The 71,646-nt window shown below is 39.0% G+C and overlaps 5 protein-coding genes and 1 long non-coding RNA gene across 9 annotated transcripts; 4 read left to right on the top strand and 2 right to left on the bottom strand.

The window, feature by feature from the left end:
• Positions 1 to 26,304: 26,304 nt before the first annotated feature.
• LOC135612520 (tubulin beta-7 chain) lies at positions 26,305 to 28,338 on the top strand. The gene is made up of 3 exons (XM_065108911.1): positions 26,305 to 26,963; positions 27,048 to 27,317; positions 27,463 to 28,338. Exons 1-3 carry the CDS (start codon positions 26,570 to 26,572, stop codon positions 28,134 to 28,136), a joined length of 1,338 nt encoding a protein of 445 aa, XP_064964983.1. The 5' UTR covers positions 26,305 to 26,569; the 3' UTR covers positions 28,137 to 28,338.
• Positions 28,339 to 28,493: 155 nt separating this feature from the next.
• Positions 28,494 to 31,160, top strand: LOC135582445 (pentatricopeptide repeat-containing protein At1g08070, chloroplastic-like). Its single transcript, XM_065108910.1, has one exon. It carries the CDS (start codon positions 28,696 to 28,698, stop codon positions 30,166 to 30,168), a length of 1,473 nt encoding a protein of 490 aa, XP_064964982.1. The 5' UTR covers positions 28,494 to 28,695; the 3' UTR covers positions 30,169 to 31,160.
• A 9,122-nt stretch (positions 31,161 to 40,282) lies between these two features.
• LOC103973264 (aquaporin PIP1-2) lies at positions 40,283 to 41,815 on the top strand. The gene is made up of 4 exons (XM_009387775.3): positions 40,283 to 40,680; positions 40,796 to 41,091; positions 41,170 to 41,310; positions 41,409 to 41,815. Exons 1-4 carry the CDS (start codon positions 40,350 to 40,352, stop codon positions 41,502 to 41,504), a joined length of 864 nt encoding a protein of 287 aa, XP_009386050.2. The 5' UTR covers positions 40,283 to 40,349; the 3' UTR covers positions 41,505 to 41,815.
• An 864-nt stretch (positions 41,816 to 42,679) lies between these two features.
• On the bottom strand, positions 42,680 to 44,161 carry LOC135612519 (probable xyloglucan endotransglucosylase/hydrolase protein 32). Its single transcript, XM_065108907.1, has 4 exons — positions 43,912 to 44,161; positions 43,724 to 43,824; positions 43,420 to 43,637; positions 42,680 to 43,288 (listed from the first exon to the last, which is right to left on the bottom strand). The coding sequence occupies exons 1-4, from the start codon at positions 44,102 to 44,104 to the stop codon at positions 42,931 to 42,933; spliced, it is 870 nt and encodes a 289-aa protein (XP_064964979.1). The 5' UTR covers positions 44,105 to 44,161; the 3' UTR covers positions 42,680 to 42,930.
• Positions 44,162 to 46,130: 1,969 nt separating this feature from the next.
• On the top strand, positions 46,131 to 46,902 carry LOC135611712 (uncharacterized). The gene is made up of 2 exons (XR_010486632.1): positions 46,131 to 46,396; positions 46,505 to 46,902. It is a non-coding gene; the product is annotated as an uncharacterized LOC135611712 (long non-coding RNA).
• Positions 46,903 to 47,387: 485 nt separating this feature from the next.
• LOC103973262 (deSI-like protein At4g17486) lies at positions 47,388 to 52,160 on the bottom strand. 4 transcript variants are annotated; one of them, XM_065108908.1, is made up of 4 exons: positions 51,491 to 52,160; positions 49,180 to 49,467; positions 49,020 to 49,106; positions 47,388 to 47,774 (listed from the first exon to the last, which is right to left on the bottom strand). In XM_065108908.1, the coding sequence occupies exons 1-4, from the start codon at positions 51,669 to 51,671 to the stop codon at positions 47,635 to 47,637; spliced, it is 696 nt and encodes a 231-aa protein (XP_064964980.1). In that variant the 5' UTR covers positions 51,672 to 52,160; the 3' UTR covers positions 47,388 to 47,634. The 4 variants fall into 4 exon arrangements, with proteins under 4 accessions (XP_064964980.1, XP_064964981.1, XP_009386044.2 ...); XM_065108909.1 differs by having other exon boundaries at positions 49,020 to 49,100; positions 51,491 to 52,157; XM_009387769.3 differs by having other exon boundaries at positions 47,388 to 47,777; positions 51,491 to 52,154.
• Positions 52,161 to 71,646: the final 19,486 nt, after the last annotated feature.

Below are 71,646 nucleotides of genomic sequence, written 5' to 3'. Positions count from 1 at the left end.
GGAGAATAGGAAAGGAAAGCAAAGACTCTAGCCTATGAGGCTGTGAATCCCTCCTATTTATAGAGATCCCGTGTCAAACCCTAATGGGTCCTTCCCTAGTGGGTATTGGATCTGCATCCAATAAGACAAGGGCTCCGTCGGATATCTCATATCCGAACCTCTACTCATCGCAATGCCTACCATATGTGTGTGACCCTCTAGGCCCAATATCGAGCTGGCCGTGAGTCATACCTGTCAGAACTCCTTCTGACTGAGTGAATTATTATCTCTGTAATAATTCACTTGACTCATCGACTACGGACGTACTAGGCCACTACGCCGTAGTCCCCAGACGATACAGGGGAATCCAATCCATTGGACCTGTCTGTCCTCAGTTACCATGTACCTATAGTCCCTCATCCATCTAATATCCCAGAGACCGTATATCGAGCATGGTGCTGTCAGACCCATACGGTTTCTACTCGAGTCTTCCTCTAATCGGATTCTCCCGGAGAACTCTTTCTCTCTCAACCCGAATGACCCTGGCCAGGGATTTGTCTGAGCAAGAACACATAGGATATTCCTCTCATGACGCCGAGAGTGGATGATCCTCTATTGACACTCAATAGCCCTCGTAAGGTCGACTACCACTCCCAATGACCAGCTGTACTAGATCTGGGGACAGCCAAACCTATAAGTCTGGTATCAAAGAGTGGAGCACTCATACAGGACATCCTTGGTGTCTCAAGTCTAAGGACCAGATACACCACTAGGACTACGGAATCGTTGTCTGACAATAAGGCATCATCAACCATCCAGCATTCCGTAAGCGGATCAATCAGTGAACTCATTCTCCAATGAGCACCTGTACTGTATCCCTAGTGTCCCTACACGAGCAGCTATGAGACCAGCTGCATCCATCATATGGACGAGAATACAACACACCAGTCTATCCGGTTATCACGATGTCCCTCTCGAGTAACCTATGACCGGGATTATTTAGGATATGTGTTTAAAGGTGAATCGATCTCATTATCGTGATCTCATCACGATCCGATTCCCATTGCACAAATCCAAGGACATCACAATATATATATGCATTTATGCAATAGTTATAAAGTGATATACGCCAAAATATAATAAGCAAAAAGATTCTGTATCAAGTCACACGTGCCATCACTCACGTGATTGGCTTGCTGGGCACCTATGACTAGCAATCTCCCACTTGACCTAAAGCCAATCACCTATGTGTCTGATCCCCATTAGACTCCTGTGACGCTCATAGACAATCTGAGACAACGGCTTTGTCAGTGGATCTGCAATGTTATCTTCGGATGGAACTCTTTCCACTACTACATCTCCTCGGGTTACAATCTCTCTTATAAGCTGGAACCTCCTCAGAACACTTCTGATGAGACCCGGGTTCCCTTATTTGAGTAATCACCCTATAGTTGTTGCAATATAAGGAAGTCGACTTGTCGCTATCTGTATCGACTCCCAAATCTGTGATGAACTTCTTTACCCAGACTCCCTCCTTTGCTGCATCTAATGCGGCAATGTACTCCGCCTCTGTGGTTGAGTCAGCAGTGGTATCTTGCTTGGAACTCTTCCAGCACACTGCTCCTCCATTCAAGGTGTACACATACCCTGAATTCGACTTGCTATCATCGACATCAGACTGAAAACTTGAGTCAGTGTAGCCTTCAACCTTAAGGCTATTACCTCCATATACTAGTAAAAGATCCTTAGTCCTTCTCAAGTACTTAAGGATACACTTTACTGCTTTCCAGTGCTCCAAGCTTGGATCCGCCTGATACTTGCTCGTGACACTCAGAGCATGCGCTATATCAGGCCTAGTACATAGCATGGCATACATGATAGACCCTATTGCTGATGCATAAGGTATCATATTCATGTTTGCCCTTTGGAATTTTCCATGCCAAACCTTTTGACAATGGTTTCTATGTACCTGGACTGGGACAAGCCAAGCATCCTCTTGGATCTATCTCTATAGATTCTAATCCCCAAGATATAGGATGCTTCCCCTAAGTCCTTTATGGAGAAGTGTCTAGATAACCAAGTCTTTACTGTGGATTGCATTCCTACATCATTCCCAATGATGAGGATGTCATCCACATATAACACCAAAAAGGTGATAGCGCTCCCACTTACCTTCCTGTATACACAAGGCTCATCTTCGTTCTTAACGAAGTCATAAGATCTGATTGCCTCATCAAATCTTATGTTCCAACTTCGGGAAGCTTGCTTTAGTCCATAAATGGATTTAAGCAACCTACACACTTTATCTGGGTAGTTCTTGGACACGAATCCCTCAAGTTCTCATTGAGGAATGCGGTTTTCACATCCATCTGCCAGATCTCATAATCATAGTGTGCTGTAATAGCCAATAGAATTCTGATGGATTTTAGCATTGCTATGGGTGAGAAGGTTTCGTCGTAGTCAACACCTTATCTTTGACGATACCCTTTAGCCACTAGCCTTGCTTTATAGGTCTCTACCTTTCCATCTACTCCGATCTTTTTCTTAAAGATCCATTTGCAACCGATGGGTACAATACCTTCGGGCGCATTAACTAGGTTCCAAACCTTATTGGAGTACATAGAATCCATCTCAGAATTCATGGCTTCTTGCTACTTCCCGGAGTCTATACTCATAATAACCTCCTCGTAGGTCTGAGGATCAATATCCTCTATATCCTCTCCTCTAATATGTCCCACATATCTCTCAGGAGGATGTGATATCAGACCTGCGTAAAGTTGAAACTTGTGTATTATGTACCTGAACAGACTCGGGCTGTAGAGTGGTGCTTGAGCTTGGTTCTCTAACTTCGCTCAACTCTATCATTCTCCCACTATCTCCACCAAGAATGTGTTCCTTCTCAAGGAACACTGCTCTCTTAGCTACAAAGACCTTTTTGTCCTCGAGATGATAGAAATAATACCCACAAGTTTCCTTGGGGTGTCCCACAAATTTGCATCGCTCTGTCCTTGATTCTAACTTATCGGGGTTGTGTCTTTTAACGTGGGCTGGGCAGCCCCAAATCTTAACAACCTTAAGATCAGGCTTCTTCCATTTCCATATCTCATATGGTGTAGACACTACCGACTTAGTTGGAACTCTGTTCAGTAGGTAAGCTGTGGTCTCTAGGGCATATCCCTAGAAGTAGATCAGCGAAACTCATCATGGACCGTACCATATCTAATAACGTACGATTTCTCCTTTCAGAGACACCATTGAGCTGAGGTGTGTAAGGAGGTGTCCATTGGGATAATATCCCATGGTCCTTGAGGAACTGAGTAAACTCTGTACTTAAGTACTCACCTCCTCGATCTGATCGAAGAGTTTTGATACTCTTTCCAGTATGGTTCTCCACCTCATTCTTATACTCTCTGAATTTCTCAAAGGCCTCGGACTTGTACTTCATTAAGTACAAATATCCATACCTTGAGAAATCATCAGTAAATATAATGAAGTAGGAGTAACCTCCAATGGCATGAGTTGACATGGGTCCACATACATCACTATGTATGAGTTCCAACAACTTAGTGGCTCTCTCTCCAGTTCCACTAAATGGAGAGTTGGTCAGTTTTTCACGAAGGCAAGGCTCGCAAGTTGCATATGACACATAGTCGAATGGATCTAGATATCCATTATTTAGCAACTTTTGAATCCTTCTTTCATGGATGTAACCTAGCCTACAATGCCATAGGTATGCACTGTTCACCTCATCTCGTTTCCTCTTAGACACTTACATTCATGATATGTGGAGTAGTGTCTTGCATAAACAAACCTTTATGCAATATTCCTCTCGTCAATCTCCCCTCGGCTTTGCTAGAATTTACAATAAATTGTAGATGTGATAAGCAATATTAGTATCCAATACTAATGCATTATCACAAAAATCTGCCAATTGGAGATTGATCATGAATATACCTGAAGCTTCTCCAAGCTTCTATTTCGCCCTTTCTACAAGGTACTCTTTGTAGTTCCTCTTCCAGTGCCCATCTTTACCACAGTGGAAGCACTAGCCTTTGTCCTTTGTTGGGTCTTTCTTAGCAACCTTTGCTTTACCTTGTTTACCCTTGCCCTTTCTCTTCTTAAGGGACCTTTCTGCTTTCCTTTTCTTTCTGGTCTCACCAGTGTAGAGAACTGGCTTCTCTTTCTTAATAGTATTCTCTGCCTCCCTCAACATATCGAGGAGCTCTAGGAGAGTCACCTCAAGCTTGTTCATATTAAAATTCATTATGAACTATGAAAAGGAATCTGGTAGAGACTGAAGCACAATGTCCACACACAAGTTATCCTCTAGGATCATTCCTAGACCTGTGAGTTTCTCTATCCACTCAATCATCTTTAGGACATGGTTCTGAACCGATGTCCCCTCAGTCATCCTAGCGCGGAAAAAGCTCTTAGATATCTCATATCGTTGAGTCCTTCCCTGTTCCTCAAACAATTTGCGGACATGTAGGAGAATGGATCTGGCATCCATCTTTTCATGTTGTCTCTATAACTCTGGAGTCATAGAGCCCAACATATAGCACTGAGCAAGAGTGGAGTCATCAATGTACTTCACGTAGCGAGCGATCTCATCCTCGTTTGCCCCTTCTTCGGGCGTAGGCATCACTGTATCAAGGACATACACGATTTTCTCCGCTGTGAGAACAATTCTCAAGTTACGGAGCCAATCCGTATAATTTGGACCAGTGAGGCGGTTGACATCAAGTATGCCACGTAAGGGATTTAAAAGCGACAAAAGATGTAGCAGAAATGAATAACATGCAGATTTTGCAAGAAATAAACTATCAAGATATGGACTTCTATCTTAATATGCTCCCACTATTTTACTAACGAGTCACGCAACACCCTTAGCACGTGAAACGGAAGTCTCCGGCAGACTTCTAGTGGGGATCAGGATCCAATCAGCGTCTTAGTGTAACCTCGAGGGACTCGACCAATCACACTAAGCCTAAAAGGTAGGCAACTCTTGCCGATCACAACTCCTTGTGATTCCCGTCCTGTTCGGCCTCTGAATCACCATGGCCTCGAGGGACTCGACCAACCATGATGCTCGGTTAAGTCAACACCTTCGTTACAAGATGAGTCTGATTTGATGATATACCCTCGAGGGACTCGACCAAGCATACCATGCCCTCAGGTCACCGGTGACATCTCTATGTCGTAAGCAAGATAGCGAATCGCGATATAGGTGAGTCTCGAAGGACTCGACTAACTCAACCTACACCGGGATTCGGTTCCTACTCATAACGATGGAAGGCCATGTGGGTCAATCTAATTGCCTCACGTTTACCGACTTAATATTATCGAGAGATGTTTTTATGATTTGGTCTCCTAATATGACATGTCACACATATACATATTTAATATATATCTACATCGCATGCAAATATATATACATATCTAGTATGTGTATAAGCAATCACATCAGATGATCATGGACCATAACCTAATATGATTAGGCCCGAGCCAATAGGCCTAATCACTCACATCAAGATCTATGTGTGCAACGGTGCATCTCCATGCCCTGTGATCATCCATCTCGTCCTCGTCGGTTTCGTCGACATCTTGATGCATCTCCATGCATCACGATCGTCCGTCTCGTGGGTCCCGCTATCGCATCCACGCTCCCGCTGCGCCTCCTCATGTGATTACAACTTAATCATAGGCACGCAGGCCCGACAATAAACGAGAAATATAATGGAGGTTCGCAGACCTCAATAATAATAATCACAAGTACACACATCACACGGTCCATGATCATCCGTCCACACATCATACATCACATGTATAAATAATCATCATCATGTAGGACTACTAGATAATAATAAAAATAATAATCAACTAAACCTTTTAATTAATTAATATTTTTTTGAAATTAGGGACATGTAGGAAATTTCTCAATTCCTAAGGGTATTTTCGTAATTTGGACAAAAGACAGAAACTGGAATTTCTCAAATTCACAGGGGCAAAACTGTCTTTTTGACCAAAACCCTAATTCCCTCTTTCTGCAGCCGCTGCCGCCGCCGCCACCCTGCTGGCGGCGGCCTGTGCGGCGGGGCGAGGGCGCTGCCCTCGCCTGCAAGCGGCACGCTCGCTGGCGGCGCTGCCGCTGCAGGTGGGCGCCCCCGCGGGCGTCGCCGCCTCCGCAGGCGGTGCTGTCCCGCCGGGCAGCCGCCCCTGTGGGGGGGGGGGTTTCGCCCGCGGGAGCAGTTGCCCTGCGGTGCCTCAGCCCGCGCTGCTGCCCCGCGGCGCCTCTGCCCGCGGGCTCAGTGGCCGCAGGCGCCTGCTGCAAGTAGACCGCCGGCCGGCTGCTGCAGGCACAGCGCTTGCGCATGCGTATGCGCCGGCGCTGTGCTGCCTGGCTGCGGCTGCCTGGCTGCAGGCATGCAGATCGAGGGCAGCAACTGTTGCTGTCCTTCCTCGCTTTTGCGTCAACGATTTTGACGTCAAAATTCTTCCTAAACACAATACATGCAGTTCAAAACCAATCATTCGCACGAACAACCTGGCTCTGATACCACTGTTGGGAAATCAATGAGGGGCGACATCATATGCGCAGCGGAAGAACAAGAAAACAAAATCCCCGATTCCCAAAAAGATGTTTGTCGTCGTGCGAAGATTGGTGCGCAAAATTCCGCAAAACACAAAACTGCGTATAGAGATTGTGTTACCTAGGGAGATCGTATATCCCTGTTTCCTTGCAGATCCTTAGGAGAGGGTGAAGGAGGTCAAACGTCCTCCTCTCTAGCGGTGATCCACACAGCAGGGTTGCGACGACGCTCCTCAAGACTCCAGGTCTTCTCTGAGGTGGAGAGAGAGAGGAGAGTCCACACAGCAGGGTTGCGACGACGCTCCTCAAGACTCCAGGTCTACTCTGAGGTGGAGAGAGAGAGGAGAATAGGAAAGGCAAGCAAAGACTCTAGCCTATGAGGCTATGAATCCCTCCTATTTATAGAGATCCCGTGTCAAACCCTAATGGGTCCTTCCCTAGTGGGTATTGGATCTGCATCCAATAAGACAAGGGCTCCGTCGGATATCTCATATCCGAACCTCTACTCATCGCAATGCCTACCATATGTGTGTGACCCTCTAGGCCCAATATCGAGCTGGCCGTGAGTCATACCTATCAGAACTCCTTCTGACTGAGTGAATTATTATCTCTGTAATAATTCACTTGACTCATCGACTACGGACGTACTAGGCCACTACGCCGTAGTCCCCAGACGATACAGGGGAATCCAATCCATTGGACCTGTCTGTCCTCAGTTACCATGTACCTATAGTCCCTTATCCATCTAATATCCCAGAGACCGTATATCGAGCATGGTGCTGTCAGACCCATACGGTTTCTACTCGAGTCTTCCTCTAATCGGATTCTCCCGGAGAACTCTTTCTCTCTCAACCCGAATGACCCTGGCCAGGGATTTGTCTGAGCAAGAACACATAGGATATTCCTCTCATGACGCCGAGAGTGGATGATCCTCTATTGACACTCAATAGCCCTCGTAAGGTCGACTACCACTCCCAATGACCAGCTGTACTAGATCTGGGGACAGCCAAACCTACAAGTCTGGTATCAAAGAGTGGAGCACTCATACAGGACATCCTTGGTGTCTCAAGTCTAAGGACCAGATACACCACTAGGACTACGGAATCGTTGTCTGACAATAAGGCATCATCAACCATCCAGCATTCCGTAAGCGGATCAATCAGTGAACTCATTCTCCAATGAGCACCTGTACTGTATCCCTAGTGTCCCTACACGAGCAGCTATAAGACCAGCTGCATCCATCATATGGACGGGAATACAACACACCAGTCTATCCGGTTATCACGATGTCCCTCTCGAGTAACCTATGACCGGGATTATTTAGGATATGTGTTTAAAGGTGAATCGATCTCATTATCGTGATCTCATCACGATCCGATTCCCATTGCACAAATCCAAGGACATCACAATATATATATGCATTTATGCAATAGTTATAAAGTGATATACGCCAAAATATAATAAGCAAAAAGATTCTGTATCAAGTCACACGTGCCATCACTCACGTGATTGGCTTGCTGGGCACCTATGACTAGCATCTTGTAGTGTCCCGGCTTTTTGCACTCATAGCAAATAACTTGGTCCTTCTTGGGTTCAAATTTATTTTTTGTTTCATTCTTAAACTTGTTTCTTTTAATGAATTTTTTAAATTTTCTTGTTAGAAGTGCCAAGTCATTGTCACAGTCCTCATCACTTGAGTTTTCTCTCAAGTGGTCTTCTGAAGTTCTAAGTGTCATATCCTTTCTATTCTTTGGAAGGATGTATTCTTGCTCTTCATGAGCTTTGCAAGTCATCTCGTAGGTCATTAACGACCCGATTAGTTCTTTGAGAGGGAAGTTGTTTAGATCTTTCACCTCTTGAATAACAGTGACTTTAGGATCCCAACTCTTAGGAATGGATATTAGAATCTTATTTACGAGCTCAAAATCCGAAAAACTTTTTTCGAGTCCTTTTAGACCGTTGACGATATCCGTGAAACGGGTAAACATGTCGCCAATAGTCTCACTCGGTTTCATCCGAAAAAGTTCGAAAGAATGTATCAAAAGATTGATTTTTGACTCTTTCACTCTACTTGTGCCTTCGTGAGTCACTTGAGTGTGTGCCAAATATCAAATGCAGTTTCACAAACCGAAACACGGTTGAACTCATTTTTATCAAGCGCACAAAATAAGGCATTTATAGCCTTTGCATTAAGAGCGAGAGCCTTCTTCTCCAATTCATTCCCATCGATCATTGGAAGAGAAGACTTCGAAAATCCATTTTCGACAAGATTCCAAAGTTCAAAATCCATATAAATAAGAAAGATCCTCATTCGGGTCTTCCAATAGGTGTAGTCCGTCCCATTGAACATGGGTGGACGTGTAATAGAATGACTCTCTTGGTTTCTGGCGTATGTCATCTCTCTTGAGTTTTAATCCGTTTGAGAGTTAACCCAGCTCTGATACCAATTGTTAGGATCAGGAGCACTAAGAGGGGGGGGGGGGGTGGTGAATTAGTGTAGCGGAAAACTTTCGATGATTAAAAAGGTGTTCGTACGATAAAAGCGATTTTGATAGAAAAGCTGATTCGTAAATCTCTTTAACTTGTAATCAAGCGAGATGTAGTTAAAGGAAATCTATGAAGGCAGTTTGCAGTTATGATGAAAGTTAAAATGTAAGCGCAAACTGTAATATGATGTTCGTACGATAAAACTGATTTACGTCTAAACGCCGATTCGGAAAATAATGAACTTTAAAACACGATCGTAAATGTGCAGAAGGCAGTAAGCTATTGAGGAGGTTTGCAGTAAGGATAAGATGCTCAAAGTAAATGCAAACCGAGATTTAGAGTGGTTCGGTCAATTTTGACCTACATCCACTTTTGGATTCCTCCACCGACGAGGTCACTGACGTCTACTAGAGGCCTTCCTTCAATAGGCGAAGGCCAACCACCCTTTTACAGTTTTACTCCTTTTGACGGGCTTAGGAGACAACCCTTACAGAATTTTCTCTCATCTCTATAAAGATCAGAACTTGGAAGAAAAGAGGGAGAAGAACGTTTGGCCTTTACAACAATTTTGAGCTCTAAAAATCACAGAATAAGATCAGGATTTCGGTGTGTTTTTGGTGCTCTTTCAGTGCTGAAAGGGTGGGGTATTTATAGGCCCCAACCCAGTTTGAATTTCGAGTTCAAAACTGTCAATTCCCGGAATTCTGGGATCTGGCGGTTGCACCTCGTGACTGAGGCGGTTGCACCGCCTAGCAGAGCTCGAAGACTGAGCCTCTAGGCGGTGCCACCTCCTATCAGGGGTGGTTGCACCTCCTGTCAGAGCTCGAAGACTGAGCTCAGGCGGTGCCACCGCCTGACTGAGGCGGTTGCATCTCCTGCCAAAGCTCGAAGACCGAGCTCAAGCGGTGCCACCTCCTGGCTGGGGCGGTTTAACCGCCTGGCAGAAATCAGGGTCCGAATGGGTTGATCCGTGCGGTCCAATTTGAGTTTTTCAAGGGCCCAATTACCCCAAGATTATGTTAATGGGATCACCTCTCATTTCCAACTTAATCATTGTGCTAACTACGATATTTCCTAAGACATTTACTGCAACTTGCTCCGGTGCGTCAATCGCTTCTTTCGGCGGGCTTCCGACGAACTTCCGTCGATCATCCGATGAACCCTCGGTGATGCTCCTGTGGACTTCCGGCAAACTCCTGGACTTGCGACGATCCACTTGGCGAGTTCCGACGAGCTTCTTTGGTAAGCTCATGGACTTCTCGGATTTGTTCCCGCAGAACCTCCGACGACTGTCCGAACTTCCGTCGAACTCTCAAACTCCCAACGTGATCATTGTCTTGATTCCGGCGCAACTCCTGCTGCATATCTTACTTTCATCGTAGTTAATCCTGCACACTTATCTCAACATATAGATTAGATAACAAATGACAATTGACTTCATCATCAAAATCCGAGATTCAACAAAGCTGATATCAAGAAAGAAGAAAAGTGTTTCTTTTGTAAAAGAAAAGGACACGTGAAGAAGGAATGTACAAAATTTCAACAATGACTTAAAAAGAAATGTAAACAAACCTCGTTTGTGTGTTATGAATCTAATATGGTTAATATTAATATTAACACCTGGTGGATTGACTCCGTATCAACAATCCATATTGCAAATTCTTTGTAGGGTATGCAAAACCTAAGGAAGCTAGTGGGAAGTAAGCAAAGCATCTTATTAGGTAATAAGATAAGCTCACATATGGAGGCAATTGGAGCATGCATTTTAACTTTAAGTAGTGGTTTTGTTTTAAAATTGGAAAGGACCTTTTATGTACCAAGTTTCTCACGAAACTTAATTTCTATTTCCAAACTCGTACTTGTTGGATATTCCTTTAATTTTCAAGATAAATCGTTTCACTTATTATATAAATATGATTGTGTTGGAAAAGGTATTTTGTTTGATGGTCTTTATCGTATTTTCTTTCAAAATGATGACACTCAAAGTTTAATGTATGTTCACGATGGCACTGAAAGGTGTAATATTAACGAGGACTCCTCTATGACATCGGAGATTAGGACATATCTTCACAGAGAGAATTAAAAGATTAGTTAATGATAGGATACTTAGTACTCTTGATTTTATTAATTTTAAGACTTGTGTGGACTATATTAAGGGAAAGCAGACCAATAAATCTAAAAAGGGTGCTAATAGGAGTTCAAACATATTAGAGATCATTTATGCTGATATATATATATATATATATATATATATATATATATATATATATATATATATATATCTATTTGTTTCATAATAAAAATGAAGTATTGGATGCCTTTAAAGTCTTTAAGGCTGAAATTGAGAACTAATGTGGCAAGCAAATTAAAATTATAAGATCATATGGAGGTGGAGAATATTATGGTAGATATACTGAAAATAGACAAGCACCTAGTCAATTTGCTAAGTTTCTTCAAGAACATGAGATTGTTATCCAATATACTATATCTGGTTCTCCAGACTAGAATGGCTTGATGTAGAGATTGGTCCGAACAAGTCCATATGGATCAATTGTAAGGGCCTAGAGGTGCTTATTTTATTCTTAGATTTGAAACTACCCTTAATTTGTTTACCTAATTGGCAAGCATCACATACATTATCTTTGATGAACTTGATATGAGGAATTCCTCTTACAAATTCTTTAGATGATATTTGAGTAATTAGTTTCATGTTAGAATGACCTAATCTTCTATGCCATAGCCAAGCATCCTCATTCAAAACCGAAAAACACATTTCATTACACAAATCATTGATGTCAATAGTGTATACGCTATTTTATTTTAATGCAATCATAGACGTGTTTTTGTGTGGTTTTTCAATGATGCAAGCATTAGATTCGAATCTGATAATATATCCTTTATCACATAATTGACTAATGCTCAAGAGGTTATGTTTTAAACCATTAACTAACAAAACATCTTCAATAAAGAAGTTGGATTTGTTACCTATGGTTCATTTACCAATGATTTTACCCTTGTTGTTGTCTCCGAAGGTGACATAGCCTTCGTCTATGTTAGTGAGCTTAGAGAATTGAGATGGATCTCCGGTCATATGCCTTGAGCATCCACTATCAAGGTACCATCTCTTGCTCCTAGCTTGCGATGGTATAGGTTTCTACAAGAAAGGATGATCTTTAGGTACCCATTTGCTTTTGGGTGCCTCAAAAATAGTTCTACATTGTTTATCATGTTGCATAGACTATATCATGGTTCCTTTAGGAACCCAAATTAATTTGTTCGGACTAGTTTTCTTGAATGGACAATAATGCGTTTTATGTCGAAGTTTGCAACAAAAGTTGCATTTACTTTAGTGTCGAACATGTAAGATGTGGCCTTTTATGAAGGTGGTTGGATTTTGGTGAGGACTTCTCACAAATCTGATTCCACTTCTTTTGGGAACGTGACCCTTGTTTGCAAGGATCATGTTCAAAGACTTGCTACCAACCTCGAATTTCTTCAAGGTGTCTTTAAGTAGCAAGTTTTCCTTTTGGAGAGTTTCTAGATCATGACATTTTATACATGAACCTAAACTATCATGATATTCAGTTTTTAACTTATCAAAATTACAAGTAAGACTATCATGCTCCTTTTTTAGCAATTTGTATTTTCTACTAATAATCTTGCATTCATCAAATAAGTCATGAAAGGCATTTAATAATTCATCAAATGATAAATCTGCATCTATTAAATTCGTTACCTCCTCCCCGATGGCCATTAAGGCGTAATGAGCAACTTGCTCGGTGTTGGACTCCTCTTCTTCGGACGCGCCCGAGTCATCCCACGTTGCTTTGAGCGCCTTCTTCTTTGATGTTCTATTTTTGACTTGGGGACAATCACTCTTGTAGTGTCCCGACTTTTTGCACTCATAGCAAATAACTTGGCCCTTCTTGGGTTCAAATTTATTTTTTGTTTCATTCTTAAACTTGTTTCTTTCAATGAATTTTTTAAATTTTCTTGTTAGAAGTGCCAAGTCATTGTCAAAGTCCTCATCACTTGAGTTTTCTCTCAAGTGGTTTTCTGAAGTTCTAAGTGTCATATCCTTCTTGTTCTTTGGAAGGATGTCTTCTTGCTCTTCATGAGCTTTGCAAGTCATCTCGTAGGTCATTAACGACCCAATTAGTTCTTCAAGAGGGAAGTTGTTTAGATCTTTCGCCTCTTGAATAACAGTGACTTTAGGATCCCAACTCTTAGGAATGGATCTTATAATCTTATTTACGAGCTCAAAATCCAAAAAACATTTTTCGAGTCCTTTTAGACCGTTGACGATATCCGTGAAACGGGTAAACATGTCACCAATAGTCTCACTCGGTTTCATCCGGAAAAGTTCGAAAGAATGTATCAAAAGATTGATTTTTGACTCTTTCACTCTACTTGTGCCTTCGTGAGTCACTTCGAGTGTGTGCCAAATATCTAATGCAGTTTCACAAACCGAAACACGGTTGAACTCATTTTTATCAAGCGCACAAAATAAGGCATTTATAGCCTTTGCATTAAGAGCGAAAGCCTTCTTCTCCAATTCATTCCCATCGATCATTGGAAGAGAAGACTTCCAAAATCCATTTTCGACAAGATTCCAAAGTTCAAAATCCATATAAATAAGAAAGATCCTCATTCGGGTCTTCCAATAGGTGTAGTCCGCCCCATTGAACATAGGTGGACGTGTAATAGAATGACCCTCTTGGTTTCCGACGGATGCCATCTCTCATGAGTTTTAATCCGTTTGAGAGTTAACCCAGCTCTGATACCAATTGTTAGGATCAAGAGCACTAAGAGGGGGGGGGGGGGGTGGTGAATTAGTGCAGCGAAAAACTTTCTACGATTAAAAAGGTGTTCGTACGATAAAAGCGATTTTGATAGAAAAGCTGATTCATAAATCTCTTTAACTTGTAATCAAGCGAGATGTAGTTAAAGGAAATCTATGAAGGCAGTTTGCAGATATGATGAAAGTTAAAATGTAAGCGCAAACTGCAATATGATGTTCATACGATAAAACTGATTTACGTCTAAACGTCGATTCGGAAAATACTGAACTTTAAAACACGATCGTAAATGTGCAGAAGGCGGTAAGCTATTGAGGAGGTTTGCAGTAAGGATAAGATGCTCAAAGTAAATGCAAACCGAGATTTAGAGTGGTTCGGTCAATCTTGACCTACATCCACTTTTGGCTTCCTCCACCGATGAGGTCACCGATGTCTACTAGAGGCCTTCCTTCAATAGGCGAAGGCCAACCACCCTTTTACAGTTTCACTCCTTTTGACGGGCTTAGGAGACAACCCTTACAGAATTTTCTCTCCTCTCTTTAAAGATCAAAACTTGGAAGAAAAGAGGGAGAAGAACTTTTGGCCTTTACAACAATTTTGAGCTCTAAAAATCACAGAATAAGATCAGGATTTCGGTGTGTTTTTGGTGCTCTTTCAGTGCTGAAAGGGTGGGGTATTTATAGGCCCCAACCCAGTTTGAATTTCGAGTTCAAAACTGTCAATTTCCGAAATTCCGAGATCTGGCGGTTGCACCTCCTGACTGAGGCGGTTGCACCACCTGGCAGAGCTCGAAGACTGAGCCTCTAGGCGGTGCCACCTCCTATCAGGGGTGGTTGCACCTCCTTCCAGAGCTCGAAGACCGAGCTCAAGCGGTGCCACCGCCTGACTGAGGCGGTTGCACCTCCTGCCAAAGCTCGAAGACCGAGCTCAAGCGGTGCCTCCTCCTGGCTGGGGCGGTTCAACCGCCTGGCAGAAATCAGGGTCTGAATGGGTTGATCCGTGCGGTCCAATTTGAGTTTTTCAGGGGCCCAATTACCCCAAGATTAAGTTAATGGGATCACCTCTCATTTCCAACTTAATCATTGTGCTAACTACGATATTTCCTAAGACATTTACTGCAACTTGCTCCGGTGCGTCAATCGCTTCTTCCGGCGAGCTTCCGACGAACTTCCGTCGATCATCCGATTAACCCTCGGTGATGCTCCTACGGACTTCCGGTAAACTCCTGGACTTGCGACGATCCACTTGGCGAGTTCCGACGAGCTTCTTTGGCAAGCTCATGGACTTCTCGGATTTGTTCCTGTAGAACCTCCGACGACTGTCCGAACTTCCGTCGAACTCTCAAACTCCCAACGTGATCATTGTCTTGATTCCGGCGCAACTCCTGCTGCATATCTTACTTTCATCGTAGTTAATCCTACACATTTATCTCAATATATAGATTAGATAACAAATGACAATTGACTTCATCATCAAAATCCGAGATTCAACAAAGCTGATATCAAGAAAGAAGAAAAGTCTTTCTTTTGTAAAAGAAAAGGACACTTGAAGAAGGAATGTACAAAATTTCAACAATGACTTAAAAAGAAAGGTAAACCAACCTCGTTTGTGTGTTATGAATCTAATATGGTTAATATTAATATTAACACATGGTGGATTGACTCCGGATCAACAATCCATATTGCAAATTCTTTGTAGGGTATGCAAAACCTAAGGAAGCTAGTGGGAAGTAAGCAAAGCATCTTATTAGGTAATAAGATAGGCTCACATATGGAGGCAATTGGAGCATGCATTTTAACTTTAAGTAGTGGTTTTGTTTTAAAATTGGAAATGACCTTTTATGTACCAAGTTTCTACGAAACTTAATTTCTATTTCCAAACTCGTACTTGTTGGATATTCCTTTAATTTTCAAGATAAATCGTTTCACTTATTATATAAATATGATTGTGTTGGAAAAGGTATTTTGTTTGATGGCTTTTATCGTATTTTCTTTCAAAATGATGACACTCAAAGTTTAATGTATGTTCACGATGGCACTGAAAGGTGTAATATTAACGAGGACTCCTCTATGACATCGGAGATTAGGACATATCTTCACAGAGAGAATTAAAAGATTAGTTAATGATAGGATACTTAGTACTCTTGATTTTATTAATTTTAAGACTTGTGTGAACTGTATTAAGGGAAAGCAGACCAATAAATCTAAAAATGGTGCTAATAGGAGTTCAAACATATTAGAGATCATTTATGCTGATATATGTTGTCCAGACATGGACACACATGGTTAGAAATAGTTCATCTCCTTTATAGATGATTACTCACGATATATATATATATATATATATATTTGTTTCATAATAAAAATGAAGTATTGGATGTCGTTAAAGTCTTAAGTCTGAAATTGAGAACTAATGTGGCAAGCAAATTAAAATTATAAGATCAGATGGAGGTAGAGAATATTATGGTAGATATACTGAAAATAGACAAGCACCTAGTCAATTTGCTAAGTTTCTTCAAGAACATGAGATTGTTATCCAATATACTATGTCTGGTTCTCCACACTAGAATGGTGTTGCAAAAAGAAGAAACCGAACATTATTAGATATGGTACGGAGTATGCTTAGCAACTCCAACCTTCCTAAGTTCTTGTGGACTGAAGCATTAAAGATGACTGTGTATATATTAAACCGAGTTCCAACCAAGACTGTACAACAAACACCATTTGAATTATGGAAAGGTTGGAAACCGAGTTTTTGACATATGCGCATTTGGGGATGTCCGTCTGAGGTCAAGATATATAATCCAATAGAGAAGAAACTGGACCCGAGGACTATTAGTGGGTATTTTATTGCATATACCAAAAAGTCTAAATGTTACATGTTCTATTATCTATCTTACACAACTAGGATTGTGGAATCAAGAAATACTAAATTTCTTAAGGATGACATGATTAGTGGGAGTGATCATTTCATTAACATAGTTTCTGCACATGATCATATAGAATTTTAACTTTCCACATTAAATAATAGATTGGTTATAGTTCATAGCACTCCTCAAGTACAAACTGGTGTTGAACAACCAATCATTAAAATTCCATAAGTTGCTGACAGTATTCTAATAGATCAAGTAGTTTAGGAATTACAACAAACTCCTGAACAACTAAATGAACCACAAATTCCTTAGGGAAACATTGGTACAACATTAAGAAGATCTACTAGAAATAAAAGATCAACAATTCCTAGTGATTATGTTATATATCTACAAGAATCTGACTATAATATTGGAAGCAAAAATGATCCTGAAACCTTTTCACAAGCCATGAGTTGCAACGAATCAAATTTGTGGCATGATGTCATAAAAGAAGAGATGAATTCCAAGATGAGCAATGAAGTCTGAGATCTTGTAGAGTTGCATAATGAAGCAAAGGCTATTGGTTGCAAATAGGTCTTTAAAACCAAGAAAGATTCGTTAGGCAATATTGAGAGATATAAGACAAGACTTGTTGCAAAGAGATTTACTCAAAAAGAGGGAATCGATTATATAGAGACGTTTTCTCCTATATCTAAAAAAGATTCTCTTCGTATCATTTTAGCATTGGTCGCTCATTTTGACCTTGAGTTGCAATAAATGAATGTCAAAACAATATTTCTTAATGGAGATTCAAAGGAAGAGGTTTATATGAAATAATCCAAAGGTTTCTCCTGTAGTGTTGGTGAACACTTGGTTTGTAAGCTTAAGAATCTATATACGATTTAAAACAAGCCTCCCACCAATGATATTTTAAATTATATGAAGTGATTTCTTCATTCGGATTTGTTGAAAATCCCATGAATCAATGCATATACCAGAAGATTAGTGAGAGTAAAATATGTTTCATTGTTTTATACGTAGATGATATTTTGCTTGCAACCAACAATAAGGGTTTGTTGCATGAGGTGAAACAATTTCTTTCTAAAAATTTTGATAAAGGATATGGGTGAAGCATCTTATGTTATTAGTATTAAGATCCATAGAGATAGACCTTGAGGCATTTTAGGTCTAACATAAAAAACCTATATTAATAAACTTTTAGAAAGATTTTCGATGAAGGGTCATTCACCAAGTGTTGCTCCCATTGTGAAAGGTGATATGCTTAATTTGAACCAATGCCCAAAGAACAACCTTAAAAGGGAATCAATAAAAAATATCCCATATGCTTCTGCCGTAGGAAGTCTTATATATGCTCAAGTCTATACTAGATTTGATATTGCATTTGTTGTGGGGATACTAGGTCGATATCAGAGTAATCCAAGTATAGACCACTGGAGATCTGCAAAGAAAGTGATGATGTATCTACAAGAAACCAAATATTATATGCTTATATATAGACATACAAACAATCTAGATATGATTAGTTACTTAGATTTAGACTTCGCCAGTTGTGTTGATTCTCGTAAATCAACATTAAGATATATTTTTATGATGGCTAGTGGAGCTATTTCTTGGAGAAGTACCGAGCAGACCTTGACTGCTACTTCTACCATAGAAGCTAAGTTTGTCTCATGTTTTGAGGCTACTTCAAATGATGTATGGCTTAAGAGTTTCATTTCTAGACTTAGAATCTTGAATTCTATTTCTAGGTCATTAAGAATTTTCTGTGATAATTCAACTACCGTCTTTATGGCTAAAAACAATAAAAGTCGAAGTCGAAGTAAACACATCGACATTAAGTATTTAGCCATAAGAGAACGTGTAAAAGAAAAGAAAGTGGTCATTGAGCATATTAGCACTTGATTGCTGATTTTTTTGACTAAAGACATGCCACCTCTGAAATTCAAGGATCATGTAGAGAAAATAGGACTTGGTTCCACTTTGTAATGATATTGAAACTCTTATGTATATTGTAATATTTTCTCATTCATGTGCACATTAATTTTAGAAAATATATTGATATTGGACCAAGAATAAATATAAGATTTATTCATTAAGTAATATTACCATATTAAGATTAAGAAACTAAATACATAGTGATACATGGATGATAATACTCGCTCTTAGAGGACTTATCGTTATGATTCATGTATTTGTTTCTTAATAAAGTTGTTTGATAAAGATTAATTCAAATTATTAAACTAAACGTATGGACTAAGTGAGAGAATGTAACCATTATTATTAAATATTTTATTTAATAATAATGTAACTATTCTCATTAAATTCATCATTCATTATAATCAATTTCTTCATTTATAATGGTTTAAATATTTTAATTTTTCATTCTAAATAAATTATTATTATTACATATTTTATTTAATATCATTAAAATTCTTCGTTATGATTCAAACGTTACAAATTTGAATTAATTCTTGAACGTTATGAATTGATTATAATAAATATTGTTGATGGGAGAACATCTATATAAACGAGAGTTTGGTCTTGGGCTCAACATTTCTTTCAAGTCTAAAGGATTTCCTACACCATCTAAAGCGAGAGTTCTAAGCCGAGATATGTCAAAATTCAAGAAGAAATTATTACTGAAATTCTTGACAACAAAAGCTAGAGGTACATAATTTCGTTTTCGCATTAATTTTTTCTTGTATTTCTATTATAATGGTTTAAAAACATATTTTGGTATCAAAATTTCTAACATTCGTTAGAACTTCACGATGAGATGGTTTCCCAAGGTATCGAAATAGGTCCTGTGACTCTTGCTCCATTGTGTTGTAAGATGGGCATGCCTTCTGATGCATTAGAACACGTCAGTATACCTAAAGAGTCAGGAATTTACCTTGACAGGATTCCATACGGTCTCAGATTAGCTATTCGTTCCAAGCTGGGAACTATATGTGAAGCAGTGATATGGCTCCATGACATGGAATCCCAGAGATTACCTCCTCATCCAATCCAGGACAAAGCTATGCTGAGAAGGTGTCCACTAACATATGCCGAATTTAATGTGGATCTTGATCCTATGATGCACGATGTACTCGCTACAGGGTTTTGTAGAAAGTGTTTGTGAAGGCGTAAGACGATACGGACTAAATAGTTTAATCATCACACACAGCTTTGTTAGATTATCTTTCTTTAAATGACAGTTTTTGCAGAGAAGGGTAGTTAGAAGACGCACAATTAATGTTGAAGTCCTTGGTAGAAAGGAGAGTCGATCAGAACACCAGTCTTTAGTACAGTTGTTTCTGCCTCTGGTTCCCTAGAACTTAAAACATTTTGTTGAGAGTTACGCACCTTTTTATCTGGTTATCTAGGCAAGGGCATTGAGTGGCTCGGTGTGCTTGCTCTAGACTCTTTAACTCACTTTAATGAGGGAGATGTGATGAGAGCCTCCATGTTGATGTTAAGTAGGCATGTCACCCCAGACAAGGTATCAAACAGAGAAGATTGAGACTTAGTTTTGGTTTGAAGATATTATGATAAATGCTGGATTTGGTTAGAGGACATGCTTAAACGAGGACTTCCACCGGATGCTATAAAATATACTAAATTAACAAATGGGTATTGGAAGGTCAATCACTTGCATGAAGCTTACCAACAAATTATAGAAAGAGTAATTACTTACTTCTATTGTGATTGTATCCATTGTTAGAGATGGCAATCTGAAAGGAACTCATCATCGACGTTGGCTGAATCATGATAAGAAGGAAAGACAAATTAGAAACATAATTGAAGTGTTTAATCTAAGGACAAAATCACAAAAGAACATAATTTTGTTTAGGATGCTCATAAACTTGTGTCCGAGATGACTGAAAACAAGCTTGTTACCTGATTCCTGCATATGCTTTAGTCTGTGACTACTGTTGCCTTGGTGAAGTCGCTAAGGCTGAAGTCTTTGGTGGATGAAATGTTACCGAAGGAAACCTGATTTCATCATATTTCTTAATTATGGATCTATGGCGCTTGAGGCCCAGATTGTCGCAGCTCCATTGGTTATTGTCGGTAGATGATTAGATTTAGCTGCCATGTTTCTTCCCATGACAACAAAAACCAACTACTTGGAAGGTGCATGTAATTATATAAAATATTTTCATTAGATATTCTTTCATTTTTTGTATCTAACCATTTGTGTCTACTGCAGGTCACAATTAGCTTCAAGTTTATGCATGTTCAATTTGCAAAAGTGAATTGCGTACAAGTATAATTGGAGAAGTGGAAGTTTAAAATCCATAACAGGAGCAATAAGCTCAAATTTCTACCAGGTGAAAAAATTATACTTGGTCTTTTGACATCAGAAGATGCTTAATCAGGCTTTGAAATAAAGAACTGCATTCAATCAGGCTTGTGATGGTGAACTACTTTCTGGACCTCTAATGCATGCTTGAAGTGATCATGCTTATCGTTCATCGGCTCATTTCTCTTTTGATTAGTTGTGATTGATTTATCTGAGTTGACCATCTCTACGTCAGTCAACATTGAAATGAAAATTATTAAAAAATTGAGTCAGACATAATTGTCTTGAGTTGTCTTTTTTTTTTTTTTATTAATTCTATCGTATTTCTTCCCATGGACTGGATGGTTTTGCTCAAAAAATACAGTTTTCAGTTATAATTAGTTCTCATCTTGAGCTTCCTTTCTAAATGGATGCATTTCACTTCTCAGATTGAATGTTTTTACATTTTATGGCTCAGACTACAAACTAAAGCTTTCTACATGAGTAGGAAAGTAGGATATTTTCTGACTAGTTTCTTGAAATAGGATCTGCCAAGCATCACGAGAGATGCTATGAAATGAAACTCGTTAGGGGCATCATCTTAAATGCCTGAATGTTATGAATGTTGAATTTTGATGATAAAATTAATTGGTAAATTATTAGATCAAATTCAGAAAAATATACAAGATTAACTACGATAGCAATCAAGGCATAAAGCAAAACGAAGTGCTAGAATCAAGATCGAGATTTCGTTGAGAGTTCGTCGGAAGTTATGTCGGAATTGATCGAGAAGTCCAGAAGTTTACCAAAGAAGATCGTCGTGAAGTCCAGGATCTTATCGGGAGTTGCAGGAACATTGCCGAGAGATCATTGGAAGTTCGTCGGAAGCTCGCCGAAAGAAACCTAAAATAACCGGACTTGTTTTGCTTAGTGTATATCTTAAGAATCGTAATTAATATATAATTAGGATTAGGTTTGGGAGGCAATCTCACTAACTTAATTAGGGGCTAACTAGGCCCGTAATTGGACTAGTTTGAGCTGAATTCAAGGCCCAACCAGGTTGTTGGACCTTGTCTGGCGATGGCACTGCCAGACTAGGGCGATGCGATGGTACAACCCAGTACTGGCAATGGTACCGCTAGTACCCCGAAAATCCGGGATGAGATATTTTTTAGCTCCAATTTTGAAGTCATTGGGGCCTATAAATACCCCACATTTTCTGCATGAAAGAAAAACAAAGTGCAATCAAAGTGTGACAAAAACTATAAGTGTTGGGTGTTAAAAGTGTTGTAAAAATGAGAAGAATCCTCTTTCTCACTCTCTTTAGCTTTGTAATCATCCAAGAAGATGTATGAGGCTTGTAAGGGTTATCTTCTAAATCCGTGAAAAGGAGAAAGAGCTGTAAAGAGGTAGTTGGTCTTCGCCTATTGAAGGAAGACCATTAGTGGATGTCAATAACCTCAACGGAGGATGAATCAGAAGTGGATGTAGGTTATAACGACTGAACCACTATAAATTCCGGTGTATTCTTTCTTTACTGCTGATTCTCTTTACTGCTTTACTTCATTGTAAACTATCCCGTCCCCCCTTCTCTACTCATTTGCAAACTTACTCGAGTCAAAACAAATAATTTTCGTCGAAATTAGTTTTTATCGTATGAAGATTTTCAAACCGATGTAATTTTTCTGCTGCACTAATTCACCCGTTTCTTAATGTCGTTTTTGATCCCAACAAAATGATACAACCACCTAAAGAGAATATATTTACCACACTATGATGACTGCAATGGATGCTATTTGTGTGGAAGGGCAGAATCTTTTGACATTGGTTGACAAGATCTTGCAATTTTTTACTGCTTTCTACTGATTTGCTGGACTTTGGGTTCGGGTTTGGGTTTCTTTTGGCATGGTATGGTGACGTGTGATCATAATCATTTTTAGGACTAAAATGTTGATTTGACCTGTTAATTTCACTTTCTAAAAGAAATAATTAATATGATAAGCATTTCCTGGAACTATTAGAAAAACCAAGTCCTGTTATTTGCATCCATCTTTGCTGTGGGATGTGGAAGATAAAAATGGTTTGTTTTGTGGATGTGCTAGCTGAAGTATAATGGTTTAATTAGAAATTCCAATATATACTTCTTACAATTTGTTTGTTCCTTTTGTTTTTTTTTTTAGATTAAAATCTGCTTTAATTTTTTCAAAATAAGGCCATTGTTAATCTCAGATTTATCCTCAATTCTGTTTTCAAGTCAGATTCTGATCAGTTGTTCACTCAATCAGACTAAGATTTCTCTTGGCATCTTGCTTTTCCTACAGCTGTGTGTTATTATGATAACTTGCAGAAATGAATTCTGCTGGTTAAATTAGGTAAGATGTTAACAATGTCGGTTTAAGGGCTGAACTTCAAATTCATTGAAAGCCTTAATCATTCACTATCTTTTGAGGTTTATTAAGCCTAAACATTTCTAAAAGTCATTCACTATCTTGGTGTGCCAGATAATTGACTGAGAAGTGGCAGGCGACCTACTGGACAAAAACATATCAAAGTACTCTCCTTTGTTCTGTACTGACTCTTCACCTCAAATCAGTAGATGTAGGAATATCAAGAAGCATCATATAAGTTTGTTTTTGGTTTAGTTATCCTATTTTTGAATGACAAGTAACTCAAAATACGCCTTTTGTTTGGCGTGAGCTGAGTTAGGTGATGCTTAGTAGATAATTACTCCACCTACAAAGGAAATATGCTCATGTTTGGCTTTACTTGCTTGCTAAGTATCAAACAAGCATTATTGTACTGTAATTATTTAGTTTTGGTCCCAAATTAGCATAGGTCATTGTGGTGGAGCTTAATTATTGAGATTGAACTTTGGGATTATTTTATATCCCCAAATTATCATAGGTTGTTCTAATGGAATGATTAAAAAGGAATTAAGACAATGATAAAAAAAATAGAAAGGTTTATTTTTTTTATCTTAATTTTATTTTTAATGAAAGGTATAGTTTTTTTACAGGAATATTATTGTTTTGTTTTTAACTGGTCTAGATTCATCGGAAAAATTTGAGACCTAAAATCATTTTTCATGATCCTGAAATCATGTCTGATCTGTTTGATCAAAGTAGTGCTGGAAATTTGTATAATTTAATGACAGATTATTTATTTTTTATTTTAGGATATGTAAAGTGAATCGTAATAATTTTCCTACATATAATTTTTTTTATGTAGTGTTAGTTAAATTAGGAATCTTCATTGATTGAATGTTGTAGAAATCAAGTCCTATTGTTATGCAAGTTGAGATCCCTACAAACAACTTGGCTTAAAGATGACTTTCTTATCTATCGTATGACAATTTCCCATTTAGGAGGGTAGCTCTGTTTTCAATGGTGTTCTGATGAATTCTGTGGACCTGGCTTGCAAATCGGTCATCGCTCTCGTGGAAAGCTTGTTTTCAATGGTGAGCGTCTATTATTTATTCTTTACAATGGTGTAGAGAAAATGAAATCTCATGATTAGTCATTCCCAAAATTTGTTTGTATGGTTGAAAACTTGTGACATTTTTTTTAGTCTTTTCAGATGAGTTTGGGTTTGAGTGAACAGAACATAGAAAATTTGAGTGCATTACTGGAAATGGTTGGTTTTATTTATTGGATTTATGAATATTTTATTTTCTTCATAGTTTTATTTTGTGTTTTTTGGGAATTAAAAATTCTGTAGTCCTTCATAAATTATCATGCTATTAAACCTCTGGTCCAGCACTCCCTCCCTCCGTAAAGGCTCTTTAGGTGAGAAGGCATAGTTCAGATGGCAAGTTTCTTTCTCTCTCGGAAAAAAATAAAGAGCGTCTACCACATTTAGCAAGTCGGTTGGGCTGTCTTTGTTTGATGAAGACTGACGATTACTTCGTTTGAGGAACTTGATCTTGTTTGATAGTTTGGTGTTCTATGATACAGCTGCATTTGCATTTATTTATCCGGTTAAATTATATTGCTCTCTCTCTCATCATGCATGCATGCATGCATGTGCATTATGCAGTCATGAACCAGCATGTGGGATGAGAGACACATCGAAGGCCTTGCATTCATGGATAGCTAAGCGCCACCGACAGCACGGTGGAGCACACTTCACCGACGCTAAACATCTGCATAAAACAAAACACTCCCATTGTCCAAGAAGGTGTGCGCTTTGTTCTTTTCTGTCCGTCTGCTTTTTACCTCCTTTTCACCTGTCTCCATAAGCATAGCTGGGTGGGTTCAGATATCTCTCGACTTAAATGATTCTTGTTGCTACATCACGCATTAGAAGGGTACCCCAACGACCCAGTGAAATCCTTGGCAATCATTGATGTGTTTGATTTGCAAACACTGTCATGCCTCAAATAATTGAGAGCCACCCTGTCCTCCATACAACTGTTTCAGAGCCTATCCGCTCGATGCCCCTTCGCATAGACTACTTGGAGATTACTTTTCTCATGTTCTGTTGCACGATTGCTTTCGTTAATGGATTAGTTTACACATAATCTAGAGAAGACATTATAAAATTTGTTATTTACTCCAATATATAGCGAAAAGGGATGTAGCCTTACGTTGCTCTGCAAATTATTGATTGGACTTGCTGATCGTTGCATCTCAACAACTGCCAGTCCCATACTCTTTACTGTATGGCAAAGAAGCAGTGCACATTGGATCTGAACTGCAAATTCACATGACCTTCGTACGATCTATTGAGCTATTTATCTATCAAAACCATGATATAGACAATTTTTTCCTTGAACCACGAATTACTAACTTCAGATCCAATGTGCAGGTGATTAATGCAGCACCTTACAAGGCACCCAAGATATTTTGCCAGGCATAACATCCCACACACTCTGTACTCTCCTGTATCACATCACATCACATCACATCACATCCCATCCTTGCAGTTGCAGGCCAAGCCACAATTTTACACTTTTTGTTGCATCTATAAATGATCATGTCACGGTCAACAGGACTACATCCTCCGTCGACTTACTCTTGTATTTATTTCTCTAAACCTCCTGTAGCTATTTTATTAAATCGTCAATGATTTGAGAGAGAATGCACTGAAAAAAAATTTTGAGTGGATGTCATCACACTGTCAAGTAAGACCACCTAACTAGGTAACACAACAACAGGCTCACATGATTGCTACTTCCCTTCATCTTCTTTTCACCCAGCAAGCTCAATCTGATGAGCTCAACTTATTTTCATGTCATGTATTCTAAATTTCCAATATATTAGGATTTTGGGCCTTTGTTTTTTTTGCATTTTGTTTCAGTTAAACCCCCCGTTCTCTACCAACCGTTTGTGCCTTCAACTATTCCCCCCCACCCCTCTCCCAAATCAACATGTCCTCCCACATCTACAAAAGCTCATCATAGCCATCTCGAAGCTACTTGCAAGCATTCCTTGCCTGTCTCTCGCTCTCCCTCTTCTCCATCCTTCAGTCTTATCTCCCTATTCTTCATACTCTTCTGTATATATAACACATACAGATATAATTTTTCTGCTTCTTTCTTTTTCCTCGTTACACACTCGAGTGAGAAAAGATCGACCATGAGGGAGATCCTGCACATCCAAGCCGGCCAATGCGGCAACCAGATCGGCGGCAAGTTCTGGGAGGTGGTGTCGGACGAGCACGGCATCGACCCCAAGGGGAATTACGTCGGCGACTCCCGCCTGCAGCTGGAGCGGGTGAACGTCTACTACAACGAGGCCAGCGGCGGCCGATACGTGCCGCGGGCGGTGCTCATGGACCTGGAGCCGGGAACCATGGACGCGCTGCGCGTCGGTCCCTACGGCCAGCTCTTCCGCCCCGACAACTTCGTCTTCGGCCAGAACGGGGCGGGCAACAACTGGGCCAAGGGGCACTACACCGAGGGCGCCGAGCTCATCGATGCCGTCCTCGATGTGGTCCGTAAAGAGGCCGAGAACTGCGACTGCCTCCAAGGTATGTTGCGTCCGTATACATAATAGCAAGGATTCCTGTGTACGTGAATTCCAATGGTGGTGGTGGTGGTGGTGGTGGTGACAGGGTTTCAGATCTGCCACTCGCTGGGAGGAGGGACCGGGTCGGGGATGGGGACGCTGCTGATATCGAAGATCCGGGAGGAGTACCCGGACCGGATGATGCTGACGTTCTCGGTGTTCCCGTCGCCCAAGGTGTCGGACACGGTGGTGGAACCGTACAACGCGACGCTGTCAGTGCATCAGCTGGTGGAGAACGCCGACGAGTGCATGGTGCTCGACAACGAGGCGCTCTACGACATCTGCTTCAGGACGCTCAAGCTCACCAACCCCAGCTGTGAGTGCGCCGCGCCCGCCTCCTTTCGTTACTCCTCGCGCCGAAGAACCACCCTTGCAGCCTTAAATTGGTTTGCAGGTGGTTCGAGTTCTTGCTGCTTCTGCTGCTGCTCATGCTTTCATGTCTCGTCTATATATGCGTGTAGTTGGTGACCTGAACCACCTCATCTCCACCACCATGAGCGGCGTGACGTGCTGCCTCCGCTTCCCGGGGCAGCTCAACTCCGACCTGCGCAAGCTGGCCGTCAACCTCATCCCCTTCCCCCGCCTCCACTTCTTCATGGTGGGCTTCACCCCCCTGACGTCGCGCGGCTCCCAGCAGTACCGCGCCCTCACCATCCCGGAGCTCACCCAGCAGATGTGGGACGCCAAGAACATGATGTGCGCCGCGGACCCCCGCCACGGTCGCTACCTCACCGCCTCCGCCATGTTCCGCGGCAAGATGAGCACCAAGGAAGTGGACGAGCAGATGATCGCGGTCCAGAACAAGAACTCCTCCTACTTCGTGGAGTGGATCCCCAACAACGTCAAGTCCAGCGTCTGCGACATCCCCCCCACCGGCCTCTCCATGTCCGCCACCTTCATGGGCAACTCCACCTCCATCCAGGAGATGTTCAGGCGCGTCTCCGAGCAGTTCACCGTCATGTTCCGCCGCAAGGCTTTCCTGCACTGGTACACCGGGGAAGGCATGGACGAGATGGAGTTCACCGAGGCCGAGAGCAACATGAACGACCTCGTGTCCGAGTACCAGCAGTATCAGGACGCCGTCGCCGACGCGGACGACGACGAAGCCTACGGCGACGAGGTCGAGGAGACCTAATCTATTAGTGCATGCGTGCGGCGAGGAAGATTAGCCGTTCCATACTTGGTTTTTATCGCTCTCTCTCTCTCTCTCTCTCTCTCTGTGTGCGCGTGTGATGGGGTTTTCTATTGTGAATTTTTACACTTCAATCGTTGCCTATATATATATATCGTGAACGGTTTGTATAAATAATGCGAGAATGCTACTTATTGTTTGCGTATCGAGTGATATCAATGATTTCTATATATTAAAGATGGGGGTCTTAAAACAGAACCCAACCCATCACCAGATGAAGGGCCAAAAAAAAATCTTTAATTATTTGTCGATCAAATCCAAGATATGTCATCAGATTCTCAGACTGCCTGCTCTTAAGTTTATTAATCCATCAGTGTGTATGTTCTTAAAAACCAAGCAAATTATTCCCAACTTGTTCTTCAAATATATGAATCCATCACACTCTCCCAAGTATATAAGATGCTTTCGAAATGTTTGACTAGGTTTATTTACGTTTGCAATCCTCTTCCTCCATCGAAGTCGATCTCTGCGCTGATGTTGATTGGGCACGTCACGCAAGTCCATGAGATCGAATCGAGTCCGGTTGCTGAACCACAGAATCATCAAGGACCTAACAGACGGCGGTTTCTTCGAGCAAGCCCTCCATGTTTACCGATGTCTTCGTCTTTCCGACGTAAAGCCCGACAGATTCACATTCACGTATGTGCTCAAGTCCTGCGTCGGCATTTCAGCTATTGATGAAGCGATGTCGATCCACTCCCACATCTTCAAGTGTGGTTTCGTATGCAATTTGCTTATCACTAATTCCTTGATAGAAGTGTATTCTAATTTTGGCGCGTTAAGCTCCGCCCGGCAGTTGTTTGATGATATGCCTCAGAGGAACTTGGCTTCCTGGAACTTAATGATTTCTGGCTACGGGAAGAACGGTCACTATAAGGTAGCCTTGGAGCAGTGTAGTTATATGAAGCATGAAGGATTAGTATTAGATAAAGTGGGCGTAAAAATTGTTCTTCCGATAATTGGCCATGTGAAAGCCTTTAGTCTGGGTAAATGCATTCATGCTCATGTCATCAATACTGGTTTATCTAAAGACACAGCTGTAGTGACTGCTCTTTTAGACATGTATTCGAGATGTGGAGAATTTCGTGCTTCGAGCCATCTCTTTGATGAGATATCGCACAAGGATGTCATATGTTGGAATGCAATGATCACCGGGTACTCTCAACTTGGTAAACCTCTTTTGGTTCTTGAGCTCTTTAAGCGAATGCTGTTCGAAGGCTTCGGGCCAAGCATTCCTACCATATTGCTTCTACTTCATGCTTGCACTGTTCTATCTGTTATCCAAGTTGGAAAGTGTATGCATGGCTATATCACAAAGCTTGGTTTCAGTTCAGATGTTTCTGTAAGTGGACTTCTGATAGACATGTACTCTAAATGTGGAGAGTTGGGTTCTGCTTCTCGTGTTTTCGGTGAGTTGTCCAGAGGGAATGTTCATTCATGGACTTCCATGATTCATGGTCTTGGCATGCATGGATATGGTAGGGTTGCTCTGATGGCATTTTTTAAGATGGTGAAGATGGGCATTGTTCCTGATGGCATCTGCTTCCTTGTCTTGCTTGCTTCTTTCAGCCACTGCGGAATGATGGAGGAAGGGCATAAAATATTCTATTACATGGTATCACAATATGGTGTCCAGCCTAGTATGGAGCACTATGCAAGCATAGTTGATCTTTTTGGGCGGGCAGGATACATAAATGAAGCAGTGGGGTTTCTATCGCAGATGCCAATAGAACCGGATAGTACTGTCATGGGGGCTTTACTTAGTGCATGTAGAATTCATGATCATAAAGAGACACAAGAAGTATTTGAGAGGTTCTTCGAACCAAAGTGGTCAGCTGCAGGTCTCTACAAGGTCTTGGTGGGCATTCATGCATGCAGGGGCCGTTGGGATGAAGTCATTAAGATCAGAAGGTTGATGAAAGAGAGGGATTTAAAGGGTACCTCCGGATGTAGTTTGATAGAATTAAATCCATGAAGTTTGAAAATGATTTCAGAATTTTATCACATATTTCTCATGTGATGGAAGCTGAGACATTTAATTTAGTCTTTTTTCTTCTTCTCATTTATCCTCTTACACATAAATTAGGTAAAAAAGAAGCCGAAAGAAAACCCAAAGAACTCGTGTTAAGATCAGGTTCATATACATGTTCTAGAAGAGCAAAATTCAAATTATAACGTCAGGTTGAACAGTTAAGCTAACTTTTAATTTTATAAGAATCTGATGAAGAAGATGCTGAACCAGGCTCGAATGGGGCACTGTTGTTGTCATCTCACTTGTTCTGGATGTAAATGCATTGGGACGGTTACCATCCTGAATCTTGAAGCTCAACGGTGACTGAGCTTCCACATGGAAACAGAGCCATGCCCATTTAAATCTATGTGATTTTGGAGGTCTCAATCACTGGAATCCAGCATGATTTGATGGAGATCACAGCAGGGATCTCTTTGTGTGCTGATGAGCAAGGAGCAGTTGTTAGCAGTTGTTACGGTTGCCGACAAGAAGATCCATATGTATAATACATTAGTCTATGAAGCTCTAGTTTTTGAGGAGCATACCGGTTTGGCACTATGTCACCCTTGGGAGTCCACACACACCAGAGGCACCAGAGATCTCTCCAGATTGCTTGGGAGGCACATCACTTATATAACATTCTTGCAGCAGTTCCGGTCGGAAATGTGTTAAAGAGTGCCACTGGAGGACATTTTCAGAGGACTGAGGAAGTTGATGTGGCTTCGGGTAGGTGTGAGCTTAGAGATGTGGAACAAGAATTTGGAGTAGTCTTAGATCATGCACATACACCAGATTCTCTGTCCAGACTTTTGGACACTGTTGCAGACCTATGGCCTGCAGACTCGTCTTCGGTATGCTACTTTTCAAATGCATTTTCCTTCATATCTTCAGATTCATACATTTGGTTCTTTTACTTCATGTCGGCAATACTTATGTGCTAAAATGATTCCTTGTTTGCTCTTAGACATCATACTTCATGAACTTCTGCTGAATACCTCAATTTCCCTGGCTGATTGTATAAAAGATTACAGTCTTGATACATTTTCATGGAAAATTTTGGAAAATAAGACTAGTATCTTTGGCAGGTAGCAAGAGCTAAACTTCTGATTCAAATATGTAGAACAAGGGTCAAGAGTAATACATGATAAAAACAAGTACATAAAATCAGGTTGAATTTTTTTCACTTAGTTTCAAATTTATACTTATTTAAGCAAATAGTATCAGGCTTTATTCACCGACAAAATTTTCTCTCCTACGTCAAGTGTACTTCTAGGGTAGTGTTTGGACTTGAGTGTTACAGCTGAATGGTTGAATTTTTCCTCACAATGTAAACCATTCGTCACACTAAATAGATGACAATATTTTATTAATCAAAGAGGGAAAATGGTTCTAGTCTTGCATTTCAGTGCTTCTCCTATGATTTATTAATTCTTATTTGTTAATCTAGATTAGTCCTTGACTCTTATCTAGTAAAAAGTTACACTATTGTAATGTAATTAAATTTGTCAAGGTTCTTTGGTAGACATGAACAAGTTTGTGATATGTTGGTGCCTTTTCAGTAATCGATGACTGGTTTATTGGCTATAATTTGTCATTTTTCCATGTAGATGGTGAGCACTTATTGCTGTTATTGGATGTTGAGAGAAGGATTGGTTTGGTGCACATACCTTATACATATGAATAAAAATTGAGAAGAAACATGATAATAAAACTACAGTTGTTATTGTTATGTTAACTACAGTGCCTTTGTATGATTTGTTGGATAGATCATTTTCCCTATTTTCCTGATAAAATTTTAAAAAAGAGAGAAAAATCAGCATCATTGTCAAGAACTCGAAGTTTGGCTTTTTAAGTCAAACAATTATTCATATTATGGCATTTAGTTAAAGTGAAAATTCAAGCCATTTTAACCTCCCTTATATTATTTTACTATTTTAAACAGAAGAATACTGCTTTGATACAGTCTTGGAGTTTGGAAGTTTTTTGCTTACTGTTGTTCTGTGTACAGTATTTTGGATGTGAAAGTATATGTTCATGTGTGCCACATGAGAGAGAGAGTGTGTGTATATGTGTGTGTGAGAGAGAGACCTTTGATGACAAATTTCAATGGACAAAGGTTTTGTGGTACTGTTGACATCTGACAATCCAGGGAACGAAGATCCATGATGTATTGAACTTTAGCCTGAAATTCTGAGACTGAACCCGTTTTATATAATTCAGTCCTGAATTTTAATCAGATTGATATAAAATTGAGAAGGTCTTTTGTTTTCATTTTAACCTGTGGACATCTTAAATGACATGTTGGCTGGTGTTAGATGGACCATGAAAGATTATTTGAAACATGGAGAAAATTATTACTACGCTACCTTGCTAAATGGCTATAGGCTATAGGCTTTTCTTACATGACATCGAAAGAGTTCTCTGTGGGCTGCTATCACAATGGTTGAGGAAGGTGATGTCATAGTAAGTAGACTTAACCTCGAGTCTAGAATCAACAGTTTCAGAACCGACGATTCCAGTTCCTAAAATTTGGGAACCGAAACCGAACTTGCACAGGACCAATTTCGGTTCGAACCGTTGATTTTTTAATTTTTTAATTTAAAAATAATTTAAAATAGAAAAAATCATAATTTTATTTCTAGGTTTTGAATAGTGAATGTATAATGAGTATGATGACAGAAAAAATGATAAAAAAAAAGTAAAGTTATAAAATTATCAATCGCTTCCGATGCTAGAAGTCCTGATTGTTCCTTCGATTGATACCTCAAACTAGTATTCGTTGTCTTCACGGATGATCTCTTATTAATATTTCTCCATCTTGGTTCAATCACCGTTGCATGCTTGAGCCTCAATTGATTCAGGGGTCATACTTGAACGAGTTTCATCCAAGATGCATCCACCATGCTGAAAGCTTGCTCCATAGCTACTATTGACACCGGAGTTGCTAATATTTATCTTGCAATCATTGCTAAAATTAGAAAGGTTATTGTATATCGCACCCACCATTCAAGAATTGAAAATTCTATACCTATAGTGTTGTCACGAAACTCAAAAGAAGTGGTTAGATAAATTTTAAGCTCAGAGGAGAAGTTTGGGAGGTAGTTTGTTGTATATTGTAATTTGCACTATAATGGTCATATAAGTTAATGATAATTTTTTTATTTCCCTTATTTTTTCACTAAGGTCAATATCTAATCCTAAACTTTCATAATAAATAGTTAAATAGTGACTTAGACCATCTATTCAATAACGGGATTAAAAACAAAAGCAACAAGATAAATCAATGGAATCTCGAGAAAATAATTTGTCCATTTAATTTTCAGTATCATAATAGTCATGTCATATTCATATTCTTCTAAGGCTCCAACAATATTAATAATCAAAAAATCCATGAGCAGTAGGATGATAAACACCGAATAATATACAAGTAGTATCATTAAAATTGTTTTAAATTTATAAAATGTTTGCACAAAGATTCTGAAGTTGCGGGTATAAACTGACTCGTCTCCCATTATTTGCAACAAAAGTAAATAATGATTCTTTGTATTCAAAACTTTCATTAAGCAATTCATAGATTAAATTTATCAAGGAAAAAACATACATAGTAAATATTTTGGGGTGTGTTGTAATTTAATTTGCAAAATGTAGTTTACTCTTTATTATTTGTGGATGACTTCATAAGAATGAGATAGCTTTCTTAATAGAAGAAATAAAAGTTTCAAGAGATCTAAGGTCTCCTTATACATATAAATTCAAACCATGACAAGAACACCTAATATGAAAAAAAAACCATCAAAAGCCAGTTGACACACTTTTGTAATTCAGGAATAGAAGCAGTATTTACAAACGCATTATCAAAACTAATTGAAAAAAATTTAAAAACAAAATAATACTCTTCCAAAATAGTTTTCATTCTATAGATATTATCGATTGTATGTCGTTCATCAAAAACTCTAGATGCTATAACTCTTTTTTGCATGGTCCAATCACTCGCAATCTAAGATCATGTGATTCTCAATTAAAAGTGCATTTGCCAATGATCACTCTAAATATTAAAACAGATAGAAACACATCCATCAAAATATCGAAACAAATTTTGTAAATCCTCTTTCCCTTTTCTATAAAGATTATGAACGGCACATGTACAAGGAGAACGAGAAATACATCTAGCAACAGGATTCAAAAACATTTTGACAATAATCAACAAAACCAAGTTTTTCATCAAAACTAAAAGAAAGATGTTCAGTTTAAACAAATCTCGCTAATTCTTTATGATTTTTTTTAACAGAAAACTGAAAAGTATGATTAGTTGGGTGCTTGAAAATTTGAGTTTGGTTTTCTTTCCTCCTCGGCTTGTTTAGGGTGTTTATTCTCAAAATGTTCACTAAATGTTCTATATCCACCTCCTTTGAATTTGAACATTTGGGAGCAATAGTTGCAAATCACTTGGTTTGAGTCATCAGTATTTTAGACCTTCTTGAAATGAAGCTTAAAGATGTTCAACTTGATTGCTTTGGCCATTGTATCGACTTCCTTCGACTCGACGGTGATGTGCTAGCTTTCTTGAGTTGGCATGATCGGGCTTCCAGTGTTGTCCTTGGGTGTGAATGTCTCGGTGAAGTGATGATTTCCACTTGCCATTTGAATTAAAGAGAGAGCTTAAAAGAGGGATTACAAAGCGTTAGAGATCTTAAAAGAGTGTTATGAATGCTTAATCAAATGAGGAAGAATGCGGGGCATGAGTGGTATTTATAGGATTTTAGGATATTTTTCTTCCTTAAAATGTCACCAAAAGTAGTTGTAATTTAGTTATCAGAAGGGGTGAATTTGTATTTTTTTCATTTTATCTATATATATAATTATGAAATTACCAAAGAACCCCTAAAAATAGTGTTTATATGATTGTTGGGAGTTTCAAATTGGTCATTTGCCCGTCCAACCCTCAAATGATCGATCGCTGGACTGTTAGGGCTCAAACGGACAATTAAAGCCTATTTGACTATTTGTTTTTCTTTTTCAAATCCAGGAACCACCAGTTTGAACCAGAACCAGAACTGCCAGTTTTGGTTCTCAAGAAATAGGAACTGTAACCAAACCGCCCAGGCCGGTTCCAGTTCGGCTTGGAACTGGCGAAACATCGGGCTGGTTTGGTTCGAACCAAACTGTGTCAGGTATAATAGTAAGTCTATTACAATCCTATTATTCTCCTATCCAAGTTTACAGAAAAAGAAAAGAACATATTACTACTTGTTAAGGTCTTTAATTTTCTTTACCTGATAATTACCATAATCGATCATCAATAATCTTAATCTGGTTACTATTGATTGTTTCTTTTTTTCTCCCTTCATATATGTTCAGTTGGACTTATATTTGCATTGCATTATAAATAAGAAATAACTTTAACCTCTCTTAATATATTTGTGTGTTTTTTTTATGGAAGTGAATTTTGAGGGATGATGGCTTTGTTCTGTCAAGTCTACATCCCATAGTGAGAATAGGAAAATCATCAACATTTGTATTTATGAGACTGGCTGATTTCCTTCAGTCTATTGCCAATTTGACCATCGGCTGATCCTTCTAGTTGTCTTCTGGAATAACTTTCTTGAGGCTCTTAAACGTTATTGGCTTTGCAAACTCTGATGCAATATATTTTGATCATCTGAAACATCTGATGATACTTTCTCATCATGTAGATCACTTTTTGCTCTAGAATTTTCTTTTCTTGAACTAATAAACCAACTGTTGTAACGCATTGGTGATTGGAAAACATAAATGCTGCATTTTGAACATCTTTTTTATGCCTGGGATAAGTTCCATCTCATTGCCTGTTCAATAATCTGATTTTCTCTTGTTTATGTCATTGTTTGAAATAAAAAGATCCAGTCCTTTGAAGGACAAAAATTATTAGATAGTAGAAAAACTACACTTTTCGTAAGGTAAAGTGAAAACAGAGAAGTAGAGCGTATAAGTTGGTTTCACAACCCTTAGCACTGGCCTTCTTGAGTTTCATATTTCTATGCCTGAAGTAGTTCCTTTCTTCAGCGGCAGAGCTTTTGTGGAAATCTGAATAAAGTTTACAAGCTTGTGCTATTAGAAACAACATCTACCACCAACATCCAAGTAAAAAATTACTTTGTAATCAGCATCTGTAGTGGATACACAGATTTCATTCTAAATAAAGGTTTGCTATAAATTAGTGAACTACTTGAAGTGCAGACATGTACCTGAGTTGCTTGTTGATTGTGGAGGCATACGCATGCTCTATATGGCTCTATAACTCCTCCATCCCTGTAAATAAATGCATGCCATCTCACGTAATTATCCTCCTCCCTCAGTTTCTCATGATGAAGTAGCTGTTCCACGTGTTCTAGTTCTTTACATTCCTGAACTGACAAAAAAGTTATGGCAGATGTCCTCAACCGATAGCTGTCCATGCTGAGTGTGGCAGCAGATTTCATTCTAATAGAAGGTTTGCCATAAATTAGTGAACTACTTATAGTCCAGATACGTATTGAGTTTCTTGTTGATGGACTCTATAACCCTTTCTTCACTGTAAATAAATGCATGCATACATTTTGTAGTTCTTTTCGTTTCTGAACTGACAAAAGTTGTGGCAGATGTCCTCAGGATATTTGTCTATGCTGAGTGTGGTTTTGCAGGTGGTATGGTGCTCTACAAAATTTGTACTGATCTAACTCCTTGTCTTGGTCAAAGTTGTCGTGTTACATTGTTTCTTTGGAACTATCCTCGAAATTCCTCCACATGTGCTTGCATAGTAGTGGCCATGCAATCTGTGGTTGGTGATTCTTACCCAAAGTTGATCCTGTGGAATATTGTTTACTCAGGGTCCTTATGCTTTTCTTGTGTTCGTACCTGTGACAGATTTCTGACACTAATAAGCATCTTTGGATCACCTACTCTGATGCTGCTAAATCACAGCTGGGGTAGGCAGGTGGACTTGGCTGCTTGTTTTTGCTCTGGTGATCAGAAAGGTGTGTATGCTTGTTTGGTTGGAGAATTGCCACTATCTAGTGTGGAATTCTTTTGTCAAGTCTGCCTGCTGGATTCTTTGGCCATATAATTATGTATATAAAGATCAGGTTTGTGCTAACTTTCACTGGATTGCGCTGATCTATTTCCCTCTTGCTATCAGAATTGTTGGGTATGTTGAATATGTCACCTTACTTTTCCTATCCATGTTGCAAGCCATACATACTAATTATCTAGGGGTGAGTGTAGCTGAGTTTGCTGGTTTGGTTTTGATTCCTAGCATAAGTTTGGATTTGTAGCTTGTGATTATTTATAACGGAGGTTTACTATACCAATCAATACTAGTGATTTTGAATGGAATCTTTTTTGTCATTTGTGACGGTGCTCCTAAAGCTGGACCACAATAATTTCTGTGAATTTGCTGTGAGCTTATCCATTCAAATCTTGTTAAATGAATCATTCTCCTTTTGATCCACTGCTAAATAATCCCGTAGACTCTGTTTACATCAAGCGTGTCTGCTCTATAGGACACCACTGTGTACCATCCATCGAGAAGAATCCTGTTTGCCGACCACGTGTACTCTAATAATTGGGTTGTCGGCCATGATAAGACTTATCCACCAGTAGTTGCGTGCCCTAATCATATGCAATCTGATACCCCCCTATACAGAATGGTTCTGTCCTGTCTCCAATGTTATTTATGTGATTAATTTTTTTTTAATTTCATATATATATAATAATTATTATTATCCCATCTCAGATCATGAGGTGTTTCTTTTTTTGTTTTTCCTACTCAACGAATAAGCTCCACCGTTTGATCTTTTGAGTTTAATACGGATGGAGCGCGGTTTGTGAGCGAAGAACATGAATCCTACCTTCGACAACACAGGAAATCCCCTTCCCTACAGAATGGGCGTTTCATGGGAGGCCATTAAATATTAGGCATTATGCTGTACGATGCGGTCGAAGCGGGGATTATTTGGTTTCTCTCGTTGTCACGGGGGGGCCCGGAGGAACATGTGGCCAGCAAAGCTGGGGCCCACGTGTGAGTTGTGCCTCATGTGATCGCAGGCTCACGTCGCCGTGGATCGAAGAGAATGGGCGGCGTCGTGGGCGTGGGGCCCCATGATGATGGACGTGCACAGCGGGGAGATAAATGTGGCAGCAAACATTCCTCTCTCTCTCACCTTCTGTGCTTGCTTCCTAAGCATCAACGATGATGCCATTAATTATGATGATGCCATTTGATTATGCCACATTGTGGAGGTTAGATGGCTGATCTTATCTCCCTATGTTTCAACTTCCAACAATTTATAACCTGTGTAGTTAATATTTTAGTTCATCTACCTCGGAGGGTTTGTTTCTTTAGTTGATTTGATCTTCCTTTTATATATATATATATATATATATATATATATATATATATATATATATATATATATATATATATATATATATATATATATATATATATATATATATATACCCACAGAAATATATATATATATATATATAATTGCGAAATCACAGTTGAACCATTTAAGCATCGCTGCCGCATCATGATCCGTGCGAGGAACTCAGAGAGCGACATCACCGCTCCGATCAAGCGCCCGCCCTTCGCGTCCTCTGTGTGCCAGCCACGTCACCTTCGTACTCACTCGAGTAGGGACTTCAAGTCATGTTACGGTAGCGTTGCTTCGGAAGAGGCTCACAGTGTCATCATGCCTTGAGTCGTGATATCTGGTGCGGTACGTCTCACACGGGCTTCAGAATACGCAGAAGATGCACTGTCATTGCTTTGACTGTAACCTGCCATGCCATGGCGCTTACTCGTTGTCTTGGACCGCCACACTCACTGGACCAGGCTCCGCTAGCTTAAGGCGACGATGAGTGGGGACGACAACGATGACACTGACTCAGTTACTCCTTCGTCTCTATCTCCGGCCATCTACCGGCATCAAGTTCCAGGAGGCGACGTGACGACGAAGAAAGCTAGTACAGATAAACCCATGAGATCTGCATTAATCACGTTCTCAGATTCTTCACTTGATTGTTACCCCTCTAACCCGATCCACAGTAGTCCGATTGCTGCACACATCACATGAAAGCTACTTAGCTTTCACAAAAAGAAGGGAAAAAAAGAAAAAAGGCATACTATGCGAAGAACATGATGGAAACTACTAGCCCTCCAAGTGGACAAAATGCACCTTCTCCACCGTCACAATAATGGGGGTGAGTGGCTTTCTGAAGCGGTCATTCCTCGCCGGCGCCGCGACCGACCTGCGCTTCTCGCTTCATATATCTATCATGCCTGCTAAATCTTCCCTTCGCTACTTAATTCATGGCCTCTTGCGTTCGATTCTCATAGCTTCGAATCCTGGTACTGGCCACATCGATGAGGACATTAAATATGTAGGTATGGAGAGTGATAATGGACATACACAAAAGTTGTTTGTCTTCATAATGGATGTGGTAATAAACATGGTGTGAGTGTGAAGTTGCAAGATAAGCTGTTCTGTGGCCCTCGTGGCAACTGAGAAGTAATGGGGAGCAAAAAGCATTTTGGCCTCTGTTATCTTTTTGGTATTTTGCTGCTTGATAATCTCTTGTCTTTGTGGTTATATACAATCTCTTCTGAAAGAATTCTTCCTATTTTTAAAAGGATAAAATCAAGGGTTCACGAAGAAAGAGGGGAGAGATGTATTGTGTGGTTCGCACCTTAGAATCCGGGCAACAGAGGAAATGGTGCATGGTTGCAGATACACAGAGAGGGAGGAAGGGAAAAGAGAAGAAGGATAAGAATGAACAACACACGTCCATCTTTTCTTTTTCGTGGTTCCTGAAGACTTGTGTTTTCTGGGGAGCCGTCTATTTCAATTTTCAGAATGAAAACACAAGTAGCTTTTGTAGATTAAAGAATCCTTTTACCCTTCTGGCCTCTTTAGCTCTAATTAATCTGCGTATATCTTAAATCTCAATGATGATTCTTCTACCTAAATCCTATTATTGTTGACTAGAAAATGGTAAGTGAATTAAAACCATTTTTGTTTCTGCCTCCATTATCTCTATAAAACCACCTGTCCGGTCCTTCAATGCCTTCACCTGCCCTCTGATATTGCTTCACAAGATTGCAGAGAGAGAGAGAGAGAGAGAGGATGGAGGGGAAGGAGGAGGATGTGAGGGTTGGAGCCAACAAGTTCCCGGAGAGGCAGCCCATTGGGACAGCAGCTCAGAGCCAGGAGAAGGACTACAAGGAGCCACCACTGGCGCCTCTGTTCGAGCCCGGGGAGCTCAAGTCATGGTCCTTCTACAGGGCTGGGATTGCCGAGTTCATGGCCACCTTCCTCTTCCTCTACATCACCATCCTCACTGTCATGGGGGTGGTCAAGTCCAGCAGCAAGTGCTCCACCGTGGGCATCCAAGGAATTGCCTGGGCCTTTGGAGGCATGATCTTTGCCTTGGTCTACTGCACCGCCGGCATCTCTGGTCCTCTTTCTCATCCCTCCTTATTTTTGGCTATTTCCATCGCTTTTACTTTGATTCTTGTTCTGACACTCAGCTTTTATCATCATCAAAAACTTCCCTCGCGTTTCTTGGGCAGGTGGCCATATCAACCCTGCGGTGACCTTCGGGCTCTTCCTGGCGAGGAAGCTCTCCCTCACGAGGGCCATCTTCTACATGGTGATGCAGTGCCTGGGCGCCATCTGCGGCGCCGGCGTGGTCAAGGGATTCCAAAAGGGTGTCTACGAGAACAACGGCGGCGGAGCCAACGTCGTGGCCGCCGGCTACTCCAAGGGTGACGGCCTGGGCGCCGAGATCGTGGGCACCTTCATCCTCGTCTACACCGTCTTCTCTGCAACCGATGCCAAGCGTAACGCCAGGGACTCCCATGTCCCCGTAAGTGCTCCTCGTCTGTCTTTGGAGACTCACGCTCCTGTGTTCATTTCCTGCTTGTAACCGATGAGCACGCGACAGATCCTTGCTCCATTGCCCATCGGATTCGCCGTCTTCCTGGTTCACTTGGCGACCATCCCCATCACCGGCACCGGCATCAACCCCGCTCGCAGCCTGGGAGCTGCCATCATCTACAACAAGGACCACGCATGGGATGACCACGTAAGTAGGAGATGCGCACACACAGAGAGCTCTCAGGCTTTCGATGCCAACTTTTACCACGAATCTGATGCAGCTTCATGTTCCTCTTGCCGTCGCAGTGGATCTTCTGGGTCGGTCCGTTCATAGGAGCTGCCCTGGCCGCCTTCTACCACCAGATCGTCATCAGAGCCATCCCATTCAAGAGCAGATCCTGAGCACTACCACTGGAACGAAGCCAACAGATCAATGTTGTGTCCTTCCATTTCCTGTTTGATCCACTCGTGATCTGTCTTCATCTTATTCTACTCTTTGATTCCGCTGCTGTGAATTCATGCACTCCGGACCTGTTCTCGTTTATCAAGTGTGCAAACTAAGTAGTAAGTACTAAATTCTACATCATCTGCTGCTTCGGTATGCTGCATGCTCTGTCTTCATGCCAAGAAAGACGTGATTATACATGTTTAAGACTCGAGTGCTGAGTGATCAACTATTGGAATTGGATGGCTTATTGCTGGATTTTTCCTTAGGTTGTGTGACTTGTACTGTACATATACACCATACTTTCTCTCTCTCTCTCTCTCTCTCTCTCTCTCTCTTCTCTCTCTCAAACAAAGAGGTCAAAATGGCACTAAACCAAATACATGTTTCAGTGTTGCTCTAGGCAAACATTACACAGAATTGCTTCGGAGGGAGAGTGCTGAGATCTTTGATCGATGTATACAGTCTTATCTCTGTATTTAAGGAGATTATTGTCATGATTCGATCACCATCTCCGATGATATTGAATTAAATGGTTGACATTTTCTGGCCAAGTTTATTGAGAGCTTTGCGCTATAAAAATGACTCAATTCTATCAATATAAAATGAAATAAAATTAAAATCCGATTTCTGTTTTCCTTTTATTCTTTTTCTTGATTCTTGTTCTGTAGTAAACTAAATCCAACCTTAGCTCTTATTGTACTTGTAAAATATATCGAAACAGCGAGGCAATATTTCTGTGTGTCCATTCCCTTATCTGGGAATACATGCGCTGATTCAACTTGATCATATGCCTTTGATACCACTTGTTTAAGAGATATTTAATGGGCTCGCAATTATAATGCCATCCATCATGTTTTATAGACAACAATGGTATGTATAAGGAAGATGATTGCACTAAGGAACAAACTTCAAAGAATGGCAGCCACAAAACAATTTTGTTGGGATGGAAGTAGTAGTAGTAGAAGAAGAAGAAGATATATGCTCATCTCTTGTGCAATCTGCAAGAGAAACGAAACCTACCTTGATCCAGTTCCTCGGTTCTTCGGTGTCTCGCTACTAAAGCTTATGGCTGATGTTTTTGTGTGCAGAAACAGACTAATATTTGATCTTTTTATTCTGCTGCAATAAATACCAAACAGTCTTACATAGCATGTAAGACTGGAATTTTCATATGCTTCTTTTGTTATATGTTTTATGTTGCTTTCTTCGTGTCTAAGCAACCCAAAGCAATTGTATCGCACAGTACAGCCACACAACGCCTCCGCAACTGACACACAGTAGCAGGGCGCCCCTTCCATGGAGGAAGAAACACTTAAAAAGCATGGAAACAGCGCGAAGGGAGGACGACGACGACGACCAAGACCATCTCCAACGAGCTGGTCAGCACTCGGGAGTGAGAGAATGGTCCCTGCTGTAGTCCTGGCAGTAGTCGTAGACCAGGTGGTTCCTCTGAACCCACTCCATGGCCGCGCGCTGCTGCGGGCTGAGGCCGCCGCCAGACGGCGAGGCCCGCACCGGCCGGCAACCGGATGGCGCGAACGCCGAGCACCCCCCGATCTTGAAGTCGGTGTACCTCGCCACGAACGGCTGGTACTGGTAGTCCACCTTGTACTTGCCGTTCTCGGTCGCCCATGACGACGCATCCCAGATGGAGCCGTACATCCACATCGGCCGATCGGGGAACGTCGCCTCCGTCTTCTTCTCGTACCTTCTTATCGGCACATCGTCCACGAAGAATCTGAACACGAACGACCAAGGAATCAGTGCGAAAGATTTGTAGTGTCTGACGCCGTGCATCATCCCTCGTCTCTCATCTTCATGGCTAAGGTGACACGAACTCTATGAGCTCGGGTGAGCACAAGCACTTACATGATCTCATCGGGGTTCCAGAGCATTGCATATCGGTGGAAGTCGGCGGTGGGATCGAACCAGAGGTGGAACCTCATCTCCCGGCCGATGAGCCTGCCGTCGCCGCTGCCCCGAACGTACACGTTGGTCTGGAGAGTGTAGGGCTTCCCAAAGGTGGTGCCGAGGAACTCGATGTCGACCTCGTCGTGGTTCCCCGGATGAGCCTGGTTATTCGACAGCTACAACCAAAGTGGTCGACGAACCAAGTAAGAAAAGGCTTGCGTTTTCAGCGTCAAGAGTTGAGTCTGGCGACCTCCACACTCACATAGAAGGCCGTATTCACTCCTGCAGTATAGCCACTCTGAAGCTTGATCGAAGCAGCGAAGTAGCCGTTTCGGTATGGGCGAGTCGACTTGAATCCGCTACCTGTCGATTCGTTCATCTCACAGTATGAAACAACTAAATGGATACTATATGCATGCGAGAGCATAAGAAGCGTCAAGGATGATGAACCTGAGCTGCTGTCAAGCCATATCGTTAGGGAGTATTGGTCTTGGGAGACTGATTGGTGCTGAGGACCCCAAAGATTACTGTAGCCTTGGTAGAATCTTAAAGGCCTGAATAAAGAACCGGGGTAGTATCCCGGAGAGGGCTGAGCAGCTACAGAACCGAACATAAGGAGAAGGCAGAGAAGGAGAAGATCCATCAGCAGGGTGAAGAAGATGGATACTAGATAGATAGTAGTGGAGAGATGCGTGGAAGAGCGAACGGTATAAATAGGAAGATGGAGGGGTGTGATCTCCACGAAGGAATGAATATTTTTCTGAATAAACAATGTGGAGGTTGATTGGGAGTTGCAGACGTCGACAAGTAACGCATCTGATATCGATATGCACAGCAACTAAGATCTAGATCTTCATCTTTAGTAAAATGATAGAGCACACTGTAGCTGTTGCATCAGAACTGAACCTTTAAGCACTTGCCTTTTTGGCTTTCGAACGCCATCCATGAGTTAGTGATTTTAAATCAGCTTCGGTTCATGTTTGATGGTGGAAACTGATCATTACAGTCATGCATGTCTAGTTTTATCACTGTCATGTTGATGGAAATGGTGGATTTGATTGCAGTCCAGCATTTACAAGCTTTGTCAGTATCACAAATAGAACGAACGATTAACTGAGCTGCTGTTTGCATGTTTCAACCACTGCTTACGGGATCATGTGTTCAAGAGGCTCACATACTATGGGTGGCTCTCTCTCTCTCTCTCTCTCTCTCAACACGTAAGTACGGCCATATAGGTGAGACGTAGCTCTTCATTTAGGTCACAAATCACTTTCCCTCAGCTCGGTATGGCTGAGGGAAGCATGCAATAAGAATAGGGTACATACGAAACTTGTGCCAATTAGTTTTGTTGGCTCACTCACATTTCCTGCAATTCAAAGGGAGACTGTTTTCGAGTGTCAGATGGTTTATCAGGTCATGAACTTTGCATTCAGAGTTGCAATTGGGTACACCATTGCAAAACTTCAGATATACTTCTAGTGATCAGATTTATACTCGTGTAAAAAAATCAAAATCAAAGTTGTTTTGCACTTGATATAAGAAGAATAGTTCTGGATACAACTAGGAGTCAACACTGGGCTCATGCTCAGCGATGCATTTTTTCTGATCATGGTGTTGTCTGCAATCAGGAATTAGGAAGCAGTCGTCGCCATCTACTCTTCCCAATCTCAAAATTCAAACGTAGGGTACGAGTAAATGCACATTTGTACAAGTGATTCCAACAAGTACAATAAAATATGTCAACACTTGTGAGACCATATAACCAAACATACGTGTAGCATGCATTTGTTCATTTCAAGAATTCAATGATCTGTACACAATTTATGTGATTATGACATCCCCTATACCAAGAACATCACTACACGCATCATGTTAGTTAATAGAGGAAAAATTTGCTACCGCAATACCATAACTAAAACTGCAAGAGTTTCATCCTTTTCACAATGGCATCCTTCACAATCTTTCTTACACCATATATCAGGAAGCAAAGAATCTTGACAAGTCCATGGAAGATGAGTCCACGCAAAGCTCATAATGGATGCTGAAAACGATCCCCCAACCTCTCTTTAGAAACAGTGGCCATGTCAGTGTACCTCCATTTTATATGGTGACCATTTCTATTAGCAGAAGACAACGAGGAACGGACAAGCATATTGCACTGGCGAAAAGGTCTTCTGACCTATAAGCATATTGACTTTGCATGTTGTAGTTACATCAATCGACAGGTCCTCCGACGTAACCTGCAGTGCATGAGAGTTCCATGTGAGGGGGATGAGGAGAGTTGGGAGAACACAAGTATAACATTGAGGAAGAGAATTAGACTGTGTCTTGTTCTAAGATCATATCATCCGCAATTTGACGTCTCACGAGTCTGCAAAGATGCTAAGCTTTTGATCGAAAGAAAGACGACGAATGCACGCAGATAGCTTCAGGTGAAAACAGTTGGATGCATGAATGAAATGACACATGAAGAATTGCAGCAGAGGAATTGATACAACTAAAGCAATCAGCTACCGTCAACCGTCGATGCATTGATTAGATGCATCGTCATATGAAGTTCGTCTAAAACTCTCCACTGGGTCTTATCTTCTTTGACTGCAGCGTCACCTGTTCAGACCTGATATTGTCTGCAGAATGAGCTCAGGCATCAAAAACATACATTTCACAAGTCCAAATCATTCGACACAAAGTTGTTTGGTTATAGTCCCTGGAGATTAGATGATCTTTAAGTAGGGATGAGAGCAGATTGAGTTTCTTCAGCTACTTGCATCTATCCAAACCCATTCAAATCCAAAAATGAGATGGATTTAAGTCATTCGTCAGAGCTAATGTTAAGCAGTATCGACCTCATGGATCATAAGGATTGGTGCAAGAGAAACAAGAGATTCGGTGCGGAATGGAAAGGGAAATCATGGTGATGCCATGTGACACACTGGTAAGTCGCAAGAGATTCCTGTGCGTCTTGTAAGCTTCCTTTAGTTTCATGCCCAAAGACTGTTGAAAGTGATCGAGGATACCTCTCCTCTCGTCTTCTTTTCTGCAGGGCTTGACATCCCAACAGCCAATCAAGCTGGGAAAGGACAGAGCAAGTGACGGAGGAGGTGGCTCAACTGCTCCTTTCCAATTACATTAGCCATTAGGCTCACATCTGCTGTGGCTACCTATCTACTTGTTTATCGATGTCTAAATAATATATGACATGGTGGTCATACATTAAGTACACCTTCCATGGATTGGATTGTTAAGGTTGGGGTGCCCTCCCGACATTTTGATGTCCTAAAATGGACTTACATCCCGTGGTTGCTTATCACCAGACGGGGACACATACGTTCTATTCCCTTGCGTGACATTGGTCCCATTCCTAGCGCAAAAAAACCAGGCATATTAGCTCATCATGATTTATATTTGGATTTTTAATGTACTTATTGGATGCATTGTTTTCATGCCGTCTTGATCCTAATCCTGATGATGGCTCTGCAACTCTATCCAAGCTAAGTCAATCATTGGCCAACGGGAAGAATTATAAATGAATTAATATTGTCACAATCAGGACTTTTGGTTCTTTCTTTCTTTCTTTTTTTTAATATATACTTTTTTTATCAGGGAAAAAGTGTTAGGCTTTGGGTTCGGTTTTGGTCTGGTGAACTCTCATGTGTTATGAAACCAACCATGGATCAGATCTCTTTAGTCTCGACGTTAGGAAGAAGATTAGAGTTGAATCACAGGATGCGATCCAGCTTCGGAGGAGAATTATGGAATTATCTTCTTAATTTATGATATTTCATAGCTGTTTTTGTGTTGTTGATTTGAACACAATAATACAACGCTTTTGCCTTTTGTCGTTGTGCAATCATTATGTTATCGGAGAGAAGGCCAACCAACCAACCAACCAACGAACATTACTTCTCAAAGAAGCCACAAGTCGATAAACAAAACAGCCGCAGCACGAGTCAAATCCAAGTTCCGTACATGAAAATGCTACAGGAAAACCAGGAGGCACCGATCCGCGCTTCATACATTACAAAAGAACGCTACTGTTAGGAATACAGTCGATGTGAAGACTTGGGAAGAGAGTAGTCACGCAATAAGGAAGGATTAATTGGAAACAATAGCGTACATGTTAACTTCTTGGTTACATCAGACACAGAGACTAAGCGGCAGGCAAAAGAAGGGTCACATGACATCTCTACCGAGCCTCAGTGTCTTATCATTTGCATGCGCGAAGTCGCTGTTTGTTTTCTTTAGAAGGTGATGATCTGCATCTTCCTCTTCACTTGCCTCTACGAACGAGGATGCACATGAATCTGATCCATCTTCTGAAAATATTTAAATATTAAAAATTTGATAGTGAGTTACGTGCTGTGGAAAAAGAGAAACCAACCTATGCAAATGTTTACAACCATTTCTGTGGAACAGACACATTAGAACTACGACATATTTGAAATAATGACAGTTAAATAGAGAGTTCAACAAGAGAAAGAATGGACAGCAAAACAAATTTACTGACACAAAGAAACAATCTGTAGATTCCAAATTCTACTCCATTAAAATATATCTAGTTTTTAATCCTAAATTCAATGCTTTTCTGTATGTTTCACAAGATAGCCAAAAAAGCACATGACCGACTCCTTGAACCAAGCATGTTCCATAGTGCTAGAATAAAAAATAACATGCCCTTGTTTTTAGGTCAGAGCAATTTTTAAGTGTTTTTGCATGTGAGAATATAATTCAGTCATCAAACAATGTGCTACAATAATAAATAAAATACTCTTGTTTGTAGGCCTGAGCAATTTAAGTTTTTTTTTGCATGCGAGAATGTAACTCGGTCATCAAATGATATGTTCCATATTATAAGCATGGTTAAACAACAAAATTGACACTGAATATGAACTTTTCTGGGTTAAAATATTCACCAGTTTGAAATACCAAGTCCAGAAAAAGAACCAAGTAATGAGATGTATTAGCAATAATTTTAAAAAATTATTGAGGTAACCGATACACGATGACTTGGAGAAGCAATGAAACAACAGAGGACAATAAGATTAAGTCAACATAGTTGATACTTGGCCGAGGTGAATGATGAAATTAGACTTTGATCCCATTTCGTTCATGGATAAGGTTCCGGACAGCACTAGTTGCATCATAATTTCACAAATGTGAATTATATTGGAACTTATACAAGGAATAGGTTATTAAGTTAAGATGCCTAACCAACTAGCTAATAGATCCTACCAAAACTTGTTACCATGTTGTTTATTCCTTTGCTAACAAGGAAAAATAAATCTATTTCCCTCCTCTTTATCCCTCACAAGAATCTTCAAATGCCAAGTTCATAAATTATTCCTTTCATCTTATTCTCAGGCCCTCAAGAGCATAATGTTTTAGGATGCAACCATTTTTTGTTTTTCTGTTATTATATTTCAGTATATTAACATTTTGCTATTATATTTTTAGGATGCAACTATTAGGATGGTCATAAGATCTCGACATTTATTGCATGAGTTGTTGTCGTAGCAGGAAAATCAAACTACAAAATATGCCATGATTTACAAACTCACCAGAGTAAGCTGGATGAAGCGGCAACTGTCCGACTGCAGTAACCTGAATGTTTTCAGGGAGAATGCAGTTGAAAAATGATCCTGAAACTTCCAAATCACCACATGAATTAATACCGAATTCCCTTGGAACCAGAAAACATGTTTCAAGAAAGATACTAACCTAATCTGGCAAGTCTATTCACCCATCCTGGAATAGGCTTTCCTGTTATATGCCTGCTAACTTCATCTGTAAAATGATTGCAGTTCTTGATGATCAAATGATACATGTCACCATGATATTTTCCAGCCACATCTTCAATAAATAAGCGGAATTCTGAATGGGACATATCAGTAGTGCCCAGCCACACAGAACGTCTGAAGATAAAACCAGGACAGCTTTTTGGTTCTACCTCAAAGACTCCACTAGTTGGGTAATCATGTGCTCCAAATCCATACTCCATTCCGTGAACTATAAGTGAAAGTAAATGTTTGCTAAAAAATAGAGTGGAAGAAGGTACAAGAACAGCAGAGCAGGATGAAACCAACAAGCTATAAAAAAAAGTCATAATCAAGTATGACTCTTGGGGAGATATAAAGGAAAACGTTGTTTTATATGCAACTTGCACCAATCAAGAAAATTTCAAAACTATGACACTCCTGATGGCTTATTTCCATCAGGACAACAAATCAACATGAAGCCTGTCAGGTTTGTCAAAGTATTAGCTAAAATTGTGTACATTGTAACAAAGACCCATAATTTGTTAATTATCAACCCACATTCTAGATAGATGTCTCTAGAACTATATGTTCAAGCTAATTGTGAGAAATTCAGAAAATAAACAACATTTGTTTTATGCAAAATAAATACAAGATTCATGTTCTAACAGCTTGTTAAATGCTAATGTGATTGCAAAAAATTCGTAAGTAGCAGTTCAACATAGTAGCATAAACACAAGATCATGCCGGAGTTCCATAGAAATGGTAGTAAAAGAAATAATATAAACTACAATAGACTCCGTAAGGAGTGATAATGATTGTTTAGCAGAAGGGGTGATAGTAAACCAACTTGTTCAAGTAGACTAGCAATTCAAAACGGTGATGTCAAGAGGCACTTGGTTGCTTGCCTAGGCATTCAAACAAGATGAGGTGAGGCTCCCTGGATGACGGGCCTTTAATTGGATGTTATATAGGCGAGCACCTCAGATGAGGTACTGGACATCTCAGGCAAGCCCAAGCAAGGACCTCATTTGCGGTACCAAGTGTCCAAAGTGCAAACCTGGGCTAGCCCAAAGCAACCCAAATATCTCTTGGCCAAATCAAAACTCAATTATCCCTCACACGAGTCCAAACCTAGTTCCCATCAAGACCCAATCCAAACCCAGTTCCCTTCCCCTCCGGTCTTCCTCGGAGCCTATCCACAACCAATTCCAACCTGATCCGAACTACCAACTTTCCTCCGTTGGCCACGTATCCTCCTCTCCGTCTCTCCATCAGCTACATCTCTCCTCTCTTGTTCTCTTCCCTCCCTCTTTCCTTCCACTTCTTTCTCCCAATCCTCACAGGTGGTTCTCCGTGGTCGCCTTCTTCTCTCTTCCTTTTGCTTCTTCTTTTCCACTCTCCTGTGTGAGTACTAGCATCCCCACCATTGTTGTCCTCTCTTTCCTCGGATCCTATCTCCCTCTACCCTCTTTTCCTCTCCTGTATCAACCGCCAACACCCACTATCGTCACCCTCAGTGTCCTCTTCTCTCCCTTTTATTCTCCTCTCTACTCTCAGCAACCAACAACCATAAACCATAGTGCCACTTCTCTCCCCTCCCTCCTCCCTTCCCCCTTCTTTCGACAATCTGCTTACAAATATCGTTGTCATGCTGCTACCCTACCTCCCAATTATTTTTGCAATAATTATCTTTATCCTCAATATTTGTGCAGTAAGCATCTTGTTTTGTTCCGAAGAGCACCTAGGTGAATGCCTACCATCTCAGATGATAAGGGACTCGACTCCTTGGTGCCTTATGCCTAGTGCTTTTGAAAGCACTGGTCCAAGGGAATTCATGCCCAGTCTTTCAACAAGAAAATAAAAAAGTCAATTAATACGAATTGACAGATTGATAATATTCATAATTTACCTTAGCTACAGCGCACCAACTTAACATGTTCACGCTGCACATCTTCTTAGCCTTGTGAAATGGAAGTGTTAAGCATAAACCAATCCAAGATTACATTGTCATCAGAGAATCCTACGTCACAAATTAACCAATATACTTGTTGGAAATTGTCGAACCTAAATTGTAATTCAATTTATGTAATTGTCGGTAGAAATTGTACATGAATCATAAAAACGACATGACACCAAAAAAGACCAAAAAGGAAAGAGAGTAAGAGTTGAATTCCAAAACCGAGCAACCTAATTAGAAGAAATAGGAATTGCATGAAACAAAAGATGTAAGCAATAAATCAAATATAATGCTAAATCGGGACGAATTAAGACACCTTCAATCCCAGAGTGGAAGACACCGAGGCCAAACCAGTAGAGATAGTTGTTCACCGGCGTCAAATCATAGACGTTCAAGTAGACATGCGTCCTGCCGCTCCCATCACCGCCCCCGTTGCCCATCCCCATCCCCTTCCCCTTCCCCTTCCCGGAAGTACATCTCGGCAGGAATGAGGGCATGTTGGGCCAATTCGGCAGAGCGAGCGCAAAAGAAACCTAAGAATGCCCAGTATCACATCGACCCGGAGTCGAAACTCCGTGGAAGAATCGATCGAATTAACGATCAGGATCCCAACACAAGGAGATCGGATCGAGGCGAAGCAGCGGAGGGGGTCTGGCTTTCCCCTTGCTCGATTCTTCGCAGCGAGGGGAGAGCGGTCGCACCGGAGTAGGGGGAAAGGGGAAAGGGAGGAGAGCGTTCCCTCGCCGAACGCTGTCGATCGATTACATTTGGAGAGAGGAGAAAGCGAAGAGGAAGAATGACTATGGTAACGGATCCCCTGTCTCGCTCGAGGCGGGAAACAGCCATGCTTACGATCCGGATCGCAACGTGGCTGGCCCCACGACAACCTGCGGACGTGCGGACGGGTTAGTACGGAGTTGGGTGTTTCCCTCGCGGCGGAAGGGATGGGAAGAAACGAACAGGGGAGGTGGGATTCACGTGTGGGGAGGTTGGGACGCCACGGGATGAACCAGAGAGGAAGGATCCCAAGGCTGGTGTTGGGAATAAATCCAAACGCTTCTCCGTCAAGCGATCACGAGACAAGGGAAGGAGGGAAGGATGGATGGATGGATGGATCGATCGGATCCGGGCATGGGAACGCACCTTGGCTCATGTGTCGGGATATCGATAGACATATGACCACTATCGCACTTACATGAACAAAAGTATCCCTCTCCACCTTCGAATGATCATAGTATAATATCTAAATAAACTCATATATACGAGTAAAAATCTGTGTAATCTAAGAGTACAACTACTGTTGTGAGTTTGGCATAAGCAAAACACAGCAAGTAGGACGACAGACTGATTGATTATTCATGCGTATCAACAAAAAAAAAAGAAAAAAAACCATATAGAAAATATAGGGCTTATGTTTGGTAAGCCAACCTTTTTTTTTTTTTTTTTTTTTTCCTTAACGAATGTTAGCAACTTATTAACTCACTTACATCAAAGTCAACGACTTTCTTCAACGAGAGCCCTTTTCTAAATTTCTAATATTATGTATGGACTCATACAAAGTTGACTGACTGACTGACTACACATCAAAAGAGTCCAAATACAAGCAGCATCAGTTAGTTAGTTAGTTAGTTAGTTAGTTAGTTAGTTACCTACTGCAAGTTTCATAGGATATCCAGCCAGGTCAATGGACAACCACAAAATTACTTATATCATAGGCTCCATAATCTTCATCAAAAAATTATTATGTCTGGAAAACATATCTTAATACAAAGGATAGGATTTTGCTTTCATGTTATTATAGTCGAAAGTAGGGATGAAACAGATTTAGGAGTTGAATGCAACAAACAAACAAACAATATTAAGAACCTCAGCATATTACTAGAAAAAGTAATGAAATCGATTGAAAAATTCATCTAAAATATTTTATTAATGAAATCGATTGAAACAATCTCATTCGCTTCAAAACAAATCAAAACATGCAAGTCTCAAGGATAAAAATTCCTCTAAAACAATCTCAGTAGCCAACCAATTAGTTGTTACACAATACCATATATATATATATATATATATATATATATATATATATATATATATATATATACATATGAGATATTACAATCATTTAGGTGTGAAATATTTCTAACAATATTCAAAATTTATCATGTAGAAAATTATTTATTTATAGTATTTATTATTATCATAGAATTTATCTCGATATGAATCGGATGAAAATCATCTTCGTAAGCCAAGTGTAATCCTTCCGAGATAGTTTTTGATGCAGAATAATTACTATCTCAATTCTTCAAATACATATAGCCCAAAGATATAAAAAAGGAACATTATGTCTAAGTAAGGAAGATAATACTACTATCATAATCATGATCGTAAAAACTATCATAATTTAATTTGATCTAATCAAAAATTGATTTTTCTTATTTAATAGGGTAAGGATAATGACCAACACTTACGATTGGTAAGCATGAATGCATGAGATAATTATATAAAAATAATAATAATAAAAAATATTAAATTATTAAAAACGACATCATTATAAGCTCCCCATAAGACTCATCAAGCTATAGCAATAAAAGATCTTCACCGAGAAACCTCAGAATCAAACAAAAGTGAACCTTCATTAATCTAAAGAACATCTAATCAACAGATTCTAAACTAGTATTATAAAAAATACATACTCACAAATTCCTAACACTACAATGTGATTAGGCGATGATGAAGCAACTTCCAACAAAATACATTTACTCTTAGGCATAATGGGTAGCTGCCATATACATCATCCCACACATCCTAAATATGAAATAAATAGGATTGTAAAAAAAAAAAAACTTTGTAGGAGCTATGCCAATGATATTCATGTCTGTAGAATCAATTCTCAACACTTGGGAGTGATAAACACATCTTCAGTTACAATTCTACCAAAAAAGGAGGGGCCAAACAATTTAGAGACCATATTAGACTCATGTGTCATATTAACATCATTGCAAGTATGCTAGAGATTAATAGGAATATCAAAAAGAAAGAATGATAATAGAAGAACCAAAACCAATAAATTTCATAAAACCATATCTAAGTTTTTCTAACGCCTTAAGAAAAAACCTCCATATACAATTCTATTTGTCATGCATAGATAAATTCCAACGATCAATGTGACCATACTTAGTCTTGATTATACCAACCTAAATAACATCAATATCGTTAAAATATTATAAAATATATTTAGCATGCAAAGCAAATTTAGTTAAGTGAATATCACATATACCTAAATCACCCATAGCTTGCTTTAGGGGCGAAAACCATCTCTCAAGATAACAAATGATGGTCAACTTTATGTCAAAGAAACTGTCTAATGATGCAATTAGAACCTTCAAGGATAGAATCAAACATCTAGCAAACACTTCCAAAATATGCAGAGGAAGCAAATTAAGTATAGAGTTCACAGGAGTGATACACCCTGTGCCTACGATAAGAAGTTTGCTTTTTCAAAAGCTTAATCTATTTCTAACATTTAGTATGCTAAATGACCCTATCAAGAATCCTACAAGAAGCAATGAAGGATCCCAAATACTTCAAAAGAAAATTTACCCTCTTTGATACAAAAAAAAAATTACAAATATCTCTTTTACTATCCTAACAAGTTGACTTGGGAAAAAGAATCACAGACTTTTGAAGATTAACTTTCAGATTTGAAATGTTCTAAAAAATTAGATGATGTTTTTGCAAGACTTATGATTAGCTCTAAAACATAGAACCATATCACAAGCATTCTTTAAGAGAAAAAGTAAATAACCGAGTGACCAAACTAAAAAGATAAGACGAGAACAAGTCACCTTGTCTAATCCCACATTAGCATGCCATTAATAAGGTAGGAAATACAATTGCCAATGTAATTCATGAAAATATCCAAAAATTTAGTTAGTCGCCAAGCCAATAAAATAGAATCCTAGGAAATTTTATCAAAATCTTTTTCAATGTCGATCTTTATGAAAATATAAAAACTTTTACGCTTAGAATCAAATAAAGATTGTATAATTTCTTATGTAATTAAGATATTATCATGAATGTTACAACCCAAAATAAAAGCATATTATTCCTAGAAATAAGATGAGGCATAAAAGGTTTCTTGTGATTAGCTAACACCTTAGTCAAAATATGATAGTTTGCGTTGCAAAGAGATATCAGCTTGAAATCCTTAATCTCAATAAGATTTTTGCTCTTAGGAACGAAGATGATAAAATTTTTGGACCAATCATATGCAAGACTAGCAAGGCTGTGAAAAGAGTTAAAAGCTTGAAATATAAAAACTTTAAGAATATCCAAAATAAGTGTGAAATGCAAGACCAAAAGAACAAGCCTAGGACTATTACTAAGACCAAGAGAAAAGACATAAAAAAAATATACATCTTTTAAGTGTGAAATGCAAAATGAGTTCATTGCTCTCCCCAATAGAGATGCCGAGTATGAATAGGCTAAGACAAATGGGAAGTATGAATAGGCTAAGACAAATGGGAAGTTGGTTGGGGATGATTATAGTTCCAAAGTTGAGAATAAAAAATGGTGAGCTTCATTAGTGTGGATTCTAAGCTTGGGATCGACCTTCTTGAAACTCTATAGGGGTTCATTCCTCCAGGTTGCTGCTCAAAAGCTGCTAAAAAGATTCATCTATTCATTGAGCAAAGAGGATGAATACATGACTATTTATAGGGCCTCTGAACCCCAACTCTTAATAGAACTCCTACTTCTAACCAACTCCTAATGCTTCTGTAAAAAACAACCTCTAAGCTAATCCTAACCTTAGTCGGTCTCTTCATCTCTTTAATAGGGATCGACTAGGTAGATTTTACATCGCCCCTTTTAATGAAACTTAATTAATCCTAACAACATATTAATCCAAAGATGAGTGATATGATTAGAGTGATAACGCCGACTAATAAGCTGATAGTAATAGTTAGTATTGAGGTCACCCCATTTCAATTTTGATTTAGCCCACAATTTAATATTTATTGATCTAATAAGAGCTGGAGCTTTTGTCCACCATTTAATATTTATTGGTCTAATAAGAGCTGAAGCTTTATTATGAAGGTACATAAGGTAAGTGAACTTAGAATCATTAAAACCTCCTAAACTATCATTAGATTCTAACAAATAAATATTATGTCGAACCCGAGCTAAAGAATCCTCAAGAATACTAAGTTTTTGCTTATTGGAAAAACAAATTATTAGAGAAGGTCTGAAATGGAGCACTACCATTAGACCCCCAAGCATAAAAAAATATATTTTGTTTTAATCCTGAAGTTCACATGATTAGCTAAGTCCACATTTAAACAAAACATCATGTTTGCTAAGGAGAACATGCATATTTTTGCTAGAGTCTAGCATACGAGTAGATACTTATACAAACAAATGTAGACATATATGTGCAATTATTTGATATTTGTTTGTAAGGTAAGAAAGAGATCATCATGTTTTGTTGCATGCTGACAAAGATAAATGATTACTTGCCATATGACATGTTTTTATTACTCGAGAGATCTTGGCGTCTTTACTAGGGAACTAATCAGATGGATGAAGAGTAGGTGAATCAAACTCGGCATGAGGACCAATGATGACTGATAGAGGTACATGTTGAATAACCTACTCTCATCGACATCAATCAAAGTAATAAAATATAATATTTTAATTTTGATGAAGGATAGATTGATAATTTAATTTCATGATTAAACTCCCTCCTCCCTTAATTTCATAGTTTCTAGGGCGATGACCTACAAAAATCTAAAATGGAAATTCAATTCCTTCTGTATTTCTTTTTTCTTTTATATAAAATATGATTCCATGATGAAAAAAGTCTTCATCTCTTCCTCAAAGTTTAAGTGTTTTTTTTTAAATTTTATTTTATTGATCTTTCTCACTATATGCATCGATTTATGAATTTTTTTTTTTCATGTAATATGTTTTATTTTGTGTTGGGAAATTTAAATTATATAGTAGATATGTTTAACAAAAACATGAGTGGAGAATTGATTAACAAGAGATAGGGAGAAAAATAACCTCATGTGTGGTCCTTTAGACTTGGCATAATGGATTCACAGAATGTCCCAATAGCAAACCAATAACCGAGAAGTTCAATCTTGTAGTTGTAAGTCATTCATTTGTCCTCGAGAAGTGCATGGTAGAAGAATGATTTGATTGCTAAATATAAGAAAACCATTATGGCGTGTGTATAATGTATGATATGAGATAAAGCAGATTGCGATAGTTCCAAAAGAAAGAAAAAGGCATATGCACTTTTATAAACAAATATGAATTTTTTATATTACTTTCGATGTATTTTGACAATACATTTAAAAGGTGAATTGAGATTTCAATGCATTTGATTTCAAATGTAAATTGATGTCTAGTTAATTTTTTCAATATTTATAGTATGCTAATATATTTTTTAAAATTTAAAAGTACCCCTTCACTTTATCTAAAATGATAAGATTGTCAAAATGATTTAGTGAGAAATTAATATGATTTATATATTTTTTAAAATAAAATTTTATCTATTTATTTTTAAAGATTATTTTATATTTCTTTATATGGCTATATTTTTTGTTTATTATATATTTGGGTCATGCGAAATTTTTAATAAGATTACGTGAATTCATTTATTTTATTTATTTGAATAAAAAAAAATATATTTGAAGAAATATTAAAATATTAGAAGGGTAAATTTGTGATAAAATATTTAATAAAATTTTGAATTATAATTTTATCAAATATCAATATTTAAAATATAATTTTCATCTATTATTTATGAAGCACTAAAGGCATTCCACAACAGCATGCTAAAAATATAAATGTATTTCCAAATACAAACCTTTCACCCTATAGAATAGGGAGAAAGGTAGTTCTTTTATTTTTTATTTTTATTTTAATTTCTAGCACTATATTATCCCAGTTTGAGGAAAATAATAGGTTAATTCTTATGTGGAGGAGGTTGTTATCGTTTTTGCATTGAACCCAATGAAATATTCATGAGATCTTTAATCTATATAAAATCTCAATTCAGATTTGCATGTATGTGGGATCACTTTGTTCCATGGTTGAGTTTGTGGTTACAAAATAAAGCAACTTTTTTTATTTAGCTTTCTTTTTTCTTTCTGTGACCATATTCTATTGACCATCCTTTTCCTTCCATCACACACACGTTGGTTCAGTACTCGAATAGACCAGTCTATATGATAAATCTTATTGAGTCAATAATATTTAATTGTGACTTTCTATTTGAGATTTATTGCCACACTAATGTGTCTCGAGTGTGATAAGTTATCCAGGGGCAATTGAATTTTCTATATCCTAATTAACGTTGAAAATTATTAATAATGAATAGTAAACTTGATTAAGAGGCCCCAAAAGTGTCAACTAAATAAGTAGACACGGGTTCAACTTGTAAAATAATTGGATAACCCTTCGGGATTTACCTATCACTGTCATGTCTGAATTAGCAACCTTAACATCACACTAATTTTTTTTTTTGCCTTAACATCTGAAAAGGGGGGCCAAGAAAAAAAATGCTCCTTAGTCCTCCTCTTCGACAATGCCAATCATTCTCGTGCAAGAAAGAGAATGCATTATAATGCATTGGTTCAACATAATGCATTATAATAGCTTTTGAGTTTTTCATATGCTGCGAAAGACGTGGGTGTGCATTCAAACAACATGTTTACTTACGGATGAATTAGCTCTTAGCAATGGATGATATGAATATTTGTTGTTTACATGTATGCAAATTAACGTTGTTGGTCTGCCTTTGATGAGTACGTACGCGTGTTTTCATTGCACGTTGTTATGTTTTGGCTAATCTATCTATATTCATTGAGGCTGAATAGTGTTTACCTTTGTCATTGACTTACTAGTTTCAATTTATATTATCACAATTGATACTAATTTTTATCTCATTTGATAGATGATATGATAAATGTTTATATCAATAATTGTTGCATCAACCATCATGAAACATAATATTGGTGTTTCATGAAAATGTCTAATTATGTTGTGTTGAAACGAGACGTACGTGATTCAGCATTTTCTACTCATTATATATAAATTTTAATTTAAAATTAGGTTATTGATAGTTCTCCTCCCATAGGTTTATATCCCATTATAAATTTAATGATGGTAAATCTACTGGCGAAGGGATCATTGGAAAACCTTGAGGAGCATCATGTAGAAAGTAAAAAGAAAAATTGGTTTCCTAAAAAAACTTATTGAATCGTCGTGTGAAGATCAAAAGCGTAAAACTCGTGAAATTGAAAACTACATAAAGATTATAAGATGTTCTCACGTAAAAAAACTCGTATATCCCCTAAGATCGCAAATCCTAGTATGTGCATAAACGAGCTCTCCCAAGCTCCTCTTTAGCGGTGATCCACATGATGGATGTAGTGACGACACGCCTCCTTGCGCAGCACGTTCTTTCCTCACGATCACACACCACCATGTAGTAGCACACAAGGAGAGATTAATCCCACTTGCTGTCCTCTTACACCAGAGAGAGGGTAGTCAATTGGAGGAAGAAGGAGGAGATGAGGAGGGTGGCGATAATAGAGGCCTAGCCTATAAATCCTTTTAGTCCCAACTCTTATTTATATAAAGTCTCATTTAACTAACTCTAATAGATCCTTCTTATTGGGTATTGGATTTGTAAGAAAATCTAGGGGCGACATCACATATGCAGCGGAGGGATAGAAAATAAAAATCTCAGATTTCCCAAAGGGAGTTCATTGTCGTACGAATATTGATGCACAAAAACTAGTGAAATTAAAAAATCACGTGTGAGATAGTTGTGTTTATTGAATCTTTGATTTTGATGATTAAATCAATTGGTAAATTATTTGATCAAATCTATATGCTGAGAAAAGTATGCAGGATTAACTACGATAGCGATCAAGACATAAAGCAAAATGAAGTGCTGAAGAAGATCGAGATTTCGTTAGGAGTTCAAGAGTTCATTAAGAGTCTAGAGGTTCATCAAAAATGCTGCCAGAATTGACCGAGAAGAGGCTCGTCGGAACGTGCCAAGAAAATTGTTGTGAGGTCTAAGAGCTTGTCGAGAGTCCACTAGGAGATTACCGAGAGATCGTTGGAAGTCTATTGGAAGATCATTGAAAGCTCGCTGGAAGAAATCTAGACTTACCAGACTTATTTTGTTTAGTGTAAGCCTTAAAAATCGTAGTTAGCATATAATTAGAATTAGGTTTTGAAGATAATTTCATTAACACTGTTAAGGGCCAACTGGGCTCGTAATTGACTAGTTTAGGTTGGATTCAAGGCCTAAACAGGTTGCTGAACCTCGTCAGGCAATGGCACCACATAATTTTATGGAGCTTTTGAGTTTTTCATATGCTGCGAAAGACGTGGGTGTGCATTCAAACAACATGCTTACTTACGGATGAATTAGCTCTTAGCAATGGATGATACGAATATTTGTTGTTTACATGTATGCAAATTAACGTTGTTGGTCTGCCTTTGATGAGTACGTACGCGCGTTTTCATTGCACGTTGTTATGTTTTGGCTAATCTATATTCATTGAGGCTGAATAGCGTTTACCTTTGTCATTGACTTACTAGTTTCAATTTATACTATCACAATTGATACTAATTTTTATCTCATTTGATAGATGATATGATAAATGTTTATATCGTATGTGTCATAAGATAGTTAAATGAATAATTGTTGCATCAACCATCATGAAACATAATTTTGGTGTTTCATGAATATGTCTAATTATGTTGTGAGAGACGTACGTGATTGAGCATTTTGTACTCATTATATATAAATTTTAATTTAAAATTAGGTTATTGATAGTTTGTTAGTTTGGCAAGTCCCATAGTCTCACATCGGGAAAATCAGACTTGTTGTCTCGTCTTGAAACTATAAATAAGGGCCTGAGCTTTGATGTTAGACACACCACAAGAAGTGCAGCAAGCATCATAAGAAAACCTACTTATGGTTTGAAGTCTTCTTGTTTAGGAAGCTGAAGGTGTTTTATGGCCTAGGAACATTTCCTAAGACATTTGTAAGTGTCCCTCTTTTATAATAGTAATTTGCTCCTCTTTCTTCCGTGGATGTAGGTCAAAGTCATTTGACCGAACCACGTATATATGGTGTTCTGGTGTTTTGTTTGTTCTTGTCGCTTTTATTATTTCCGCTTTATTGTCTTTGTTGTGTTGCCAAAATTACCCTTTGGTAAATATCCTAGGGCTAGCTCTAACAAACTGGTATCAGAGCCTGGTTCTGGGATCTTTTGACAACGATGACAATAACAAAGATCGTTGTCGAGAAATTCGACAGAAATGTCAACTTCGGCATGTGGCAACTCAAGATGGAGGCCATTCTGGTTCAAGACGGAGTTGATTTGGCACTTCAGGGTGCTGAGAACATTCCAGATGGTACGTCAAAGGAAGATCTTGCGGGTATGGATAAGAAGGCCCGATCCAGCATCATTCTAAACCTCTCTGACGAGGTTTTACGGGAGGTAGCTACGGAGACTACGGCTAAGAGCATGTGGGACAAGCTTAAAGCCTTGTACATGAAGAGGACAGTGGAGAATCGTCTCTACTTGAAACAGAGTTTATATATGCTTCGGATGACTGAAGGTACATCTATACTCTCGTATCTTGATAAGTTTGATTCTTTGGTTATGGATTTGGAGAATATAGATGCAAAAATTGATGATGAGGATAAGGCTTTGTTGCTCTTGTGTTCTCTTCCCCAATCTTTTAAGCATTTCCGTGATACTTTGATTTATGGAAAAGAAACAGTTTCTTATCAAGAAATTAAATCTGCACTGAAATCTAAGGAGCAAATAGACAGAGATATCATTGGGGAAAGTAGAGGAAATCAGGCTGAGGGTCTGGTTGTCAGGGATAAAATGGATAAAAGAGAATTTGACAGTAGTAGATCTAAATCTAGATCTAAATCCAGACATAGAAATTTGGAATGCAGATATTGTCATAAAATGGGGCACATTAAGATTGATTGCTTTAAATTTAAAAATAAATTAAAGCAAAAGGAAAAAATTGTTGAGAAAACTACTGAGTCCGCTGAAGCTAGTGTAACATCTGATGAGAATTTTGGAAATATTTTCTTTGCTATTAATGACAGGATAAAGTCTAAAAATGAATGGATTTTAGATTCAGGTTGTTCTTATCACATGTGTCCCAATAGGGATTTGTTTTCCACATATGAATCTTGTAATGGTGGAATTGTTTTGATGGGCAATAATGCCGCATGTGATGTTGTTGGTAGAGGAACAATCCGAATTAAAATGCATGATGGTATTGTGAGGACGCTCACTAATGTTAGACATGTTCCTGATTTGAAAAAGAATCTCATTTCTTTAGGCACCCTAGAGGCCCTTGGGTGTAAATACACAGCTGAAGGTGGAGTTATGAAAGTTTCTAGAAATGCCCTTGTTGTTATGAAAGCTTGTAGGTCTGGTAGCTTGTATATTCTGCAGGGAACTACTGTCACAGGTTCGGTTGCAGTCTCGTCATCATCATTGTCTGATTCTGACATCACCAAATTATGGCATATGCGTTTGGGTCATATGAGAAATATTCGACCACCACAAAGGTATGCAAATTTGGTTACATATGCTTTGTCTGTTGCAGAAGAAACAAGTGAAGTTGGTGAGCCTACTTCCTATTCAGATGTAGTTTCTTGTGATAATTCCGCTAAGTGGTTGATTGCTGAAGGAAAAGTCCTTGTTCAGAAAATTTATACGAAGGACAATCCAGTTGATATGCTTACGAAGCATGTTCCGGTTTACAAGTTCAAGCAGTGCTTGGACTTGGTTGGTGTTCATTGTTGGTGATTGCCCGTTGGGGCTTTTGTGAAGAAGGTGGAGCAAGTTTTGTTGGGACATATCAAGGTGGAGATTTGTTAGTTTGGCAAGTCCCATAGTCCCACATCGGGAAAATCAGACTTGTTGTCTCGTCTTGAAACTATAAATAAGGGCCTGAGCTTTGATGTTAGACACACCACAAGAAGTACAGCAGGCATCACAAGAAAACCTGCTTATGGTTTGAAGTCTTCTTGTTTAGGAAGCTGAAGGTGTTTTATGGCCTAGGAACATTTCCTAAGGCATTTGTAAGTGTCCCTCTTTTATAATAGTAATTTGCTCCTCTTTCTTCCGTGGATGTAGGTCAAAGTCATTTGACCGAACCACGTATATATGGTGTTCTGGTGTTTTGTTTGTTCTTGTCGCTTTTATTATTTCCGCTTTATTGTCTTTGTTGTGTTGCCAAAATTACCCTTTGGTAAATATCCTGGGGCTAGCTCTAACATAGTTCTCCTCCCATAGGTTTATATTCCATTACAAATTTAAGTGGTAAACCTACTGGTGAAGGGATTATTGGACAACCTCGAGGAGCATCATATAGAAAGTAAAAACAAAAATTGGTTTCCTAAAAAAATTTATCGAATCGTCATGTGAAGATCAAGAGCGTAAAACTCGTGAAATCAAAAACTGCATAAAGATTATAAGATGTTTTCACGTAAAAAAACTCGTATATCCCCTAAGATCACAAATTCTAGTCCGTGCATGAACGAGTTCTTGTAAACTCCTCTCTAGCGGTGATCTATATGATGGACACAGTGACGACGCACCTCCTTGCACAGCATGTTTTTTCCTCGCGATCACACACCACCATGCAGCAGCACACAAGGAGAGATTAATCTCTCTTGCTATCCTCTTACACCAGAGAGAAGGTAGTCAATTGGAGGAAGAAGAGAGGAGGAGATGAGAAGGGTGGCAACAATAGAGGCCTAGCCTATAATTCTTTTAGTCCCAACTCTTATTTATATAGAGTCTCATTTAACTAACCCTAATAGATCATTCTTATTGGGTATTGGATCTGTAGAAAAATCTAGGGGTGACATCACATGCGCAGCGGAAGAACAGAAAACAAAAATATCAGATTTCCCAAAGGGAGTTCATTGTCGTGCGAAGATTGGTGCACAAAAACTAATGAAACTAAAAAATCATGTGTGAGATAGTTATGTTTATTGAATCTCGGATTTTGATGATGAAATCAATTGGTAAATTATTTGATCAAATTTATATGTTGAGAATGTTGAATCTCGGATTTTGATGATGAAATCAATTGATGGGTTAATTGATCTAATCCATATTATTGATTTAAGTATGCAGGATTAACTACGATAGCTTGAAAATATAAAGCAAGGAAACCAGAGTCAAGTTCGATGGGTGTTTGAGAGTCCAAAGATTCGTCGGAGATGCCGCCAGAGCCAATCGAGAAGAAATCGGGGACGTGTTGGAGTTTTCGGAAATCCGCCGAAGAGATCGTCGGAGGTTCGCGGAGATCACCGAGAAGGCTTGGCTACTTACTGAACTCGCCATAAGATCGGGAACCTACTGGGAGTCCGCCGGAAGAAATCCGAAGGTGCATCGGAAGTCCATCGGAAGATCGTCGGAATGCTCACCGGAACAAGACTCGACGTTTGTCGTTTTAAAACTTGCTTAGGACTATGTTTTTAGTTACATCATTTGCATGTAATTAGGGTTAGGATTAAGGGATAATCCTATATCTTGGTTAGGGGCCAACTGGGCCCGAATGTGACTTGGTTTGGGCCGGACTAGAAGCCCAACCAGTGACCCGGGCGGTGGCACCTCCTAGAGCCCGAAGGATCGAGCGGTGGTACCATCGGACTGGGCGGTGGCACCGCCCAGCACCCGAGAGTTCGGGTAGTGGCACTGCCCAGAACCCGAGAGTTCCGGCGGTAGCACCGCCCAGAACCCGAGAGTTCCGGCGGTGGCACCGCCAGAACTCTGTCAATGTTGAAATTGACAAGCGGTGGCACCGCCACCCTCGGAAACCTAAGAGAATTTAAAATTTGGAGCCCAAATTTGAATCCTCTTGGGACCTATAAATACCCCTTAATTTTCAACAGAGAATATAACTTTTGTGAAGCATTAGATTGAGATAAAAGCCTTAGCAAAGTCTTTAGCAAGCCTTGTTTTCAATTGCTTGAGTGTTCACCTCCTTCTTTCTCGTTGAAAATTTGTAAGAGTGTGAATTACTTGTAAAAGGTTGTAAGAGGGGTATTTGTCCTTCCCCTTCAAAGTAATTTGCTAGTGGAAGTTGGGAGCCTCATCGAAGAAGGCTTCGCAAGTGGATGTAGGTCATTTTGACCGAACCACTTTAAATTGGAGTGTCTCTTGAATGTGTGAGTATTTATATTTCTGAACCGTTATTTACACATCAACAAGATCTCTTTTTTTCTTCTTCTCACTTTGCTCGAGCTACTTTCTCCAAGACATTTATTGTCAAATTCAAATCTCTACGTATTTACGAAATCGTTTTTATACTTACGAGTTTTAATCCGCTGCATTAATTCACCCCCCCTCTTATTGCCGCTCCGATCCTCACAATTGGTATCAGAGCTAGGCTCACTCTCATATTTGGTTTAATACCCAAGAGAGATGGCTTACTCCGGCATGCATGAGGGTCATTCTATACACGTCCACCTATGTTTAATGGGTCGGATTTTACGTATTGGAAAACTCGTTTGAGGATCTTCCTCATTTCGAGCTTTGGTCCATTGTTGAAAATGGATTTCAAAAATCTTCTCTTCCGATGAACAAATGGGATAAATCGGAAAAGAAGGTTTTTTCTTTAAATGCAAAGGCTATGAATGCCCTGTTTTGTGCATTAGACAAAAATGAATTCAATCGCATTTCAATTTGTGATTCGGCTTTTGATATTTGGAGGATTCTTGAGGTCACTTATGAAGGCACTAGCCGAGTGAAAGAATCCAAAATCAATATTCTTATGCACTTTTATGAACTTTTCCAAATGAAACCAAGTGGGTCCATCGGAGATATGTACACCCATTTCACGGATGTCATCAATGGACTCAAAGCTCTTAGTAAAGATTTTTCTAACTTTGAACTTGTAACTAAAATCTTAAGATCCCTTCCTAAAAGTTGGGATCCAAAAGTTACGACCATTTAAGAGGTCAAGAACCTTAAAACATTTCCTCTTGAAGAACTTATTGGGTCTCTAATGACCTACGAAATGACATGTCATGCTCATGAAGAGCTCGAGAACCCCCTTCCAAATAGCAGGAAGGATTTGACACTCACATCACAAGAAGACCACTTGAAAAGACTTTGCACTTTTAACTCAAAAATTTTAAAAATTTATAAGAAAGAATAAATTTAAAAATAACACCAAAAACAGACTTGAACCTAAAAAGGACCAAGTGATGTGCTGCGAATGCAAGAAGTCAGAGCACTTTAAAAATGAATACCCCCAAGCCAAGAAGAAGCAACCGAAGAAGAAGAAAGCTTTAAAAGCGACTTGGGACGATTCAAGTGCTTCAGAAAGTGAAGAAGCTAGCAACAAAGAGGAGGCAAACTTTGCGCTAATGACTTTAGGAGAAGAGGTATGTGATTTAATTAATGAAGATTTATCTTTTGATGAACTTTCTATCGCTTTTCATGAATTATTTGATGAGTGTAGAACCATTAGTAAGAAGTTTAATCTTTTAAAGAAAAAACATGTCTTACTACAAAATAAGCTTGATAGTCTTCAAACTCCTCCATGCTCTAAGTACGAACACTTAGAAATAATCAAAAGTGAAAATTTGCTACTTAAAGAGACCTTAAACAAGTTTAAGGTCGGTAGCAAGGGATTAGACATGATCCTTGCAAACAAGAGTCACGTTGCAAATAGAAGTGGAATTGGTTTTGTGAGAGGATCTCACCAAAATCCTACCACTTTCGTTAAAAGACCCACTTTACACATTTCACCTTGTTTGAAATATAACTTTTATTGTAAATTTGGACATGTTTCTTACAAATGTCCATTTAGAAAGATTAGTCCACATAAGTTGATATGGTTCCTAAAGGAACTATAAATACTTCAACGATGAATAACAAAATTGGTAGATCAATTTTTGAGACACCCAAAATCAAATGGGTACCTAAAAACCATCCTCTTTTGTAGACAAACCCACAAGCTAGGAGCAAGAGATGGTATCTTTATAGTGGATGCTCAAGACACATGACTGGAGATCCATCTCATTTCTCTATGCTCACTAGCAAAGAAAAAGGGTACGTCACCTTCGGAGACAACAACAAAGGCAAAATCATTGGCAAGGGAACCATAGGTAACAAATCATATTTTTCAATTGATGATGTATTACTAGTTGATGGATTAAAACATAATCTCTTAAGCATTAGTTAATTATGCGATAAAGGTTATATCGTTAGATTTAAATATAATGCGTGCATCATTGAAAATCCAAACAATAACTTGTCAATGATTGCTTTAAAACAAAATAATGTCTACATCATCAACCTTGATGAACTAAGTAATGAAACATGCTTCTCCGCTTTGAATGATGATGCTTGGCTTTGGCATAGGAGATTAGGCCATGCAAGCATGAAACTAATATCTAAGATCTCATCTAGAGAATTAGTACGAGGGATTCCCAATATGAAGTTTGTTAAGGATAAATATGTGATGCGTGTCAACTAAGTAAACAAATAAAAACTAGTTTCAAACTAAAAAATCAAATTAGCACCATTAGACCATTAAAATTGATCCATTTGGACTTATTTGGACTAATTGACACGACAAGTCTAGGAGGAAGCAAATATGCTTTTATAATTGTAGATGACTATACTAGATACATGTGGACCTATTTCTTGGCTCACAAAAGTGATTGTTTCAAATGTTTCTCTAAATTTTGTAAACTCACTCAAAACGAAAAAGGCTTCATGATTTCATCAATTCAGAGTGATCACGGTGGCGAATTTTAAAACCGTGACTTCCAAAGTTTATGTGAAGTTAATGGATATAACCACAACTTCTCCACTTCAAGAAATCCTCAACAAAATGGAGTAGTTGAAAGAAAAAATAGAAACATACAAGAAATGGCAAGAACTATGTTGAATGAACATAGTCTACCCAAGTATTTTTGGGCCGAAGCCATGAATATGGCTTGCTACATCATGAATAGGGTTCTAATAAGACTGTCTCTATCAAAAACTCCCTATAAATTATGGAATAACAAAAAACCAAATGTTTCTTATTTTAAAGTTTTCGGTTGCAAATGCTTTATTTTGAATGAAAAGGATGCCTTAGGAAAATTTGATGCTAAATCCGATGAAGGCATCTTTCTTGGTTACTCTTCCGTTTCTAAGGCTTTTCGTATTTTTAACAAAAGAACCTTAGTTATAGAAGAGTCTATTCGTGTAGTTTTCAATGAAATTTTTGAGTTAAAGAAAAATGATTTTGATGATGATCTTGGTTTTAATAATCTAAATTTAAATGAACCCCCTCCTCAAAATAGCAACTTGGACGCATCTTCTTCTGAAATTTCCTTACCTAAGGAATAGAAGTATGTAGATGCTCATCCAAATGAGCTAATTATAGGAGATACATCAAAAGGGGTTCAAACTCGTTCTTCCTTCAAGAATTTTTGTGCTAACGCCGCCTTCCTTTCTTAAACCGAACCTAAATGCATTGACGAGGCCTTGAAAGATGATTCTTGGGTCATTGCAATGCAAGAGGAATTGAACCAATTTAAGAGGAATGAGGTATGGAAGCTTGTTCCTAGACCTAGTGACCACTTAGTCATTGGTACTAAATTGGTCTTTAGAAACAAGCAAGACGAATGCGGTATCATGATTAGAAACAAGGCTAGATTAGTGGCTAAAGGTTTCAACCAAGAAGAAGGTATCGATTACGAAGAAACCTTCGCTCCTGTGGTAAGATTAGAAGCCATTAGGATGCTCCTTGCCTATGCTAGTAGCAATGATTTTAAACTATTTCAAATAGATGTCAAAAGTGCCTTCTTGAATGATTTTATTTTCGAAGAAGTATATGTCGAACAACCTCCCGGATTTGAAAATTCTCTTCTTCCTAATCATGTATTCAAATTGATTAAGGCTCTCTATGGCTTGAAACAAGCTCCTAGGGCTTGGTATGAAAGGCTTAGTTCTTTTTTTATTTTAAATAATTTTACCAAAGGCAAGGTTGATACTACATTATTTATCAAACACTTTGAAAATAATTTTCTTATTGTGTAAATTTATGTTGACAATATTATTTTTGGTTCTTCGGATGAATCACTATGTAAATCATTTGCCAAGTGTATGAGTCATGAATTTGAAACGAGTCTAATGGGTGAATTAACCTTCTTTTTAGGATTGTAAATTAAACAACTTAGTGATGGTATATTTCTTAATCAATCTAAATATACATTAGAATTATTAAAACAATTTAACATGGATGGTTCAAAAGCGATAAACACTCCTATGAGTACTTTGACAATGTTAGATATGGATAAAAATGGTAAGAATTTCGATCAAAAAATATACAGAGGAATGATAGGTAGTCTACTTTATCTCACTACGACTAGACCAGATATTATGTTTAGTGTAGGACTTTGTGCTAGGTTTCAATATAATCCTAAATTATCTCATCTTAAGAGTGTTAAAAGAATATTTAGATATCTTAAAGGAACTCCCAATTTAGGATTGTGGTATCCGAAATATGATAAATTCGATTTAATAGCTTATGCAGATACTGATTTTGGAAGATGTAGGATATATAGAAAAAGTACATCTGGAACATGTCAATTTTTAGGACATGCACTTGTTTCTTGGACTTCCAAGAAACAAAACTCAGTTGCACTATCTACGGCAGAAGCCGAATACATTGCTACAAGTGCATGTTGTGCCCAAGTTGTTTGGATGAAAAATACATTAGAAGACTATGAAATTCACTTGAAAAACATTCCCATAAAATGTGATAATACAAGTGTCATATGTCTTACCAAAAATCTAATTCAACACTCTAGAACTAAGCATATCGACGTTAGGCATCATTTCATACGCAATCATGTCCTTAACAATAATGTCATTCTAGAGTTTATTGACACAAAGCATCAATTAGCAGACATCTTTACAAAAGCATTAAATGAAGACCAATTTGAATTCATTAGAAGGGAACTAGGCATGTTAAATTATCCCCGAGAATAAGCTTGTTTGAATGTATTTTTTGAAAAGTTTTTTTTATATATATACTCTTTCCGTTCTTTCCTGGATTTGATTTCCTCATTCTTTTTTTATTTCAAATGACATATTAAAGTACAACCAAGATCCTATCTTATCTTGAGCCAAACACCGCTGAAAAACAAAAAGGGGAGGAAAGAGAATTTTTTTTCTCTTCCATGACATGCCAGCGGTGGCACTGCTAGAACCGGCGGTAGCACCGCCTGAGCCCTTGGGCGCCCGACGGTGGCACCGCTCGGATTGGCGGTGGCACCACCCGAGATCCCTTTTATAAAAGAGGGGTTAGGGCCGGCGGTGGAACCGCCCCCAACCCATGAGAAACTAGTTCAAGCTCTCCCACAACTCCTCCAAAACTTCTCTTACCCTCATTCTAACCTTTAGAAGCCTAGGAGAACGATTCTTGTTGGCTCAAGCTCTCCGTCTTTCAAGAAATTCTCCATAAGGTAAAATCTGAAATCTTTCCTTCCTCTTCTCATTATTTTGCCCACTCTTCATAGTTTCATATACTTGATCCATCATCTTATCTAGATAATGGCTCTCAAAAGATCAACAAGAACAAAAGGGAAAAGGGTTGAAGGAGATTCATTTGACCAAAATCTTTTTAGATCCAAAGAAGTAGCACTTAGGTTTCCAAATTTCGAAACAAGAACTATACATAAGAGTAAACACGTTGATCTAAATAAACTAGGAAACCTAGAACCCATTAGGTGGTTTGCACATTTAGATGCCTTACCTCTCCTATAAATCAATGAACCAATTTATCCTAGGTTAGTGAGGTTATTTTATCCAAACCTATGTGTGGAAAACGATAGCTTAAGTACCTACCTTTTAAGAACACTAATTAAAATCTTTGATAGCACTATTTATGAACTAATAGGAATTATCGAAAAAGATAAGGGTTGTTATTTTAGAGGAAAATGGGATGTCAATGTAATCGGAGCAACTTACTCCAAAGCATTAGAAACTATTTTTGCAAATCCAAACCTAGGCATGATACCTAAAAGTTACGAGCACTTACTATCCTTTAATTCTAAAATTCTTCATCACATCATAACAAGCATTCTACTCCCTAAGCAATTTCATCTTAATGAAATGAGTCAAATAGAGATAAGCACCATGTATTAGATTATGACCGGTCAACATAACTGTTTTGGATACACAATCTGACAATAAATGCAGGATATTATAGCTAAAGATACTATGTTACCATATGGGGGGTTAATCACTCGATTTATACTTGCCCATGACATTTGTGTCTCACCCGATAAAGAAATAATTCAAAGTGATCGATATAACACCATCAATAGAAACCTACTGAAAAGACTTAGATACACATTTAGCAATGGTATATGGGTTAGAC

This window comes from Musa acuminata, chromosome BXJ2-5 (genome assembly GCF_036884655.1).
Source record: "Musa acuminata AAA Group cultivar baxijiao chromosome BXJ2-5, Cavendish_Baxijiao_AAA, whole genome shotgun sequence".
Classification (NCBI taxonomy): Eukaryota; Viridiplantae; Streptophyta; class Magnoliopsida; order Zingiberales; family Musaceae; genus Musa; species Musa acuminata.
Note: the sequence above shows the minus strand (reverse complement) of the source record. Positions and strands in the feature narration are given on the sequence as shown.

Bases quoted from the DNA above. Each gene is read 5' to 3' on its own strand.
- LOC135612520 (XM_065108911.1), top strand. From the start codon at position 26,570: ATGAGGGAGATCCTGCACATCCAAGCCGGCCAATGCGGCAACCAGATC. The intron at 26,964-27,047 runs GTATGTTGCGTC...TGGTGGTGACAG, and splicing joins GAACTGCGACTGCCTCCAAG to GGTTTCAGATCTGCCACTCG. The intron at 27,318-27,462 runs GTGAGTGCGCCG...ATATGCGTGTAG, and splicing joins CAAGCTCACCAACCCCAGCT to TTGGTGACCTGAACCACCTC.
- LOC135582445 (XM_065108910.1), top strand. From the start codon at position 28,696: ATGAGATCGAATCGAGTCCGGTTGCTGAACCACAGAATCATCAAGGAC.
- LOC103973264 (XM_009387775.3), top strand. From the start codon at position 40,350: ATGGAGGGGAAGGAGGAGGATGTGAGGGTTGGAGCCAACAAGTTCCCG. The intron at 40,681-40,795 runs GTCCTCTTTCTC...TTTCTTGGGCAG, and splicing joins CTGCACCGCCGGCATCTCTG to GTGGCCATATCAACCCTGCG. The intron at 41,311-41,408 runs GTAAGTAGGAGA...TTGCCGTCGCAG, and splicing joins ACCACGCATGGGATGACCAC to TGGATCTTCTGGGTCGGTCC.
- LOC135612519 (XM_065108907.1), bottom strand. From the start codon at position 44,104: ATGGATCTTCTCCTTCTCTGCCTTCTCCTTATGTTCGGTTCTGTAGCT. The intron at 43,825-43,911 runs GTTCATCATCCT...ACGAATCGACAG, and splicing joins ATGGCTTGACAGCAGCTCAG to GTAGCGGATTCAAGTCGACT. The intron at 43,638-43,723 runs GTGAGTGTGGAG...CTTTGGTTGTAG, and splicing joins GAGTGAATACGGCCTTCTAT to CTGTCGAATAACCAGGCTCA.
- LOC103973262 (XM_009387769.3), bottom strand. From the start codon at position 51,671: ATGCCCTCATTCCTGCCGAGATGTACTTCCGGGAAGGGGAAGGGGAAG. The intron at 49,468-51,490 runs GTGTCTTAATTC...TTTCACTTATAG, and splicing joins CTTCCACTCTGGGATTGAAG to TTCACGGAATGGAGTATGGA. The intron at 47,778-49,019 runs GTGAGTTTGTAA...AAATATTTTCAG, and splicing joins GCTTCATCCAGCTTACTCTG to AAGATGGATCAGATTCATGT.